The sequence below is a fragment of the Ziziphus jujuba genome, chromosome 1 (genome assembly GCF_031755915.1).
Source record: "Ziziphus jujuba cultivar Dongzao chromosome 1, ASM3175591v1".
NCBI lineage: Eukaryota > Viridiplantae > Streptophyta > Magnoliopsida > Rosales > Rhamnaceae > Ziziphus > Ziziphus jujuba.
In genome coordinates this window covers 4,150,996-4,222,670 of record NC_083379.1, presented here as the reverse complement: position 1 = coordinate 4,222,670, position 71,675 = coordinate 4,150,996, and the positions used below count along the sequence as shown (strand labels likewise).

Here is a 71,675-nt window from a genome sequence, read left to right as displayed (position 1 = left end):
ATTATAATTTTCAAAAAATGGCATCCTTTAATCCTCTTACTACAATTTTGAATAAAAAACCATTGGATGGAAATAACTACGAGCTATGGAAAACCAATCTCTACATTGTCCTTGATTTTGAGAGAATTAAATTCATTACAACAACTACGAAACTCCAAGAGCCCGCTGCTAATGCTTCAGAGGAAACTAAGAAGCAATTTGCAGATTGGCAACAGGCAAATACAACAGCTCGCTGTTATATTCTTGCTAGCGTTGCAAAGCATCTGCATAAGCAACTTAATAATCTATAGTGTGTATCAGAAATAATTCTGACTCTAGATGGGATGTTTGCTAAAAGTAGAAGCAGTACTGCTAGACAAGCAGCTATAGGGGCATTAATGAACACTCGTATGATTGGAAGAAGTGTGCGGGACCATTGTCTAAAGATGATCACGCATATCAGTACTGCGGAAGTGATGGAGGCTAAACTGGAACAAGAGATGAAGATAGACATGATCTTGGAATCTCTACCAAATAGCTTTAGTCAGTTCAAAGTGAACTATAATATGAACAAATTGAAGCTTACTCCTGTTGAACTGATGCACGAGCTTGAGAGTGCTGAAAGGTCTCTCGGGAAGCAAGAAAGTGCTTATTATGCTGAAAGTTCTTCAAAACCTAAAGGGAAACCTAAGGGTGGAAAGAAGAACAAGAAGTACAAGGCAACAAGTCCAGCTGCCAAACCAGTTGCAATGAAGAAGCCGAAAGGCAAGTGCTTTAAGTGCGGACAAAAAGGTCACTGGAAGAAGGATTGTCCTAAATCAGGTATGGATAGTCTAAATGTTGTTGAGGCTTGTCTAGTGGAGAATTACAATGATAAATGGATCATTGATTCAGGAGCCACTAACCATGTTTGTTACTCTTTGTAGTGGTTCAAACAAAGCAGTCCACTAAATAAAGGACAAAGAAGTTTAAAGTTGGGAAACGGGGAATACATTCCGTAATGGTAGTAGGACTGGTGGAGTTATATTTTAATAATAAAACTTTATGTTTATCAAACTGTTTATTTGTTACCGATTTTAAGAGGAATTTGGTTTCTATTAGTTGTTTAGTTGAACATGGTTTAACAGTGCAGTTTAATTCCTCAGTTTCAATAAAGAGTAATAATATTTTTATTTGTTCCGGATTATTGATGAATGGTCTATATTTTTTTAACTCCTTTGTCTTATAGTATAAATGCCATTGGAAATACTGATGAAGAGCAACTTCCCTTATCTAAGAAAAGGAAGTTTCAAATGAAACCTATCTATGGCATTTGCGATTGGGTCATATTAATTCTAGCAGAATCCATGGTTTGGTTAAAAGTGGAATTTTAAATTCCTTAATCTTTGAACCTATACCAGTATGTGAATCATGTTTAGAAGGTAAAATGACAAAGAGGCCTTTCAAGGCCAAAGGAAATCATGCCACCATACAATTAGAATTGGTACATATTGATGTATATGGACCAATGAGCGTTCAAGTCAGAGGCGGATATGAGTATTTCATCACATTTACCGATAACTACTCAAGATATGGTTATGTTTACTTAATGCGCTACAAGTCTGAAGCTTTTGATAAATTTCGAGAGTATAAGGCTGAGGCAGAAAAACAATTGGGTGTCCATATCAAGCAACTTCAGTCTGACCAAGGCGGTGAATACTTGTCTGAAGAGTTCAAGTCTTACTTGGCTAAAGAGGATAGTTTCTCAATTATCATCTCCTGGAACGCCCCAGCAAAATGGAGTCTCTGAAAGGAGAAATAGAACCTTTTTAGATATGGTGAGGTCAATGCTTAGTTATTCATCATTACCTGAATTATTCTGGGGATATGCCTTAGAAATAGCTGCATACATACTAAACTTGGTTCCATCTAAATCTATTTCAAAGACACCCACAAAATTATGGAAAGGGCACAAACCCAGTTTAAACCATATTCAGATTTGGGGTGCCCTGGCACATGTTTTAGCATAGAAATCTCAAAAATGGAAATTTCGTACGGAATTATGTATGTTTATTGGCTACCCTAAGGGAATGAGAGGTGAAATATTTAATAATTTAAAAGAAAAAAAGGTGATAGTAAGTACTCATGCCACTTTCTTAGAAGAGGATTATATGAAAAATTTTAATTCTAAGAGTAAAGTGGTTCTGGAAAAGCTTGACTCAGTTCGAGATCCACCAGAAACTCCTGGTCTTCCACCCCTATTTTCTGTTGATGTTCAAAGAGGGAAAAATATACAAATTGTACCCGAAGGTGAATAAACACAGGAAACAGCTCAGGACTAAATTCAAGAAACTCAATAAGATCATAATAAAGAGGTTGGTGATCCATCTAAACCACAAAACTTGGATCCTCCTGTACATGTACAACAACTAGTGTAGCAAACTCGTAGTGGGAGAATGATACGTAAACCTGCAAGGTATGCCTTGTTAGGAGAGACTTATCAAGTCGTTCTGGATAATCCTGATGACGACCCTACCACATACAAAGAGGCATTGGAGGATGTTGATATGCAAGAGTGGAGAAAGGACATGGACCGTGAGATGGAATCTATGGATTCTAACTCAGTCTGGTCTCTTGTAGAAGCACCTAAAGGGGTAAAACAAATTGGGTGTAAGTGGATTTACAAGAGAAAGAGAGGACCAGATGGGAAGGTTGAAACCTTCAAAGCTAGATTGGTGGCAAAAGGTTATACCCAGAAAGAGAGTATAGATTATGATGAATCCTTTTCACTGGTAGCCATGCTTAAATCTGTTCAAATTCTATAGCTGTAGCAGCAGCTCTCGATTATGAGGTTTGGCAAATGGCTATCAAAATAGCTTTTTTAAATGAGGAGCTGGAGGAGGACATCTATATATAGTAACCGGAAGGGTTCATAGAAAAAGGTCAAGAACACATAGTTTGCAAGTTGCATAGGTCAATATATGGACTTAAGCAAGCATCCAGGTCATGGAACATCAGGTTTGATCAAGTTATCAAACCATACGGTTTTGAAAAAAGCCCAGATGAACCATGTGTGTATAAAAAGATTCAAGGTATAGTGGTAATCTTTCTTGTTCTTTATGTAGATGACATTCTATTAATTGGAAACAGTGTGAAAGTGTTGTCAGACGTAAAGAGTTACTTGAAAGGGTAGTTTGATATGAAGGATTTGGGTGAAGCTAACTATATTCTAGGAATCAAACTTTTACAAGGCCAGAAGAATAAGGTGTTAGCTCTATCCCAAGCTTCCTACATTGATAAAATAGTGACCAGGTTCGACATGGAAAATTCCAAAAGGGGACTTCTACCCTTTAGACATAGAATTCATCTTTCTAAAGAGCAATCACCAAAAACTCCCGAAGAGAAAGAACTCATGAGTAAGAAACCTTATGCTTCGGCTGTTGGTAGTCTCATGTATGCCATGCTATTTACCAGACTAGATATCTGCTATGCAGTAGGAGTAGTAAGTCGGTACCAATCAGATCCCGAAGTAGAACATTGGACTGCAATGAAGCATATACTCAAGTGTCTAAAGAGAACGAGGGATTATATGTTGGTGTATTCTAGTGGGAGTCTTAAAACCCTTGGTTATACGGACTCTGATTTTCGAGGGGATATTAATTCTAGTAAGTCAACATCAGTATATGTGTTTACTCTAAATGGAGGAGTCATTTGTTGGAGGAGTATTAAACAAACTTATGTTGTTGACTCCACAACTAAAACTGAATATGTGGCTGCATCTGAAGCTGCAAAGGAAGCTGTATGGCTTAAGAAATTCCTTTTGGATCTTCATGTGATACCATGTGCAAATCGTCCCATTACCCTTGACTGTGATAATAGTGGGGCCGTAGCACAATCCAGAGAACGCAGGTCTTACAAAAAGCAGAAACACATATTAAGAAAGTACCATTTGATCCGTGATTTCATTAAAAGAGGAGATACAGTGGTTATTAAAATAACATCTGAGGAGAACCTAGCAGATTATTTTACCAAGACTCTTCCTGAACGTGTGTTTGAGAAGCATGTAAATTGTATGGGTATTAAGAGGGTCCCAGGCTTACTTTAAAGTAAGTGGGAGTTAATTACACTTGTGCTCTTGGAGCAAGACAAGTTGTAGTTTCATTTTCTGATTCAATAATATTAAGTTATTTTTTACACACAATATTTTATGTATAAGGTCCAGATTAATTATGCAGTATGTGATTATATGGATAAGTCCATAGAAGACATGATCATAGGTTCTCATGATTAATAAATTGTCTCACAGTTGTTAAATAAAGCTGAGCACCTTATTTATACTGCAATATTTTATGAAATAATTTGTCTTGATTATTATAAAATATTGGAATGAATTATAGTCATTCTGAGAGGATCAGAAGAGATTTAATTAAGGATAAATTTCTGTAAAAGGAATTAAATTTCACACAATATTGGATATGCTATTTTTCTTGATCCTGAGTATATTATAAATAGGTAATTAAGTGACTACGATTTTTTGAATTATCAATAAGTGAGGTCTATTTTGAATGGCCAATATCTTGATGATTTGGGAATCATGGTTATTTAATTACGAGGTATTTATGAAATATACAAAATAGAATTTGTATGAAATATCCTCTTGAGAGGTTTCGGTACTCGGATAGTGAAAGTCACTAGCCAGTGCATTGGATCCGTTAGAGAAACTGATAAATCAGGAGAATAAATAATTAATTGATTAACAGAAATTATTATCAATTAATTATTGATATTTTACAAAGGAAAAATACATTTAATATAAACATTATTAATTTTGGAGTTTACATCTAGGTTTTTAGTGGAGTAGCACTGGATGAGATCAAAGTCCCAGGCTTGCTTAGAGCAAGTGGGAGACTGTTGGATTTATGCTCTTGGAGCAAGCTAATCCATGATCAGGAGCCTTGATTAATAATGGGTCGTGGGATCCCCAAACTAGCTCATTAAATGACAAAGCCCATTTAACTGATTATTAAGATACAAGAAAAAGCCCATTAAGTGGGCCCAAGATGTTATGAAACCCTAGGAGGATTAGGGTTATACACTGCTTACTAGCCTTCAGAAAATAGGTTTTACGTATTATTTTCTAGAAATTGAGAATTTTAGTAGAAAATTAAAAACACCTTGAGAGAAAAATAGAAACTGTGAGTTTCAGGGGGTTTTTTCAGATTAACTTTCTTGTTTCTTTTGTGATCAGGTGTGCTCACTCGCAGATCTGTCACTAGAGGATAGTTTGGAAGGTCCTGTGCATAAAGGTTAGTAAAATTAATGGATAATGACATAATTTATTACATGATTTATTCAATCTCGATCAGACTTCCATTGTATATATGATTCCAACAATATCCTCGTCTCAAGATCCACTCAAAACCTGCCAAAGAACAAGGAGAGAAACTATCCAATGGAAACCAAAATGACTTAGTCGGTGTCAAATCATTTTCATTCTTGCCTTGGTCATATCGTGGGAAAGGAAGCAGTCTGTGGAATTTGGCCTATTCGAATATCTCCTAGAGTTAACAATGGATGCTTCTATGGAAATTCCTAGACATGGTGGAGGACTAAATCTTTGGTACATGCTTTGTGCTTATGTTTGTTGCTTCTTGTTACTCATAATCAAAAGCTATCGTGAATATTCCTTGATGGGACATAGAAAGAGTACTTCATTTGGCAGTGATGGAAGTAATCAAGACCAGCTGGTAGGTACAAATTCGGTCGAAATCCATATAGATAGAGAACCTCTTCGCACAGTTGGAGCATCAGAGGAAGAGAGGGAGGCTAGAGAAGATATGTTGGATGGGGAAACGAGTGAAGAAAATCATGAAGTGGATGGATTGAGGAGGAGGAGGGGAAGGAGGAAGATGAGGCAAGAAAGAAGCAGCAGCAACTATGGAAGCAATGGTGGACATGATATGTTGTTGGATGGGGAAGCACTGGATGAAGAACTGAGTAAATACAAAGTTGCAGTGATGGAATCAAGGCTAGCAAAAGTACAACTTATCCTGCCACTACCTGAATGGGAATTATATCGTCGACGAGTACGAGACCATCTTAAAGTTGCAAAATTTACTTGGTGCTTTAGACATGGTTTTAACTTCGTCTGTCGCAAAAAATTGTGCGGTGATGTAACATGTCCATTCTTGTTTGTAGCTAGCGTCGACGAGTATAAACTTTCCAATTTGTATGAATATTTAAATAATGCTTGTGTACTCATTATTATTTGATTAATTAATTAGTTTTGATTGGTATCTTAGCATTATTCTTGAATGTTTGTTAAAGAAAAAGGAAACTATATTGTTATGTAATTTAATGCGTATGAAAATATTGACAAACAATACATTTTAACAGTAATGCCATAATAGTACATTTTAACAGTATTATTAATGATATAAATATCAAAATATTTATAAAATTTATTTATCAAAAAATATATGTTAAAATATTATTGATTGATATATTCATATAATTAACTATAATTGACAATTTAAATAGGAATAAAAGAATTGTTACATAGATATAAACCAAAAAAATAAATTAATTAAATTTATCACATCATTTACTAAATAAATTTGTTAAATATTTTAATAACTTGACCATTATTGACATTTTAAATATTAATAGTCTCACTGAAATGGTTATTTTTTCAAATCAATAGCTTATATTATAGGGGAAAATATTATAAATAATATTCTTGCATATGTATATTACCTGAGGAAATATACAAGCTAATTAATGATTAGCCCTCATTGCTCAAAATAGATGATTTAGGTCAGATTCATAAAAATAAAACGTTTAATATATTTTTGATACCTCTTTAATTCTCTCCAATTTCAATTGAAACCCTCTAAAATTTTTCTTTAATTTAAAAGTCCTTTAGATTTTATTTATTTATTTATTTTAGAACAAATTGGGGAGGGAGATTTGTCTAACAAAAAGTGATAAAACCATCAGCATGCGTCAGAAATAACCTGAGTAATTAATTAAGTCGCCAAATATAAGAGTAAATCTAAGAAGGGAAAGGTTTCCAGGTTGGAGAAAATTGGGATATTGCATTAAATTCTATTTGGTATGAACCTTTGGCCTATTGGAATTGGGACTATGGGAATCACAACCTTGAATTTAATAATCTATTCGATAAAATAAGCAAATGGCAAGTGCTTCTGGGTACCCCATATCATTGTTAATCAATTAATTGCCTTTTTTGACATAAACTTGTGAAGAAATTTATTAGCAATATATTCCAAAGAAAATAATAAACAATAGTAACTTCTTCTTGCACGCCAAGCATGTAAAAGTCAAATCCATGTCCTAATCAAGACTACCTACCCCCAGCAAAAGATTAAAGTTAGCTATAACAGCATTCGAAACCAAATGGATTAGTAAACAATGACAATGGTAAAAACAAATTAATCTGACATCCCAGTTCAACCAAAATACCACTACGTACTACCCTGGTCCCTCCCCTTCCCTTCCTTTCCCAACCATTAATTAATATTTGCTAATCAACCTTCATGGCTCATAAATAAAAACATTCTTCATGCTTTCAGGAGATTGGCTTTCATCGATTCTGCCATGGTACTGTGTTCCTTTCGCTTGGTGTAATTTTTGTGGTTTTGCCTTGGATATGGATATGCGACAAGATCTCTGAAAAGCTAGTCCAACAGTATCCAATAAGCTTTGATATTGACTAAGCTGTATATTATTAAGTCCAAAATGCTTTGATATTGACTATAAGCTAATCCAATAAGCATTATATTATTGACGTGATTTTAATTTGTATTGTGTAGGAACAGTTTGTACATCCTTAATGGTGATATCATGTAAAAGAGGCCGAACCATCCAGCTTAGTGTTTTTAACTTTCTTCTGGAGTTGACCATGAATGCTTTTATGGAAATTGATTATCTGGCAAATAATCACTGGCCGAACTGGTATATAGTAGGTAGTGCTGTGTAGTAGTAGTCGGTTCATTTTCATGAAGAGTTATACGGATTAATTCCTTGATGGAAGTTGCAGATATAGGGATCACCGAAAGCCATCAACATAGTAATTAGTACGCTTGAAGACCTGGGACATGAATTAGAAGAGCAAGAAACTCATGGAGAAGATGGGTTGACCAGTTGGAGGAGGAAGTAGTGAGGTCAATATAATAATATATATTGGTTGAATATTATTATCCATTATTATTATTATTGGTGATAAATTAATGTCAGTTCTCACCGAGGCTACATATGTAATGTATGTAATGTTTTAAGTTAGATAATATATCTTAGTATGTATATTCACTATTTACCTTATTGTAATTAAATTAAATGCCAAAGGAGAGAGAAAAAAAAAAGTCAAAAGTAGAAGGTGAAAGTAGTAGTGGACTCAGTCACATACATAGTAGGATAATATATGATCTCTTGTAGCTCAATCAATTTGACCGTTTAGTTGGCTTCAATCAGTTTGACCGTTGATTTTTCTGCTTCTAGCTGTCTATACTGGGCTTAATTCAAAAGGGTCACAATATTACATCACCGAGGAAAAGCCAGAGATTTGTGTTAGATTTGTGTTTTCTTTTAGATTCGAAATTTATGAAGTTCGTGTGAAATGCTTTTCAGAAGCTGAACTTGCTTCTGTATTATTATTATTGTTTTTTTTTTTTTTTTTTCTTTTTAAATCTTCAGAAGGTTGTGCATCAAATACAAGTAGCAGGGCTGAAACAAAAAGGTTTCAACAGAGATACCTAAGTAATCTATAAAATTATGGATCTCCCTGAGGGAAGCGAATCATTTCAAGCTCAATCCCACTTGTATAAGCACATATTCAACTACATAAGCTCCATGTCTCTCAAATGCGCAGTTGAGCTTGGCATACCAGACATAATCCACAACCATGGCCGACCCATCACTCTACCTGATTTGGTCACAGCGCTTCAGATTCACCCATCAAAAACTAGCTTCGTTTACAGGCTCATGTCCCTCTTGGTACACTCAGACTTCTTTGCTGCAACACTACCACTTCATACAAATCAAGAACAAGGAGATCACAATAAAGGAGAAGAAGCAGCATATGATCTAACCCCTTCTTCTAGGCTCCTACTGAAAGATAAGCTCCCCTGCCTCTCACCGTTTGTTCTTTCAATGCTTTGTCCTGCTATTGTAACTCCATGGCAATTCTTGGGAAACTGGCTCAAAGGGGACAGAGGAACTAATCCTTTTGAGATTGCACACGGAATGAACTTTTGGGAATATGCAGATCAGAACCCTGCATTTAACAGTCTATTCAACGAAGCAATGGCCAGTGATTCTGGGATGGTGAATTTGGTTATTAGAGACTGCAAACCTGTTTTCCAAGGCTTGGGTTCGCTGGTTGATGTAGGAGGAGGTACAGGAAAAGTCGCTAAAATCATCTCCGAGGCATTTCCTCAGTTGAAGTGCACAGTGCTTGATCTACCCCATGTTGTTGCTAATTTACCAGACTCAGAGAACTTGAAGTTTATTGGAGGTGATATGTTCCAGTCAATCCCTCCAGCTGATGCTCTTCTGCTTAAGGTATAGCATTCCCTTTTTAAGTTTTAATTTTGGTACTATTATTTTGGAAAATTAACAATTGCTAAGAATTAATTATGGGTTTTGCATTTTGACTACAGTTGACCTTACACGCTTATAGTGACGAGGAATGCTTGAAGATTCTAAAGAAATGCAGAGAAGCAATTCCAAGCGATGGTGGAAAGGTTATTATCATAGATATAGTGATTAACAAGGAAAGGGAGGAGCACCAAGTGACCGACGCAAAGCTGTTTTTTGACATGTTGATGATGGTTGTGGTTACTGGAAGAGAGAGAAGCGAGAGAGACTGGGAAAGTCTCTTCTTGGAGGCTGGTTTCAGAAGCTACACGATTTTACCCTTATTTGGTTTAAGGTCTCTAATTGAGGTTTATCCTTGATCAGGAATCCTCATTCTATTGTGAAATTATGCTTGTCACGATTGATCGACAGCCAAATAAATTTATTGTTTTAGATATTATCTAGATTAGTTTATATTAATGTAATTTAAATTGAGATTTATGGTTGAAACCAGTTGCCAAAGTTCCTAATAAATGGCTACTTATATAGTCAAAGTTATATATGATATTAAGAAGATCTATCTCTGCCATATATAGTTTATATTTATTCTAATTTAAATTTAGATTTATTGTCAAAACCAGTTACCTAAGTTCCTAAGAAATGGCGGAGCCCAAAAAAAAAAAAAAAAAAAAAAGACAAAAAAAGTTCTTAACAAATGGCTACATAAATAGTTAAAGTCATACCTGATATTAAAGTAAATGTATCTCTGTCATATACTGTTTTTATCTGATATTAAGAAGATCTATCTCACAATGCCATGGGCTTTTTTTTTGGGTAAATGCAATGTCATCGGCCTTGGATACATATATATATATATATATATATACAACGTAGCAAATCATAACAGATTCGCAAAAGAAGCTTTCTACTTAGACCACCGTTTTTGCTCTTTATACTGTTCTTTATATGAAGCTCTCAAAATATCCTTTTATATTTAAGAAAATTATATATATGTATATATATTTAAAGATATTATGGTGTAAATTTCCGTATGCTGATATTGATGATGATTTTTTCAAAAACCATTATTTTTGTAAACGTCTACGTAATAACGTATGAACGTCCATGCATAATTTTATATTTATTTGTTTATATTGTGCCAAACATTGTTTTTAATTTTGTTTTTATTTTTATTTTTTGATCGAATAGTGTTAACATTGTTTGAATGCTCAATAGATTCCATCCAATGTTCAATACATTTAAACTGAACAATAGAAATGAATAAGCCTTTGACATTAAAAATAGAGAGCTGTAATCAACTCAATGTTATAGTTATCATCCATAAACTATATTTATTAGTTTCAAATTAAGTTATACTCGATGGAGATGATTTAATAAACCAAAATCCTCCGGTTTCAAATACTGTTATTAAAACAGTATATACAAGAAAGAGAGTTCAATGGAAAGCCATCGAAAGGTATCTGAAGCCGGAAACCACCACTTTCCCTTTGACATCTTCCATTGAGAAGACGATGAATAATGTCTGTACAAGTTTAACTTAACTTTGATCAAGACAGCGAAAAAGCTACTTGGAAACTTTTGTAAACGAAGCAATACGGGTATAAAAAAAGGTTTTGCTCCATTTTATTTTTTTTGGGGGGGGGGCGGGGGGGTGGGGAGGAATTTGGGCCTTTAACATTGGATTTTTAAGTTGGTTGGCTGTATACAAGCTCCCCCCAGCCTGTATGGGCCTCACTGGGCTATACTTTTCAGATCCTTTTAATTTTGGATTTTTTCGATAAATAGTCACTTTACAACTCCATTTTAGAAAAATAATAAAAAAAAATTTTTTAAAAAAAAACTAGCCACCTTGTGATAAAAATATCCTTGATAAAATTGAAAATTACACAAAAGATTTTTTTTTTACCCTTTTCTTTCTTCCTCTGCACAGCCGTTCGTGGGGTTTCTACACAGCAGTTCGTGGGGTTTCTCTAAGGTCACTCTTTGCATCTCATTGCCTCTCACTCTCATTTTTTTGTATTTTCTCATATCTCAAACTAAAATCAGATAAAAATTTTATCTTTTTTCTTATTAGATGAAAGTAAGGAAATATGTGTTTTTTTTTGTTTTTTCTCTTTCTCTTTTTTCTTGTAAGTTTTATTAGTTTAGGGTTTTTTAAGCTTTTTATTTGATATGGGTATGCAAGAAATTAATTTATGAGATGTTATATGTGATTTTAAAGATACTTAGGTGGCATATGGTTTGAAAATGGGAGAAATTTTGTGTAAAACTAAAAAATCGCGAAAAACAGTAAAAACGAAGGAAATTTGGCGAAAAAGATGAACTTCTGCCAATTTCCTCCGGTTTGTCAGCTTTCGCAAAATTTCCGCCAATTTTCCACTTTTCCGCCAATTTTCCGCCAGTTTTCTGCCAATTTTCTGCCAGTTCGTGGAAAATGGCGCTGCTTCTAAAGGAAAAGGGAAAATGGTGCTACTGGTATACTTCGAAAGGAAAGGGAAAATGGTGCTGCTTCTAAAAGGAAAGGGAAAATGGCGCTGCTGGTGTGCTTCTAAAGGGAAAGGGAAAATGATGCTGCTGGTGTGTTTTTTGCTTGAAGTAAAAATGGCACTGCTGGTGTGTTTCTAAAGGGAAAGGGAAAGCTTTGTTTTTATGCCCTAGTTCTGTTTCGAAAGGAAAAGGGAATGGAGGAAAAAAAAAACCAAAAACAACAAATTAAAACAAAGTTGCATTTCGGTAGAGAAAATAGATCCAAAAAAAAAATACAAAAGGATATTTTGGTCCTGATGTACTAAAATGTGGTTATTTTTTTTAAAAAAATTTTTTTTTGCTATTTTTCTAAAATGAAATTGTAAAATGGCTATTTTTCGAAAAAATCCTTTAATTTTTTCTAATGTTTTTTTATAAAAATAAATAAATACATAAAGTGGGGGGAAAAAAAATAAGCGGAATTTTATCTGGAGAAGGCAGTGGCTTTTGCCATATAATCCCATAGGAGCTGAAAATTTTTAATTTCCAGAAAAATTTGTTGTTTAAAGATCTTTTTCACTTTTATTCACACAAATAAAGAAAAAAAAAGAAAAAAAGAAAAAAAGAAGGATAAGAAAAAGATCATCTTCATCACTCGGATCATATTTGAACTTTGGATCTCTAGCGAACAATTTTCTTGAAAATCAAAACTTTTCTGCTTGAAGGTGTCAATGCTGAGAAAAACTGTGTAACACAGTGATACCAGGTCAGCCGGTACCATTCCAAATGTTATTATGACATGTGTAAACAATTTGCAAGTCACTATCACTACAATCTCACCTTTCTAATTTAATTTTTTATTTATTGAAGAGGTAAATATTTTAAACGGTGTTTTTGGTTTTTGTGCCGTCCCAAAGACCTTTCTTCAACCGTGGCTATCCCTACAGAAGTGAACAAAAGCTTAAAGCCACCACCCAATATTTATCGCTTTCTCTTCTGCTACCTTTACCGAAGTGTGGAACCATAAACCAACTTCGTTCACCAACAACACTAGACTCTTCCATAAGTATCATCAAACAGAATCATTATTAAAATATTTTTTTTTCAAAAAAATAAATAAATTCTAGAATCACTGTTATTTTCATCAACAACGCTAGGCTCTTCCACAAATTAACCTTTAAAAAAAAAAAATTCATAATATTTAAAAATATATAATGAATTAAAGATACTTAGATCTAAGTTTATATTTAGTTGAACATAATTGATTGAAAAAATTGTTATCGATCTTGATCGGTTTCGAAAATACCCAGATCTCGATTAAATCAATACCCAAATCTTGATTTGTTTCGAAAAGATTCCAACTTATTTTATTTTTATGATTTTGGATTCATTTAGATAATTCCATTGAGCTATAGTTAAAGAAAGTAGTAGTAAATTTTTAGGCACAATGGTTCATCGTTAGAGCAAAATAATTTACAAATTAATGGATTTATATAGCTGTTTGATGGAAAAAGAGTTGATGAGATGAGTGAAATTGTTTCTGAGTTTTTTTTTTTTTTTTAAATTTTATTTAATGTGTGGATTAGAGTGTTGATTATGATAAGTCATTTTTGTTGCAGAAAGAGATTAGGCGATTTGTGCATTAGGGAAGAGGTTGATAGTGCGCCATCAAAACCAAAATGTTTACTGTCTCAACAAATAATAATAATAATAATAATAATAATAATAATGATAAAAAAGAAATTAAATTGGAAAGATGAGTTGGTCATGTGATGCGGTTGGTAGTAATAATAATTAATGGGGCAAATGTTATTACACATGTTGTAAAATAATTTGGAGTGCCGCCGCGTCATATAAGAGTTTCTTGTTAATGCTACTTTCTGATCCCTTTGCTGCAAGTCGGACACAAGTTCATAACAATAAAGGGCCATCTTTAGCTAATTGAATGACACCCAATTAATGCACAGCCAATTTGGGCTGTATTTTTTCTTTTTTTCTTTTTATAACCATTACAATAATTTGAGTTTAAAAACTTTCATTGGACACATAGTAAAGTCCGAAATAACGATTGTGAAGAAAATAAAACTATAGCATAAAAGTGAAAACCAATCTGGGTACATTCCATTAATGTTTGGATATAAAAATAAGTGAGAAATTTTCTTTTTTCTTTCTTTTTCATGAGAAACTCTAAAAATTCTAACTTATAGAGATGCATAATGTAAATTTTTGTTAGATTTTTAACACCTCTATTACAAAATAGATCAAAGTGACTCAAAAATAATAAATCAGGTGACAATGTGGTAATTTTTGAAATTTTAATGATAGAATGTCAAACAAATGAAAATTTCAGATAGTAAAATGTATTTTACCCAAAAAAGTATAACTAAATATTAGTACAATATTAATCAAAACAATATAAATAATTTGTCAATTTTCATCCTACTAACATTAATATATATTAAATAAATAAATTACAGAGTAATCGTCCAAAACCAAGTTAAACAAAATATTAAATATGAATTGCAATATTACTAGTGAACGATAGACTTTGAGTTAAGACTACAAATGTTTTATTTCTATGTTCGGAAAAGGATAAGTTGTCAAAACTAAAAAAATAATTATTTTCTTTAAAATGAACAAATGAAGATTAAGAAAAAAAAAAAAACACAAAAACAAAAACTCTCCCATTTTAAATAGTTAGTAATTACATTGCTTTCATTCCATTTTATTTATTTTTGTTTTAAAATACTAAAATAATGTCTATGCTTTCTTTGATATTAAATTTTAAAGAGAAGTAATACAATAATAATAGTAATAATAATGATGATAATAATAATAGTAAAAAAAAAAAAAAACAATAACAAAACTTGAAAACAATAATAGTCAACAATTTTAAATGCTACATGGACCACTGTTAATGCTTGATGAGGAGTGTTATGAGTTATAATTGAGAGTTATGGCTTGGTTTATGGGGACAAAAAGCAAACCCCTAACTTTTTCAAAGTTATATGGCGATGATATAATTCAAATAAATGCTGTAACACCTTTAAATATGCGAGTTTATTGTTTTAAAAAATGAAATTTCATTTGCTTTTTTAGTACGTATTGGTAAACAATAGGTGACTTTAATAGACATTTTCTATTATATTTTTGGGGAGATGCTGTACATTAACTGATACCATACATGGGTATTTTAGGATTTTGGGGCCTATGCCCTTGCCAATGACTTCAATTTCATCGTGGTTCAAATGAAGGCTAGAATTGAGATAGGGTTGGCAGCAGCCCATCCTCAATGAAGGCTGGAATAGAGATAGGGTTGGCAGCAGCCCATCCTCACCAATCTCGACTCGCATGTGTTTGGTGGTGGTTTGGGAAACTTCACAAGCTCATTTTTGTTTTTGTTAAATTAATGCATCAGTGTTTCTATTCGATGATCTTTCTGCTTTTGATTGTCTATACTGGAATTTACTCGAAAGAGTAAAAATCAGATATTATTTTCTCTTATATTATAAATTTAAGTACTCATTCACCTCAGTACTACGCAAATGTGGTCTGAAATGCTTTTCACAAACTAAAACTTCGGTATTTTATTTTATTATTAATGTTTTTTCTCAATCTTCATAAGGTTGTGAAGCAGGGCTGAAACAAAAAGTATACCAGATATCTAACATACAAAATTATGGATCTCCCAGAGGGAAGTGAATCATTTCAAGCTCAATCCCACTTGTATAAACACATGTTAAACTACATAAGCTCCATGTCTCTCAAATGCGCAGTTGAGCTTGGCATACCAGACATAATCCACAACCATGGCCGACCCATCGCTCTCTCTGATTTGGTCACAGCACTGGAGATTCACCCATCAAAAACTAGCTTCGTTTACAGGCTCATGTCCCTCTTGGTACACTCCGGTTTCTTTGCTGCAACACTACCACTTCATACAAAACAAAAACAAGGAGATCACAGTAAAGGAGATGAAGAAGCAGAAGCAGCATATGATCTCACCCCTCATTCGAGGCTCCTCCTAAAAGATAAGGTCCCATGTCTGTCACCACATATTCTTACGCTTTGTCCTGCTTTTCTAACTGCATGGCAATTCTTGGGAAACTGGCTTAAAGGGGACAAAGGAACTAATCCATTTGAGATTGCACACGGAATGACGCTTTGGGAATATGCAGATCAGAACCCAGCATTTAACAATCTATTCAACGAAGCAATGGCCAGTGATTCTGGGATGCTGAACTTGGTTATTAGAGACTGCAAACCTGTTTTCCAAGGCTTGGGTTCTTTGGTTGATGTAGGAGGAGGTACAGGAAAAGTCGCTAAAATCATCTCCGAGGCATTTCCTCAGTTGAAGTGCACAGTGCTTGACCTGCCCCATGTGGTTGCTAATTTGCACGACACAGAGAAGGTGAAGTTTATTGGAGGCGATATGTTTCATTCTATCCCTCCAGCTGATGCCCTTCTGCTTAAGGTATATTATGGCTCTGTTATTTTGTCTGGAAATCTTATAAGTTTTCATCTTATACTATCGTTTTGTAAAATTAACAATCTTGCTAAGAATTAATTATGGGTTTTGCATTTTGACTACAGTTGACTTTACACGCTTATAGTGACGAGGAATGCTTGAAAATTCTAAAGAAATGCAGAGAAGCAATTCCAAGCGAGGGAGGAAAGGTTATTATCATAGATATAGTGATTAACAAGGAAAAGGAGGAGCACCAGGTGACAGAAGCAAAGCTGTTTTTTGACATGTTGATGATGGTTGTGGTTACTGGAAGAGAGAGAAGCGAGAGAGACTGGGAAAAGCTCTTCTTGGAGGCTGGTTTCAGAAGCTACAAGATTTTACCCTTATTTGGTTTAAGGTCTCTAATTGAGGTTTATCCTTGATTAGGAATCCTCATTCTATTGAGAAATTATGCTTGTCACGATTGATCAACGGCTAAATAAATTTATTGTTTTAGATATTATCATGATGATCGACTAGTTTATGTTAATGTAATTTAAATTGAAATTTATGGTGAAAACAAATTACCTAAGTTCCTAATAAATGGCTATTTATATAGTTGAAGTTATATCTGACATTAAAATGATCTATTTCTACCATATACCATTTATATCGGACATTAAAAAAATCTATCTCGTCAATGCCATGGGCCATGGCTATATGTATATGTATATACACCATAGCAAACCATAACAGATTAGCACAAGGGGCCTTCTACTCACACCACAATTTTTGCTCTTTACACTGTTCTTTATGCAAGAAGTTCCTAAAATATCGTTTATATTTAAGAAAAATATATATATATATATATATATTTATATATATATATATATTATTTATGTAGTACTAAACATCAGTCCGTCTATGGTGCGGACGGTCCTCATGCGAACTACAGTATTGGTGATAGTTTTTTATAATATTGGTGACGATTTTCTAAAAAACCGTCGTCAATACTATGAAAAACCATCACTAATATTGCGATCCTCATATGGACCGTCCTCATCCTAGAATTTCCAGTATTAAACATTATTTTTGTTTTTATTTTTATTTAGCAAATCCTAACAGATTGGTAGAAGGGCCTTCTACTAACACCACCGTTTTTGCTCTTTACACTACTGTAAAATATCTTTTATATTTAAGGAAAAAAAATATATATATATATATATAGTGCTAAACATTGTTTTTGTTTTTATTTTTTGATCGAATCGTGTTAACATTGTTTGAATACTCAATAATTCCACCCAACCAACATTGAAATGTTCAATACGTTTAAACTGAACAATAGAAATGAAAAAACCTTATTTACCCAAAAAAGAAAAAGAAATAAAAAAACCTTTTGACATTAAAAATGAACGTTCATTTATGGCTACAAATAGAGAGTTTTAATCAACTCAATGTTATACTTATCACCCATAAACTATATTTATTAGTTTCAAATTAAGTTATACTCGATGGAGATGATTTAATAGACCAAAATCCTCTGGTTTCAAATACTGTTATTAAAAAAAGAATATACAAGAAAGAGAGTTCAATGGAAAGCCATCGAAAAGCTATCTGAAGCCGGAAGACCACCACTTGCCCTTTAACATCTTCCATTGAAAAATTTACTGAAATTGATGAAGACGATGAATAATGTGTGTGCAAGTTTAATGTAAATTAGACCAAGATAACAAAAAAGCTACTTGGAAACTTTTGTAAACAAAGCGGTATGGGCATGAAAAAAGGCCTTGCTCCACCTTTGCCTTTTTTTTTTTTTGACCTTTTTTTTTTTTTTTTCATATTTGGGCCTTTAACATTGAATTTTTAGGTTGGTTGGTTGTATACAAGCTTGCCTCACCCTGTATGGGCCTCAGTGGGCTATACCTTTCAGATCCTTTTAATTTTTTCTAATTTTTTTAAATAAATAAATATACAAATAGAGGGGGAAAAAACGGTAGAATTTTAACAAGAGAAAGCAGTGGCTTTTGCCAAATAATTCCTCAGGAGCTGAAAATTTTTAATTTCCAAAAAAACTGTTGGCTAAAGATCTTTATCACTTTTATCAGAAAAATAAAAATAAATTTGAACTTTGGATCTCTAGCGAACAATTTTCTTGGAAATCAAAACTTTTCTGCATAAAGGTATTAATACTACTTTCTAATTTCTTTGATGCAAGTCTGTGTTCATAACAATAAAGGGCCATCTTTAGCATATTGAAGAACAACCAATTAATGCAAAGCGAATTATTTGGGCACTTTTTTTTTTTTCTTTTTTTAATCATTACAACAATTTGGGTTTAGAAAATTTAATTGGACATATAGTAAAGTCCGAGAGGTTGTGAAGAAAATAAAAATATAACATAAAAATAAAAACAAATTTGGGTACATTCCATAAATATTTGTACACAAAAATAAGTGAGAATTTCTTTCTTTCTTTTTCATGAGAAATTCTAACTTACAAACTTATAAAGATGAACGTGAACTGCATATGTAAATTTTTGTTAGGTTTTTAACACCTCTATTACAAATTAGATCGAAGTGATACAAAAATAATAAATCAGGTGATAATGCAGTAATTTTTAAAATTTTAATAGTAAAATACCAAATACATGAAAATTCCTGATAGTAAAATATATTTTACCCAAAAAAGTATGACTAAATATTTTTACCCAAAAAAGTATGACTAAATATTAGTACAATATTAATCAAAACAATATAAATAATTTGTAAATATTCATCCCACTAATATTAATCTACGAATAATTTAGTATTAATTAAATAAATTACAATCATGTAATTGTCCAAAACCAAGTTAAACAAAATATTAAATATGAAATGCAATATTACTAGTGAATGATAGACTGTGAGTTATAGACTCCAAGTGTTTTATTTCTATGTTGGTAAAAGGATAAGTTGTCAAAACTTACAAAATAATTATTTTCTTTAAAATGAACAAATGGAGATTAAGAGACCCAAAAAAAAAAAAAAAAAAGATAAGAACAAAAACTTTCCCAATATAAATAGTAAGTATTTACATTGCTTTCATGCGATTTTATTCATTTTTGTTTTAAAATACTCAAATAATTTCTATGTTTTCTTTGATATTAAATTTTAAAAGAGAAGTAATACAGTAATAAAAATAATAGTTAAAAACAATAACAAAAATTGAGAACAATAAAAATATATTTATCTAAGATTGATGGATCAACCATTTTAAATGCTATATGGACCACTGACAATGCTTGATGAGGAGTGTTATGTTATAATTGAGAGTTATGGCTTGGTTTATGGGGACAAAAAGTAAATCCCTAACTTTTTCAAAGTTATATAGTGATGATATAATTCAAATAAATGCTTTAAAACCTTTAAGTATGAGAGTTTATTGTTTTAAAAATTGAAATTTCATTTGTTTTTTTTTAGTACTTATTGGTGAAAAATAGGTTACTTTAACAGACGTTTTCTATTATATTTTTGGGGAGCCACTGTATAATAATTTATACTATACATGGGTATTTTAGGATTTGGAGGCTATGCCCATGCTAATGGCTTCAATTTCATCGTGGGTCAATTTCATTGTCCCCACCAATCTTGACTCGAAATGTGTTTGGTGGTGGTTGGGGAAACATTTTTTTTGTTTTTTTTTGATAAAGGAGTATTATAAATTAGGCTGTCAACTCATTCATTAATCTAGTAGCATAATTGGCAATAGTATAATAATTTATACTATACATGGGTATTTTAGGATTTGGAGGCTATGCCCAAGCTAATGACTTCAATTTCATCGTGGGTCAATTTCATTGTCCCCACCAACCTTGACTCGAAATGTGTTTGGTGGTGGTTGGGGAAACATTTTTCTGTTTTTGATAAAGAAGGAGTATTATAAATTAGGTTGTCAACTCATTCATTAATCTAGTAGCATAATTGGCAATAGTATGAGCTACAATATTAGTTTCTCTAGGATTAAAAAAACAAACCAGAAAGAGACATTATTGGACAGCAACATTTTAATATTGTCAACTAAAAACAGAAAGGACCCAACTGTTGCCCAATACTTCTCTCATTCACTGAACGGACGGCTCTGAGGGAATCACTAACGATTGATTTCCCTCCAGGTAAAACCTGCTACCAAACAGAAATTGATTGCTTCATAGATGGCAAGAATCTCTGCATAGAGGGCCATCCATGAACCTGTGAAAGGTTTCGCCAGAGCTCCCATCAGTTCACCCGCTGCATTCCTAACAACAACTCCAATTCCCATCCTCTGATTATCTGTTTTAATGGAAGCATCTACATTTATTTTCAGGTTATCCCCTTGTGGAGGTGACCATTGATGTCTTACTCTGCCATATGGGGTTGCTGCAGAGCTCTCTCGTGCTTCTTTATATTCAGAGTGCAGCCGAGCTACTGTGTCTAACATGGAAGATCCATATTCTACCTTCCAGAAGATGTGATTAAACTTGACAAGCTCATTTTGTATTTATTAAATTAATGCATCAGTGTTTCTGTCGACGATCTTTCTGCTTTTGATTATCTAAACTGGAATTTATTCGAAAGAGTAAAAATCGGATATTATTCTCTCTTATATTATAACTTTTTGTACTCATTCACCTCAATACTAAGAAAATGTGGTGTGAAATGCTTTTCATAAACTAAAGCTTCGGTATTTTTTTTATTTTTTTATTTTTTTTTTCAATCTTCATAAGGTTGTGAAGCATGGCCGAAACAAAAAGTATACCAGATATCTAATATACAAAATTATGGATCTCCCTGTGTGAAGCGAATCATTTCAAGCTCAATCCAACTTATATAAGTACATGTTAAACTACATAAGCTCCATCTCTCTTAAATGCGCAGTTGAGCTTGGCATACCTGATATAATCCACAACCATGGCCGACCCATCGCTCTCCCTGATTTGGTCACAGCACTGGAGATTCACCCATCAAAAACTAGCTTCGTTTACAGGCTCATGTCCCTCTTGGTACACTCCAGTTTCTTTACTGCAACACTACCACTTGATACACATCAAGAACAAGGAGATCACAATAAAGAAGAAGAAGCAGAAGCAGCATATGATCTCACCCCTTCTTCGAGGCTCCTCCTGAAAGATAAGCCATGTTTGTCTCCACTTGTTGGCCAAAGATCTTTATCACTTTTAAGGGAGAAAAAAAAAAAAAAAAAAGATTTTTATCCCTGGATCATATTTGAACTTTGGATCTCTAGCGAACAATTTTATTGGAAATCGAATCTTTCAGCTACCGAGGGATTATTTGGCAATCCATTAAGCTAAGGTCTAGTTTCTTTGCTGCAAGTTGCAACAAGTCCAAATCAGTAAGATGGTCCTTTAATATCATCTTATGCTTATTGAAGAACACCCAATTAATTAATTTTTTTTTCTTTATCATTACTGCAATTTGGGTTAAGAAAATTTAATTGGACATAAAGTAAAGTTTGAAAGATTGTGATGAAAATAAAAATATAACATAAAAATAAAAATGAATTTAGATGCACGTGTGATCCCATATCGGTTGGAAAGGAAAACAAAGCATGTCTTATAAGGTTGTAGATATCTTTTCCTTGAGAAGCCTTTTAAAACCGTGTGGATGGGATCCAAAACGGACAATATCTCATGCGGGTGGACTGGACTGTTAAAGTTGGTATCAGAGCCAATACCCAGATTGGTGTCCTAACAAGGACGCTGGGCCCTATGGGGTGGATTGTGAGATCCCACAAACGTTGGGACCTATGGGGATTGTAAGATCCCACAAACGCTGGGACCTATGGGGGTGGATTGTGAGATCCCATATCGGTTGGAACGGATGTGCCAGCGAGGACGCTGGGCCCTATGGGGGTGGATTGTGAGATTCCACAGACGCTGGGCCCTATGGGGTGGATTGTAAGATCGGTGGATTGTGAGATTCTACAGATGCTGGGTGGGGTGGATTGTAAGATCCCACATCGGTTGGAATGCCTTATAAAAGGGTGTAGATACCTTTCCCTTGGGGGTGGATTGTGAGATCCCACATCGGTTGGAATGCCTTATAAGAGGGTGTGGATACCTTTCGCTTGAGAGGCCTTTTAAAATCGTGCATGTGGGGCACAAAACGGACAATATCTCATACGGGTAGACTAGTCTGTTACAATTGGTATCCGATCCAAGTACTGGCTCTGATACCAACTATAACAGTCCAGTCCACCTGTATGTGATATTGTCCGCTTTGGACTTCAAGGAGGGAGTGGATTATGAGATCCCACATCGGTTGGAAAAGAAAACGAAGCATGCCTTATAAGGTTGTGAATATCTTTCCCTTGAAAGATATTTTAAAACCGTACAGGTGGGATCCAAAACAGACAATATCTCATACCGGTAGATTGGACTGTTACAATGCATTCCATAAATATACATAAAAAATGAGAGAAAATTTCTTTATTTCTTTTTTATAAGAAATTCTAAATTTTAAACTTATTAAAGATACATACTTTCATAAAACAAATTTAGAGTTGTACTGTTGTTTTTCTATCAGAGAATGGTAAAACATTAAAATAGATTGATTAGAAAAGTTTTGATAAAAAAAAAAAAAGATTGATTAGAAAAGTTAGTGGGCGGAATCAAGGTTTAAAATTTCAGTATCGGTAGAAAAAATATAGAAATTTCTATGGAAATATTGGAAAGTATCGAATATCGATTAAAATTCATAAAAAATAATGGAAATTTATTTTAAAAAATGAAAATTTTTATTGAAATTTTAATATTAGTTTATTTAAGCAATCAATTATCAAATTGATTATAAAAATTATAAAAATATTGAATAGATATTATATTTCTCTTAATTAGTTTAATTTATAATAAGCGGTAAAGATCATAAATAAACTATTATTAATAAAAATATACAAAAAAGTATATATATTGGATAAATTATTTATTAATTAAGATAAAACAATCATTAAAATTACATTATAGTTCATAAATATCATCTCAATACTCATTAAACTTTTAGATAACTGAAATTTATTAATATCTTTCTCGTTTTCATTTTGAGATGAAAAATGTAAAAAGTAATTATTAAAAAAATATATCTTTTAATATGTCAACCATAAAAATTTTGTACTAGATATAGTTGTTTTAAATGTTTAGTATAATATGTTCTATCATTTTTTTATTTGTTTAATATTATTAATTTAAATGCTATAAATATCAATTCTACATAATATTATATTTTTATTTTATTATTTTTCATTTTTATGTAATCAATTATTAATTTATAGTTTATGGAATTCTAATGAATTCATTTTAAACAAAATGTATAGCAAATATATATATATATATAATCAATGAATAGATTTTATTAAAATTACTGAATTAAATTCACTTCGTCTTATTAATATCAATAAATACTTAAAAAATAATTAAAATATTAAAAAAATATCACTAAAATTTATTTAGTAAATAAATTTACTAAACATCAATAATATTCTTGAATTTTTTATAAAAAATTTTAAAAAAACTCATAGATATTTTTAAAATTTTTATGAAAATTTTTAAAAATTTATATGAAAATTTTTGAATTTTGATAGATATTATAAATTTTTTAATTAAATTATTAAAAATTCGATATAAATATTTTAACAAAATTTTTATAAAAGTTTTGATAAATATTATAAAAGTTATATCTATTTTCATTTTAATTTTTCAAAAAAAATAAAAAAAATTTGAATATTTTAAATCTAGAGTAACGACCATTAAATTTACGTTCGCAGCAGCGCCCATCAATCTGGACGCAAAATGTGGCTGATGCTGGTTCAGTAAATTTGATAGGCTGGATTATGCCTATGTGTATCTACTCATTGATCTTTCTGCATGTAAAACATTGACATTGATTGATTAGAAAAGTTTTGATTAAAAAAAAAAAAAAGGATTGATTAGAAAAGTTAGTGTTAGTGGCCATTCAATTCATGGATTTGTATGATTGTCTAATTGTTTTGTTGGCATTCACTTTTTCCTTCTTTTTCATGACATCACCATTTTACTTTACATATTCAATGCCCAAGCAATTGTGCTAATCTACGTATTTACCCAAAAAAAAAAAAAATTTGTGCTAATTAATATCTTTTGTTTCCTTTGCTTTTTTGATTTGACTGCCTCTCATGGGCAACAACAATTTCAATTTCACCACCCCTCATACGGAGAGGGCGAGGGTCGGTCCTGGGATGGAATTAGAAAGCCTTTCGCCTTCAGGATTATGCTTTTCTGAGCCACAAATTAAATTGAAGTATTTCCTGGTTTTTGTTTAGTAAAGTATGGACTATGGAGAGGCCTGCTTAAGAAACTTTTTGTTTCTCATTGTTGATTCTAAATAATTTTCACTTATTGCCTTATGACATCATGGTTTTTTGAAACAAACTCTAGAGCATCCTCTTCTTGTGGAACCTATCCACGTTACTGCCAAAAAAAAAAAAAAAGAAAAAAAATCTTGATGAGTATCTTTCTTTTGGTTGTATTTACCGACTTGGGATTTGGTTATCTAATAATTATAGACACTCAGGAAAGTTGAAACAAACACTAAATTGATTATGATCGTGATTCGTGCAAGTGGATAAATTGAATAAATAAAATAATAAAGAATATTATTATTATTTTATTTTTCTATTCTTTTGTTTTTTTGTTGTTTATTGGTTAAAAAGGTGGATCATAAATTAATACAATGGGGCAGGTGAATAAAACTTTTATTTTTTTTTTATTTATTATGATATGGCCGCGCACAAATCCAAGTTCTTAATGACACTATTAAATTGGACAAAATAATAGTGATGATAAGAAAGTACATATTATGACCATGATATGGAGAGTGAAGATAAATTTTTTGTATTTGAAAATTGACATTAGTTATAATTTATTATTTATAATTAATTAAAATTTTTTATTATTTTATTTTTTATAATTTTAACAAAATATACTATTTGACAAGCAGAGCCTATCAATCTGGAATCAAAATGTGGCTGATGCTGGTTCGGTAAATTTGAAAGATTGGATTATGCCCATGTGTATCTACTCGTTGATCTTTGTGCTATTAATTCTCTATAATGGGCTTTATTCAAAAGGGTTACAGTAATTTATCACCAAGAAAAAGTCAAATATCTTCTCCTTTTTAGATTAAAAATTTTAAGGATACGGATTTTTTGTTTTTAAAATTATCTTTAATTCTGTCCTATTAATAAAAAGATAAACATTTTATTTAAAATATTAATATACTTTTTCATCCTTTTACTTTAATAATTTTTACTCTTTATTATCTTATACTAACAGATAAATTTTCCATATAAAGGAATTGCACTGTAGAAGATTGCTGTAGCGCCGCACAGTGAAAAGAAAAATAGAGAAAGAAGTTACTGCAGTGCCATACAATAGAAAGCAAAAGAGACAACGGAGTTTTAATGGTTGCTACTGCCGCACAGTAGAGAAAAAAAAAACATATATATATATATATATATATATATATTAGTTATATATATATATATATATATATATAAGTTAGAGAAGAACGGCAAAAGAATTGGACAAGAAATAAAAATAAATAAATTAAGAAGAAGAAGAATGATACAGGTTTCTTTTAAAATTTTAATGAGGTGGGGCTCAGTTGATGTTTTGTATCCATATGGAAAACTTATCCGTTAGTGTAAATTAATAGAAAATCAAAATTACTGATGTAAAAAGCTAAAAAAAATGTGTTGATATTTTAAATAAGATGACTATTTTTTATTGATGAGATAAGATTGGAGACAGAATTTTTGGAACAGAACGCATCCAAATTTTAGTACTCATTGGCCACATGAAATGTTTTTCATAGGCTAAACTTGCTTCCGTTTTTTACTTTATTTTATTTTCTTCAATTTATCATAGGGTTGTGCATAAATACAAGCAGCAAAGCTGAACCAAAAAGAATACAAAATTATGGATCTCCTTGAGGGAAGCGAATTATTTCAAGCTCAATCCCACTTGTATAAGCATGTATTCAACTACATAAGTTCCATGTCTCTCAAATGCGCAGTTGAGCTTGGCATACCTGATATAATCCACAACCATGGCCGACCCATCACTCTCCCTGATTTGGTCACAGCACTGGAGATTCACCCATCAAAAACTAGCTTCGTTTACAGGCTCATGTCCCTCTTAGTACACTCCGGTTTCTTTGCTGCAACACTACCACTTGATAAAAATCAAGAACGAGGAAATCACAATGAAGAAGAAGAAGCAGAAGCAGCATATGATCTCACCCCTTCTTCGAGGCTCCTCCTGAAAGATAAGCTCCCATGTCTGTCTCCACTTGTTCTTACGCTTTGTCCTGCTACTTTAGCTCCATGGCAATACTTCGGAAACTGGCTTAAAGGGGATAACGGAACTACTCCATTTGAAATTGCACATGGAATGAAGCTTTGGGAATATGCAGAACAGAACCCTGCATTTAACAGCCTATTCAATGAAGCAATGGCCAGTGATTCTGGGATGCTGAACTTGAGTATTAGAGACTGCGAACCTGTTTTCCAAGGCTTGGGTTCTTTGGTTGACGTAGGAGGAGGTACAGGAAAAGTTTGTAGGATCATCTCCGAGGCATTTCCTCGGTTGAAGTGCACAGTGCTTGATCTGCCCCATGTTGTTGCTAATTTACCAGACACAGAGAACGTGAAGTTTATTGGAGGTGATATGTTTCACTTTATCCCTCCAGCTGATGCTATTATGCTTAAGGTATGTTATGGCCCTTTTATTTTATTTTTTCCCATCTATTTTGTCTGGAAATCTTATAAGTTTTAATCTTATATTATTATTTCGGAAAATTAACAATCTTGCTAAGAATTAATTATGGGTTTTGCATTTTGACTACAGTTGATTTTACACGATTATAGTGACGAGGAATGCTTGAAGATTCTGAAGAAATGCAGAGAAGCAATTCCAAGCGATGACGGAAAGGTTATTATCATAGATATAGTAATTAGCAAGGATAGAGAGGAGCACCAAGTGACTGAAACAAAGCTGTGCTCTGACATCTCGATGATGCTTATGCTTACTGGAAGAGAGAGAAGCGAGAGAGACTGGGAAAAGCTCTTCCTTGAGGCTGGTTTCAGAAGCTTCAAGATTTTACCCTTACTTGGTTTAAGGTCTCTAATTGAGATTTATCCTTGATTGGGAATCCTCATTCTACTTTGAAAAAATTTTAGCATGATGATAAGCAGTCTTATATTTATTGTAAATTTTTTTTTTTTGTTTTTTTTTTTTTGTTTTTTTTTTGAATTTATGGTTAGTTGCCTAAGTCACTAAAATATATATATATATATAGTTAAAACTATATCTGATATTAAGAAGATCTATCTCGACCATAAATAATTTATATGTATTGTAATTCATTTTATGCATACCAATTCACTTTCTCTTTTACCAAACAAATTCATTTTCTCAGTGGCCGATGCCATGGGCCATGGCTAGATATAAACCGTAGCAGATCATAACAGATTATTAGAGGGGACTTCTGCTTGCACGACCCTTTTTTGCTCTTTGCACTGATCTTTATATGAAGTTCCCAGAATATCCTTATATATTTAGGGAAAATATATATATATATATATATTTATCCAGTAGTGCCAAACATTGTTTGAATGCTTAATTGTTTGAATGCTTAATAGATCCATCCGAACAACAACGAAATGCTTACTACATTTCAATTGAATAATTTAGACGTGTTCAACAAATTAATTAGAGATGAATAAACCTTTGACATTAAAAATAAACATTTTTTTTTAAAAAAATTAATACGTGATGGGGATGGTTTAATAAACCAAAATTCTTGAGTTTCAAATATTGTAATTAAAAGCGAATATACAAGAAAGCCATTTCGATGTGTTTTGATCCTTCCGAATAAGAGAGGTTTGATGCTTTTGAATCCATTGTATTAATTTCACTTCCTACTCGCAGTATGCTCTTTATGATCTCGGCTCATGATTCAATTGCCATTTATTTAGCTATTGAACCTCAAAAGCTTATGTTTTTATGTGATCGCAGCATCAAAAAGAAAGTCTGAATTTTCCACAGAAGCCGGCTCGAAATGTTTGATCTTACATGCATTTCCCTCTGGAATATTATTACTCTGTGGGTACGACCGGACAACTACCGATATCTAAAAATATCCTTTCTTATAATAATGTTGTTGTTAAATATATATCTATATTTATCGTAAACTTTCGGATCGGGTATTACTTAGATGTGAAACTTGCAGGCCTCATTGGTTGTGATACTTATCTTTTTCTTCTTAATCCGTCTTCGTTGACTTAGCTTGGGACTCTTCTGTCTTAGCTTCATTATGAACAACATCTTTCTTTAGCTTCTCTTTCCAGCTCCAATAAACTCAGAATAGGAGTGGGAAGTTAGCATCTTCTCTTTCTGGCTGTCAACTCTTCTGTCTGTTCGCACTGTGTGCTGCCGAGGGGACTGGGGTGAGGAAGGTAGCATCCCTTTAGCTTAAAATAAGTTTCTAATGCTTGACTCTAAGCTAGATCGTTCCCATCAGTGCTTCTCCTCATTGGGAAATGGTCACTTGTTCATTGATAAGCAAGCTTATCTGACTACTTCCCAAGGATCCCAAGTCTTCTAAGCTTCAAAAAAAGCTGCTAAAAGCTGATGTTTGATGTTTAATGCAACAAGGACCTACTTGTCTTCCCAATCTAATGTTTTCCGAAACTATTTTTATAAATCTGGTAAATTACATTTCATATTTTCAAAATTTAAAAGCATGTCTGCTAAATATTTTATGAAAATAAAAATGGTAAAATAAAATTTGATAAATTACAATTTGAGATATATATATACATATATATATATACATATATATATAAGAAAAAAAAAAAAACCTTTGTTATTGAAAACAACAAACATTATCCATATAGTTAAATACGAACAATTGTTTTGGAAAGCAAGATTATTTGGCAATCCATTACGCTAAGGTTTGGTTTCTTTGCTGCGAGTCTGCAACACAAGTCCATATCAATAAGATGGTCCTTTAATATCATCTTATTCTTATTGAAGAACACCCAATTAATTTTTTTTTTAATCATTACTAAAATTTGGGTTAAAAAAATTTAATTGGACATAAAGTAAAGTTCGAAAGATTGTGATGAAAATAAAAATATAACATAAAAATAAAAAAGAATATGGATGCATTCCATAAATATTTATACATAAAAAATGAGAGAAAATTTCTTTATTTCTTTTTTATAGAAGATTCTAAATTTTAAACACAGAACAAAAATTTAGAGTGATTCTGTTGTTTTTCTATCAGAGAATGGTAAAACATTGACATCGATTGATTATAAAAGTTTTGATAAAAAAACAAAGATTGACTAGAAAAGTTAGTGGACGTGATGATGCTGGTTCGGTAAATTTGATAGGCTGTATTATGCCTATGTGTATCTACTCATTGATCTTTGTACATGCTAAAACATTGACATTGATCGATTAGAGAAGTTTTGATAAAAAAAAGATTGATTAGAAAAGATTTTTTTTTTTTTTTTTTTTTTTTGCTTAAAGGAGATTGATTAGAAAAGTTAGTGTGCGTGATGACCATTCAATTCATGGATTTGGATGATTGCCTAATTGTTTTGTTGGCATTCACTTTTTTCCTTTCTTTTTCATGCCTTGACATCACCATTTTACTTTACATATTCCAATGCCCAAGCAATTGTGCTAATCTATGTATTTACAAAAAAAAAAAAAAATAATAATAATAATAAATTTATGCTAATTAATATCTTTTGTTCCTCGGGCATGTTTGGTCATCTATTTTTAAAACAGTTTTATGTTTTATAAGATAGAAAATTGTTTTCAAAATAAAATTATATATTTGATTATCAATTTTTAAAAATAGTTCTAAAAAACAAATGGAAAAAAAAAATAAAATTGAAAAACAATAAAATAATATTTTTATCTATTTTGAAAATAATAAAATATATATTATTTTAATTTGTTTTCTTTATCGTTTTTCTTTAGTCTTCATTTCTTTATCTTATAGAGAAAAAATTGTACAGAGAAAACATTACTTTAATTTTTATGAATATTTTAGAGAGAGAAAATTATAAAGAGAGAAAGATAGAATATTATGTCTTGACAAATATATCAAATTAAATTTTTTTATTCTCTTATTTTATCTTTCTCTATTTTTTTTAATAGAATAACTTAAAAAAAACTATTCTTTTTTTTTAATCCTTTGTAAGTTACATCGATTACTTTTTATTTTTCTTTTCTTCGTTATATACCTACTAGTTTTTTATTTTTTATTTTCTTTTTCTTCATTATATACCTACTAGTTTTTTATTTTTTATCTTATTTCTTTTATCAATTTTTTTCAGGACAAATATTTCTTATATCAATTATTTATTTTTCTATTTTATTCTTTTTTTTATTTTCCATTTTTCCTTATCAAATATTCTCTCTCTCTCTCTCTCTCTCTCTTTTCTAATTTGTTCTTTTTCCTAATTTTCCATTTTTCTTTTATTCTATTATTTTTTTTCTTATTTTCCATTTCTATCAGATTTGTTTTTTTAATTTTTCAATTTTTACTTTTTCTTTTTCATTGTTTTTCTGTTTTTCTATAAGTTATTCTTTTTTTTTTTCCTTATCTCCATTTTTTATTTCTCCTTATCTCCCATTGTATTTATTTATTTTTCTTTCCTTTTCATTATTTATTTTGTTTTTACTTTTCCTCAACAATATCAAGAAGGTCTAAACATATGGCTTGACTATATTGGTAAAACATAAAAGTTAGTAGTTTTATTATTATGCTAATATGAGATTTTATGGATATTAATAGTTGGAAATATTATGTTAGACATGTAGAATTTAATTCTTTAATTAATGAAACTGGAATCTTCATTTTTATTTCCTATTATTTCATTCACACCTTTTGAAATAATTTCATCTACGCCCCCTATAATAGTCCCAGTTGTAATTTTTTAAATCTGAAAGGCTAAATTAAAATTAATGCAAATCTGTGAGTTTAAATTAAATATTCCCAAAAAAATATATAGCTATAAATATTATATATAATGTTAATCAATTAATAATAATTTAAAAAAAGTTCAACAGAAAATAAATGTTACATTATATTTTGATATACTTTTTATATATATAATTCATTAATATATGAATGCATTAATATATATATATATATATTATATATAAGGTTTCTTGTAGGTTAAAAAAAAAAAAAAGTGTTCATTTTATGTTAAAAAAAATAGAAAAAATAAAAACTTTTTTAAAAAAATTTAAAAATCGTTTAGCCAAACATCTTTTCTGTTTTCTAGTTTGAAAATTGTTTTCAAGTATTAATGGCCAAACACTCCTTATTCTCATTAAATAGCAGAAAATTATTTTTTATTTTCTATTTTGAAAATAATATTTCAAAAATAGAAAACAGAAAACATGACCAAACAGACCTTTTATTTTTTTTTATTTGACTGCCTCTAATTTGTTTTTGGTAAGATTTGACTACTTCTAATGGGCAACAACAATTTCACCACCCCTCATAATGAGAGGGCGAGGGTCCTGGGATGGAATTAGAAAGCCTTTCGCCTTCAGGACTATGCATTTCTGAGCCACAAATTAAATTGAAGTATTTCCTGGTTTTTGTTTAGTATAGTATGGAGAGGCCTGCTTAAGAAACTTTTTGTTTCTCATTGTTGATTCCAAATAATTTTCACTTATTGCCTTATGAAATCATGGTTTTATGAAACAATCTCTAGATGAGCATCCTCTTGTTGTTGAACCTAATCCACGTTACTGTCAAAAAAAAAAAAAAAAAAAAATCTTGATGAGTATCTTTCCTTTTGGTTGTATTTACTGATTTGGGATTTGGTTACCTAATAATTATAGACTCTCAAAAGGAGTGGTTAACCAATAAAGTGTTTTTGTTTTTTTGCCTTTTTTTTGTGAATTGATTGATATGATCGTGATTCGTGCAAGTGGATAAATTGAATAAATAAAATAACAAAGAAATATTATTTTATTTTATTTTTTATTTTTTTGTTTATTGGTTAAAGAAATAGATCATAAATTGATAAGATGGGCCACGTGAATAAAATTTTTTATTTTTTTATTATTTATTATGATATGGCCACGCGCAAATCCAAGTTTTCATGTTATTACGACATTGGACAAAATGATAGTGGAAGCACATGTTATGACCATGATATGGATAGTAGAGATGAATATCATCCTTTGAATTTAATGATTCATGTTACCTATAATTTACTATTTATAATTAATTAAATTTTTTTATTATTTTATTTTAAAAAAATAATATTTATTAAAATTTTATTTTATAGATGTAGTTATTATTTTAAAAATTAAATGTTGAATTTAAAATTAATAATTATATTTATATTAAAGAATGATAGATTAATATTATTATAATTTATTATTTTTATTATTATTATTTTTAAGTGTATCATACTGTACATATGTTTCGTTTCAACATACGTTTTATGATTTTAACAAACACGCAGGGCCTATCATTCTGAACTCAAAATATGGCTGATGCTGGTTCGGTAAATTTGAAATGCTGGATTATGCATTTGTGCATCTACTTGTGAGTCTTTGTGCCATTAATTCTCTATAATGGGCTTTATTCAAAAGGGTCACAGTAATTTATCAAGAAGGAAAAGTCAGATATTTTTTCCCTTTTAGATTATAAATTTTAGTAGTCATTGGCCAAATGAAATGTTTTTCATAGGCTAAACTTGCTTCTGTTTTTTATTTTATTTTATTTTCTTCAATTTTCATAAGGTTGTGTATTAAGTACAAGCAGCAAGGCTGAAACCAAAAAGTATACAAGATATCCAAAATACAAAATTATGGATCTCGTTGAGGGAAGCGAATTATTTCAAGCTCAATCCCACTTGTATAAGTACATGTCAAGCTGCACAATCTCCATGTGTCTCAAATGCGCAGTTGAGCTTGGCATACCAGATATAATCCACAACCATGGCCGACCCATCGCTCTCCCTGATTTGGTCACAGCACTGGAGATTCACCCATCAAAAACTAGGTTCGTTTACAGGCTCATGTCCCTCTTGGTACACTCCGGTTTCTTTGCTGCAACACTACCACTGGATACAAATCAAGAACAAGGAGATCACCAAAAAGAAGAAGAAGCAGCATATGATCTCACCCCTTCTTCTAGGCTCCTCCTGAAAGATAAGCTCCCCTGCCTGTCGCCCTTTGTTCTTGCACTACTTGATCCTTGTTTGATTACTCCATGTCTATTCATGGGAAAATGGTTTAAAGGGGACAGAGGGACTACTCCATTTGAGAGTGCACACGGTATGCAATTTTGGGAATATGCAGACCACAATCCTGCATATAACAGCCTATTCAATGAAGCAATGGCCTGTGATTCTGAGATGTTGAACTTGGTTATTAAAGACTGCAAACCTGTTTTCCAAGGCTTGGGTTCGCTGGTTGATGTAGGAGGTGGTACAGGAAAATTTGCTAGGATCATCACCGAGACATTCCCTCAGTTGAAGTGCACAGTGCTTGATCGACCCCATGTGGTTGCTAATTTACCAGACACACAAAACTTGAAGTTTATTGCAGGTGATATGTTTCAGTCTATTCCTTCAGCTGATGCTCTTCTGCTTAAGGTATGACCTGTTTTCCATGAATTTTGACACCCTGCTCTCAAACACACTCTGTCATTGAAGTTTAATTTATGTGATACTAATATTTGTGAATTGGAACACAATCTTGCTAACGTTAATAAAGTAACTACTTTGAATTTGATGGTGAAATTATGAGTGGTGTACAGTTGACTTTGCACTCGTATAGCGACGAGGAATGCTTGAAGATTCTGAAGAAATGCAGAGAAGCAATTCCAAGCGATGGAGGAAAGGTTATTGTTATAGATATAGTGATTAATAAGAATGAAGATGAGCACGAAGTGACTGAGACAAAGCTTTTGATCGACGTGATGAGGATGTCTGTAGCTACTGGAAGAGAGAGAAGCCAGAGAGATTGGGAAAAGCTTTTCTTGGGGTCTGGTTTCAGTCGCTACAACATAGCACCCATCTTTGGTTTAAAGTCTCTAATTGAGGTTTTTCCCTAAATTTAGAAACAATCATTTTTATTGGGAAAATTATGCTTCAATTTAATGTTTTAGACATTACAGTAATGATCGAGTATTTAGTTTATATATGTATTGTGGTTTAAATTAGATTTTTATGGTCAAAACTAGTTGTCTACAGAGTTAAAATTTGTATCTGATATTAAGTTCATAAATAAAATACAAATTGCTCTTCATTTTTTTTTTTCCTCTTTCATTTTTTTTTTTTTTTGGATTTGGGCCTTTAAAATTGGATTTTAGGTGGGCCTGTTCTGTACTAGTGAGAAAGATCTGTCTTATTATTATTTTTTAAAATGTTTGATTATAGGGGAATTTGGCCCAATATCCCTGTAGGACCGAGCTTCATGAATTTTGCCTCCTCAATTCATTTTTTTTTTTATCTACCCCTTAATATCCCTTATAACCTTTAAACAAAAAACAATTACTTACATATCCTTTTATTTTTAAAACCAAACAAAAATCAACTATTCTTTTTCTAAACGTCTTTACACTTTCACAAATACAAAAATACAAAAAAAGCAAACAAACGGCTTTATACACGAACACACAAATACAAACAACCAAACCGAAGCTGTCATGGAAAAGCCAAACATTAGGATCTCATCTCAGCACAGGGAATAAGGTAATTGGTTGAATCTTTTTCTTTATTTGTTGCCGTGGGACCAGTGTGGGTTGTTTTTGTGTGGATTTGGCTTTATGTTTATTTCTTTCGTTGCCGTGGAGTGGGTTTTTATTTATAATTTTTGTGTTTATATTTTTTGAAGATTTAGGATAGATTGATATTGGGCATTAGTAGGAAATGAAGAGAGGAAAAAAATGGGACTGGTTTGGCGTTGATCAGTGGCCGGAGGTGGAAGAAATAACCCGGTGAAGAATCGGGTCGGTAGTGATTTAGGCGGGTTTATTTTTTGAAGATTTAGGATAGATTGATATTGGGCATTAGTAGGAAATGAAGAGAGGCAAAAAATGGGACCGATTTGGCCTTGATCGGTGGCCGGAGGTGGAAGAAATAACCGGGTCAAGAATCGGGTCGGTGTTGGTTTAGGCGGGTTCGGGTCGACCCGGATAAGGGTTGAAGATGGATTGAACGACATGTCGTCTGGGATGAACGACACCCAGACGACACGTCGTTTTTTTTTTTTTTTTTTAAATTTTTATAAAAAATGTTTTTTTTTGGATATAGATATATATATAGAATTGAAGATAAGAGAAAGAGAGAAAGAGAGAAAGAGAGAGAGAGAGAGAGAGAGAGAGAGAGAGAGAGAGAAATTAATTAGAGAAAAAATGAGAGAAATACTTTATGATTATTTTTTTTGGGTATTTTTTGGGAAAGAATGAGAGAAAGAGAGAGAGAGAGAGAGAGAGAAATTAATAGTAATTCATAAAGGAATGTAATACCGTCAAGAATTCCCTATTAGATTTTTTTCCTTGTATTCATATACAAAATAATGAAATATATTATGAATTTTGTGTCACAAATATGTATGAAAACTAGGATGACGTTTATTTGATCCAAAAAGCATAAAAGCATCCTGTCTAGATAAAGGTAATATGTTTTAACGGTTGTTGACTAAGACCAAAAGGACCCTTACAAGCAGCAACATCAACATACCCATCCTTTCCACAAATTCCAACACATGCTGAAACCCTTAAATTACCATAATATATATATATATATATATATATCAGAGAGAGAGAGAGAGAGAGAGAGAGAGCAAAAAGAAGTGAGGTCGCCGACTACTAGAAGACTGCACTTTGTTCTACAAATAAATAGAAAAGAAAAAATGCTTATACATGTCAAAACTCTCCAATGGGGAATAAACTGTACAGTATCAGAGTGCTCTTCCTCTGCTGGCTGATGCTATTGCTATGGATATGTTAAAACTAAAACCTCTCAAGTGTGCATATAATCACAAGAAGCACCCTTCTTGCAATGACCACTCTCATGATACTTGCAAACTCTCTGTCCCTTAAACGGAGGCCTTGAAGAACCTCCCCCTCCCCCTCCCCCTCCATTACCAAACGATGACTGCCTGTTCCAAGGTTTATTACCCCCACCATAACCAGAATCCCCACTGTGAGATCCTCTATCCCTCTGATTTGAGTATCTATCTGCATTATGATTCCGTTCGCTTCCCCATTTCCCTTGGTTCCCTGTTGGTGCGCCCCAACCCGGATTTGGATTTCCTGGTGGTGGCCCTTGACCAGGAGAAAAGAGAAAAATACTTATGATTAATTAGAATTGAAGTTGAGAATTCCAGAGTTAGTACTTTCTAAAGGTATATATATATATATATATATATAGAGAGAGAGAGAGAGAAAGAGAGAGACAGAAGATCGATGCATAAAATTTTAGGTACATGGTTAGCTAGAAGCAAACACGCAAACACTTTATCCCCAAAAAAGAAAAAAATAAAAAATTAAAGAAGAAGAAGATAGAAAGATTTAGATGGCTTGCACACTGCTATACATTAAATGTTCAGTAAATGTTATGGCATGCACAATATCCTTAGGAAGAGAGCGTATGAAATTGAGGATTGCGGATATTTATACATGTATGTATACATAGTTGACAATGTTGTTAAAGGTAGATAAAAGTTTATTAATGTTGTCAATGTACATTTGTAGGTTGTACTTTATAATGGCACCAAAGAGGAACTTGCGACGTCAACCGAAGAAGGGAGTTAAGAAGGTGGAAAGTAAGAGACGCGGTGGTAGCACAGCAGCAGCACCCGACTCTAAGCGTCAACGTACTACTAGGCAGAAATCCAAATCTGAGACGGAAAGCACCAAACTTCGAGGGCACGTTCCACTTTCCTCTCCCCCATCTGATATGGTAAGTTTTATATTCATTTAGGTTGTTTTGTGCGGTAAATGATAAGACATGTGATAGTATTTATTCATGAATGTGAAAACTGAAGAAAAACTTCACCCGATGGCCATCGGTAATTGCCGATAGGCCATCAGGCTTTTTTTTTAGTTCATTGTAGGTTGATTACCGATGGTTTCATCGGTAATTACCACTTGTGCAAAAATGTGAACCCATATGTCTTAAGATTTAGTTGGAAATTATTATTATCAAGTTAGGGTGGAAAAATAGGGTATGATTAAATCGTTGATGTCAGTTCCATTTATGTAATTCATATTGCAGCCCATCGATGCTCCAAAGGAACGGATGTTGCAGGATGCCGATATAAATAAAGGTAGGGCACATTCATTCGGGAATCCAATAGGGGTGAACAAAGTAATTACAAGTGTCCTCACAAGTGAACAGCTCGAAAAGTATAGACAAACATGTTTTGGACACTTACTTGACATGAAGAACCTCCGGTTCTCTGGTCAGTTAGTGCATCACCTGCTTTGCAGACAAGTTGAGTCCAACAATCCAGAAGTACTGGAGTTTAACTTCGGCGGATCTGTAGTGCGGTTTACGAAGTGGGAATTCGCACTCATTAGTGGGTTAAAGTTTTGTAGGTACCCTTCGATGTATGATATGCAAATTTCCAAAGGAAATGAGCTGTGTAGGAGGTTGCTAGATGACAGGAGTGACTTGAAACCGCCCGAACTGGAACGACTATTCAAGGATACACTTTTTGTGGATGATTGGGATGCTGTTAGAATTGCGTTACTATATTTCTTAGTTCATGGTGTACTCGGAATGGATCCGAAGGTTCAAATAAAAAAAAAATTCATTGATTTGGTTGCTGATCTCGACGTATTTAATTCCTACCCTTGGGGCATTCTGAGCTACAAGGAGACGATCAACTCATTCCACAATGCATTCCAGCAACGAGGACGAGGACGTGCAGTAAAGAATATATCACAGTATTATGACCTAAAAGGTTTTCCATTGGTGTTTCAGGTACGGTAATATATTTAATACATGTAGCGTTTACTTAAAATTTATATTTAATAACCTATAATTTGTATTTTGTAGGTGTGGGGGTTTGAAGCAATCCCTGATTTTGGTAACCAATTTGCCGACCAGTTGGAAACCCGTTGTCCGAGGATCCTTGGATGGCATACTCCAAGGCAACCGAACCATTTTGCTGTCCATAATTGGTTCTCCTCCAATAGCAATGTAAGGCAAATTTTGTTTAGACTACATGGTACGACTACATTCAAGTTACATTACCATAGTCAGTTTCCAAATTTACTTTTTTTTCCTTTCTTCATTGCATGTAGTATGTTGTGCACTGGACGTTAGATGCTACCGATGAGGAGAAGACTATGGATTACTGGCAAACAATAGCAGTTGACATACATGAAGTTCGCTACACGTCACCTCCAATTGTAGCACCAATAGTTGGCGCTAAAGATGTTGGCACTAAAGATGTTAGCGCTAAAAATGCGTCCAAAGCTGAGGAGCATTCTAGTGGCCCTCCAGATGCTAATTTCAGGGTATGCAATTGTTACTTGCACCCAAATTTGTATTTCATATGTTGTACTAATATATGTTGACTTATGTTTTGGATATTGATATTGATTAGCTTGCTTGCTTGGAGGCAAAAGTTGATGAATTAAATAAAGAGATGGCAGCGTTAAGGAAGATGCTTAGTTCTGTTATTGACCAACAAAAGCATCAGGTATCATTTAGACAACTTAGTATACTTTACTTTAGTGCTTCAGCATTATTAAATTACATATTGTAATTCAGCAATTATTTGTTGTTAGAGTTTGGGAACTGCAAAAATAATCATTGTGTTTTGCAGGCCGAGCATCATATGCATAGCCATTCACTGTCATCTTCGGTTAGACCATCATCCCCTGTGGCACCGTCTGTTGGAGAGCAAGCTGAAGAATTTGATGCACCCATAGACGGTTCCAATGGTAGGAAGGAGGATGATGATTGTACTACACCGTTTGAGCCTATCGTACCTGGAGGACCCTATGTGGAGGATTCCTGGGCTTTGGTGCCATATCGGCCTTTACATTTCGGGTGGGATATCGGTGCTTCAGCTGACAGTCCACATCATGACCAATCAGCTGAGATTGAGGTGGAAGATCGGAAGCATAACGTTGGTGATACAAACCGATTCGGTCGAGTTTACCACCAGTCACATCACGTCATCTCTCCTTACACCGACCCGTGTAAAAAGAAGGTCAAATTTAATCTTACTCGACCTATTGATGCATCAAAAGAGAGGGCGTTCGATGAGTGGTATAGGGTGGCACCGAAGGAAGCAACCGTGTGTACATCTTATATGACGGTGGGAAAGGAATGTTTTGCTGAGCTACTGACCGCTGAAGGATGGTTGAATTCCGATGTAAGTTATATGTTTTATGTTCATGCAAAATCATTGTGGTCCTATGTTTGGAATGATGTTTTATTTATCACCTCGCACTTGTTACTTATTTCTTTTAATGTGGTTTTGCAGCATATTGACACTATTTTGTATTTCATACGAAAAAGACGGTTTGATAATGAGAAGATGTTCACCAACACCTGTGCCATATTAGACGTGTTATTTTGGGTAAGATGATGGGATGTTACTGCGTTGCTTAATGTTATATTGATGATATTTTATATCGTATATATTTCATTATTTGGCAGTCATCCATCAAAGGGCGTTATCCCATATGGAGGGCATCTCGTAGCACATATTCATGTGATGCGACCCTTTGTAACTATGTGCGTGGGAGGTCACCCAAACCTAGCGTGTCATGGCGGATATGTGATTATGTAAGTCCATACATATATTGAAAAAAATTCTCACTAAGTTTCCCATTTTGTGGATAATGAGGTTATGTTCTAATTTGCAGGTGTACATCCCTGTCAACAATGGAGGCGCGCATTGGTTGGCAGCATGTGTGGACTTGAAGGCCCGGTATATTGATTTATACGATCCAAATATGGGAAATAAATATGTCCAGAATAGAGAGTTGAACAATGCGGAATGCCTTACGTATATGCTGCCTTACCTATTGAGGGATGGGGGATATTACGGGAAGAATCCGGACGTGTCTCCCACTTTAGATCCATTCACGATGACCATGATCAAAGATGCACCCCGCCAAGATAATGGGTATGAATGTGTTGTCATTTCAAACAACTTGTATTGCTGCTGTTTTTTATTGTGGTTACGTGTGAAAATACACGTAGTTGGTTTTCATTAATGCTAATCATTAATGCTATTCTGCAGGGGTGATTGTGGCGTCTACGCTCTGAAATTTATTGAATACATGAGTAGTGAGGAGAACCCTTCATTTGGTCCGCAAGACATTATGTTTTTTAGAAAAAAATATGCTGTTGATTTGTACTTTAATAAACTTTCAATGTAGATCGTATGTTTAATGTTATGACGGTCTATACTAATGTTATACTAATGTTATCTTAATATGCTGAACCTATCTTTACTAATGACAACTATTGAAAAAAAAAGAAAAAAGATAAAAGATAAAAAAAACCCTCGGTTGTGGTAAAAATTAAAGGAAAGATGATTATCGATGGTGCATCGATAATTCCCGATTCACCATCGGTAATTACAGAAATGCTTTTTCGTAACCAACAAATAAACCTTGGAAAAATTACCGACGGTTTCGTCGGTAATTTCCGAATGTGTACAGTCCATCAAGTTTTACCAATTTGTTGGGCCCCACAAGTTTCATAATGTGTGTTGAATGCAAAAACAGGGCAAATAGGGATTCTAAAATTATAATAAGTGGAGAAAATCCCAAAATTTAATAAATGTGTATCAAATTTTGCCAAAAAATGGGATGTCTGTTCACCCTCTGTAATTCCCGAGAAAAACGTCGGTAACCGCCAAATTCCCTCGGAAAATTACAGATTTTTTCGTCGGTAATTCCTGATGGTGTACAGTCCATCATATTTGACATATTTTTTGGGCCCCACAAGTCCCATAAAGAGTGTTAAAGCAAAAACATGCAAAACAGGGATTCTAAAATTGTACTAAGGAGAGAAAATCCCAAAATTTCATAAAAGTATATCAAATTTTGCAAAAACATTGATGACTGTTCACCCTTGGTAATTCCCGAGGAAATCATCGGTAACCACTAAATTCCTTCAGGAATAATTACCGACATTTTCGTCGGTAATTCCCAAGGGTGTACAGTACATCATGTTTTGCCAATTTTTTGGACCCCACAAGGCCCCTAAGGTGTGTTGAATGCAAAAAAATGCAAAACATGGATTCTATAATTGTACTAAGGAGAGAAAATCCCAAAATTTAATAAAAGTGTATCAAAGTTTGCAAAAAATAAGCTTACTGTTCACCCTCGGGAATTCCTGACGAAATCGTCGGGAAAATACAAATGCCCTCTGGAAAAATTACCGACAGTTTCGTCGGTACTTTCCCGAGGGTATACAGTACATCGTATTTTGCCAATTTTTTTGAACCCCACAAGGCCCCAAAGGTGTGTTGAATGCAAAAAAATGCAAAACATGGATTGTATAATTGTACTAAGGAGAGAAAATCCCAAAATTTAATAAAAGTGTATCAAAATTTGCAAAAAATTAGCTTATTGTTCATCCTCGGGAATTCCCGACGAAATCGTCGGGAAAATACAAATGCCCTCCGGAAAAATTACCGACAGTTTCGTCGGTACTTTCCCGAGGGTGTATAGTACATCGTATTTTGCTAATTTTTTGGACCCCACAAGGCCCCTGAGATGTGTTGAATGCAAAAAAATGCAAAACATGGATTGTATAATTGTACTAAGGAGAGAAAATCCCAAAATTTAATAAAAGTGTATCAAAGTTTGCAAAAAATAATCTTACTGTTCACCCTCGGGAATTCCTGACGAAATCGTCGGGAAACTACAAATATCCTCTGGAAAAATTACCGACAATTTCGTCGGTAATTCCCGAGGGTGTACAGTACATAGTATTTTGCCAATTTTTTGGACCCCACAAGGCCCCTAAGGTGTGTTGAATGCAAAAAATTCAAAACATGGATTCTATAATTGTACTAAGGAGAGAAAATCCCAAAATTTAATAAAAGTGTATCAAAGTTTGCAAAAAATATGCTTACTGTTCACCCTCGGGAATTCCCGATGAAATCGTCGGGAAAATACAAATGCCATCTGGAAAACTTACTGACAGTTTCGTCGGTAATTCCCGAGGGTGTACAGTATGTATTATTTTGCCAATTGTTTTTACCCCACAAGGCCCATAAGAACATGTTGAATGAAAAAACATGGAAAACATGGATTCTATAATTGTACTAAGAAGAGAAAATCCCAAAATTTAATAAAAGTGTATCAAAGTTTGCAAAATATATGCTTACTGTTCACCCTCGGGAATTCCCGACGAAATCGTCGGGAAAATACAAATGCCCTATGGAAAAATTACCGACAGTTGCGTCGGTAATTTCCCGAGGGTATACAGTACGTACTGTTCACCCTCTGGCAAAATATTACGTACTGTACACCCTCGGGAATTACCGACGAAACTGTCGGTAATTTTTCCAGAGGGTATTTGTAGTTTCCCGACGATTTCGTCGGGAATTCCCGAGGGTGAACAGTAAGCATATTTTTTGCAAACTTTGATACAGTTTTATTAAATTTTGGGATTTTCTCTCCTTAGTACAATTATAGAATCCATGTTTTCCATGTTTTTTCATTCAACACACCTTAGGGGCCTTGTGGGGTAAACAAAATTGGCAAAATATTACGTACTGTACACCCTCGGGAATTACCGACGAAACTGTCGGTAATTTTTCCAGAGGGTATTTGTAGTTTCCCGACGATTTCGTCGGGAATTCCCGAGGGTGAACAGTAAGCATATTTTTTGCAAAATTTGATACACTTTTATTAAATTTTGGGATTTTCTCTCCTTAGTACAATTATAGAATCCATGTTTTCCATGTTTTTTCATTCAACATGTTCTCATGGGCCTTGTGGGGTAAAAACAATTGGCAAAATAATACGTACTGTACACCCTCGGGAATTACCGACGAAACTGTCGGTAATTTTTAAAGAGTATATTTGTAGTTTCCCAACGATTGACACGAGAATCAAGTATAAAAACTAAAAACAAAATCTGAATATGGAAGAAATTGGATCCTTTCACAAATATGGAAGTTTCCGTTTTTTTTTTTCTTTTTTGTTTATTACATTTTGGTATCTTTTTTTCTACGAAAATCCAGCTGAACACAACTCTATAATTCCTATGTTCCAAGATTATGTATAAGATTCGAAACATATTGGATACAAAGTCCTACAAGGTAGCAGACACGGCAAAACTTTGCTGGCATACCTCATGCTGAACCAGAATCCTGATATCCCAAACAAAAATATATAAAAGAAAGAAAAAATTTGTGAAAAATTAAGTGAAAATTCAAACTCCAATGCCTGTTATCAACTGGCCCAGCGTGAAGGATTTTTTTCACATATACCAGGTTAGGCCATCTGCCTCTGTGCTAATAAGCCTTTGTAATTCAAATTTTTTTATGATGCTGAAGAATGATGCCTAAAATTCACACAGCAGCATGCATCTCTAGCCGTCTTCGTGCTAAGATTTTCAAATTTGTTCAGAATGCTTTGAAGCAACCTGTGTGTCCACCGTTCTTGTGTCATGCTTTCTCTTGCTTCGTCTCTTTAATCTAGATGTGCGTGTCTTTGTAGGATGCTTTACAGCATGCTCTTGGATTTCCAACACTACATTTTCATTGGTAGGGAGTTCAGGAGGGGCATCAGGCCATGGTGTGCGTTTTGATGGTACATTGACCTCCAGAGGAGGATCAATTATCCATCTGTAAAGAGACCACACTAATGTCAAATGCATGTGCATAGGAAGAGATTCTGCTGAATGAATTTTAATTAAATAGGCAATTGACTGTCATGATTTTTGTGTGTCAATGATATATATTGAAATTTAGATGGCTTGATGAGGGGTGGGGGGGAAAAAAAGCATTTCCATATGACAAAATTATTGACTAAAGGTAAAGATTTGCTGAACCAAAGTAAAATAAAAAGAAGCATGCTACATAAAATCATAGTACAATTATATAAGTCAATTGTTTAAAGGATTGTAGTCAAATTGCAAGTAAGAAAGCCCTTGGGAATGAGGTCAGAGGACTGAACAGAAATACATTGAAATGCCACACCAATATCACTTGACCACTTGAAACAATGCAATGACATTCACTTGAAAAGAGAAGTTGAGCATCATTATCACATTCACAGGTAGGTTACTAATTTTAAGTTCTACCCATGTGTGATATTCAAAATCACAATTTCACAGCCACAATTTTATGCTTTGAAAATAAATTAGAGATGCATAGTACTTAGAAATTGAATGATATAACAGCAGAAAGTTTAACATGACAAGAGTATTACAAAACATTTCTACCAATTGTATATGATCATTGGCACTGTTGACTCCATCTATGCTTCAAATTTTTTAAACAACCATGACAGCTTTCAGAATGCAAAAATCATATGCACTATAAAATGGAAAATGGATTGGAGACACAATAGGAAAAAAGATATGGTACCTGTAGGGCCAAACCATAACCGCCATTCACATCTTGCTCGAAATAAAGTAACTGGAAAATAAAGCAATTAGATTATAAATTTAATGTCACATCAGCAACACAAAAGAAAATGCAGATGCAGAGAGAGAGAGTTCATAGTCATCAAACATGGTATATAAACAATTTAAATGCAAAAATATGAAATATACATACCTTAAATTTGCTTTGTGCATTTGAAGTAACTCTTACTACAATACCACACTCGGCTTGTTGCTCGTTGATTGTAACACCAAAGAAATGAGCATTTTGCTTATCCACCTGCAACAAAACAAAATCAACCAAACGGAAAATTCCAGAAAGAATGAAAGTCCATGATAACAAACATGAAAGCACCTTTCCACTAACTGATGACAGAATGGAATGTATCCCTAGTTGGCTGTACTCCATCCAGCATCATATCATCATACATATCTCTCAGCAAGAAATGCCTACCACCACCGTTATTAAAAAAAAAAAAAAAAACAGAACACAACTTTCACAATTTCTCTTTCACAATTTCTCCAAAAAAAAAATAAATTCCCAAAACCACTAAAAGAAAATCAAAATTAGAGCTGTTGCCTACCTGTTGCTTCTGCTTCTGCTCCTAGGGCTCTCTAAAATCCTGCAGTTTTCTCTCTGAGTCGCCTCTTCACCATCTCCTTCAAAACGCGCAGTCTCCACGCTTACAATCCGGCCGATTCATGAAAGGAAACAGAGGGCTCCTAAGGTCTGGTTATGGATAAAGAGATGGAGGGGAAAAGTCGAAGAAAGGAAAGAAAAAAACATATAAAAAAAAACACATAAGCGTATTTTGGGATTTTAAAAAATTGGAGGGGTAGATAAAAAAAGAAATGAATTGGGGAGACAAAATTTATGAAGCTCGGTCCTACAGGGGTATTGGGCCAAATTCCCCTTGATTATTTTATATTTAGTTATATTTATTTATTGCATAGTGAGTTATTCATATATATATTTGGTAAAGTAGATGGTGTCATTAATGATACTCTTAATTAATTAAAATTTAAACAGATATAATGATGATTAATTTTTGGATTGAATATCTATCAAATAAATAGTTATAAAGCAAACTCTTCCAATACTTTCAACATAGCCATTGTAGATGTTTTTATGTGGCAATCCAATACGGTTAGTGTTACATTGCCTGGTACAAATTCTGTCCTGACTAATTATATTTAGTTATTTTGACCATAAACATCTTCAATTCGAGGGAATTTAGAGTTTGTTATTGTGTTGATCCCATCCGAAATCATGGATAAGGGAATCTTTGCTCTGAGCATGTTTCCAAATTCTTGAAAGCAATCTGGCGGTGGAATATTAGGAACAAAATGAATTCCAACATAATACCAAAAACAAAACAAATCAAATCTGAAATAGTTTTTCTATATTCTAAATAGTCAATGAAAATTAATGTCCAGAAAAAAAAAAAAACATTAAAACTAAGAAGAGAAGTTCTAGTCACACTCTAAAATAATCTTTATACAGTGTCAACTTTTTTAATTTCCTAAGCTATCCTTTTTTTTTTTTTTCAGTATTTTCAATTTTTTTTTTTTTTTAATTATTCTCTTCCTACCTTAGTCACTATTGGCACCATTGCCGCAGTCTCGATGTGCTTAATCAGGTATGTAACTATGCACATTTTTCTGTTCCACTATACTTATTTCCGGGCCAAATACCTTTTTGAGCTGCTACACTTGGTAGTTGTAAAACCAAAAGGCTTGAATTTAGACCCAAAAAAAAAAAAAAAAAAGATTTTTTCAATAAAGTTTTAAATTTCTATAAGATGAATTTTATAATTAAAATAACAAATCAAAGAGAAATTTATCTCTTTGGATTTTGAAATGGTGGACTGGGATTGCTAGAAGGAGCAGAACATGAGAAAGAACTCATTATATTTTAAAATCTATAGAAGAAGAAGATAAAAAAGATATATATATTTTTTAAATTATGTAAATAGAAAAAAATCAAAAAGATAAAAAAACTTTTACTCATTTCACATAAAAATGCAATGCAGAAAGCAATTTTGATCGTGTGAAAAGAAGCACTCAACTAAGAATTATATTGTGTTTTATATATTGTCGTATATATATTAGATTGGATCATAACATGAGGAAGTTTCTAACGAGTACGCTACCTAAACTTTTTAAACGTGGTTTCAAAAAAAATAGAATATCAACGAGTGGGTCAATGCGTGGAAGGTGAAATTATAAAATGCATATGTGCAAGGCTTTAAGCATATCCAGAGGGATTGGAAGTGCTAGAGTCAAAAAATCTCAAGACTTTACAAGAAATTAAACTAAAAATCCAAAATTAGCCAAATATATATCATGCAACTGCCGAACTAAATTTGTCTAGGACAATACCAGAACTTTCTAATTTATCAAACAAGGAGTGCCCATGCCTAAGTAACCTTTTGATCTCCACTGCTCTGTAACGTAGTCTCTCAATCACCCTAACACTTCCCAATAATTTTTTAGTTTCTTTTATTATTATTATTATTATTTTAAGCGATTAAGTGCCATGCACGTGGATTAGATAAAAGACTTGCAAGTTAGCTATGCTGCCGAATTGGGAAAGTCAAAGGTTCATTAAAGAAATCCAAAAAAGTGTAATTAAAAGTCCTTATTGGCGATCAGAAATATTTATTAGAAAAAAAATGAATTTATATAAATAACCCGATAAAGTTGCCCAAATTTTCATATTGGGCACACCAGGAAAAGAAAAGAAACGAAGAAAAGTTATGGGTTTCGAAAAGCAGAACCTGGATTTGTTCCTAGTCCCAGGTGGATTGTTCCTCATGTTTTCCTACCATATCTTCCTACTCTACAGATGTCTGCATCTTCCTCATACCACTGTCATTGGCTTCGAAAACAATGACAAGAAAGCTTGGGTTGATAGAGTTAGGCAGGTAAATTTTGATTAAATTTAAACAATTTTAATTTATCCTCTAATACAAGTGCAAATTTAATCCCAAAACATGTCTACAAAACTTGTTCAAATATTCAATTTCAATCTCAGGTGGATAAAAGAGATGTTGGCACAGCTCTATCGGTGATCCAATCAAACACATCTGCAGCAACATTTCTATGTTCAGTCTCTTTGACACTCAGTTCTCTTATTGGTGCTTAGCTCGGAAGCTCATCGAAAGATAGCATCTTCAGGAGCTCTTTGATATAAGGAGACACAAGCGGAGCCACCATGTCCATCAAGTACATAAGTCTCTTGAGTTTTTTTATTCTTGCCTTCGCTTGCTTCGTTCAATCGGCTCGGCATTTTGTTCATGCCAATTATCTTATGAGCATGCCGTATGCTGATATCCCTGTTGAGAATGTGGAATTGGCTGTTATAAGGGGGAGTAATTTTTGGTCACTTGGACTCAGAGCACTTTGCTCTGCTCTGAATCTGCTGCTGTGGTTTTTTGGTCCAATTCCCATGTTTGTTTCCTCAATTGTTATGGTCACAGCGCTTTATCATCTTGACACTAACACCAGACCTTTACATCGGCATCAATATCCCCAAAAAAAAGTTGGTGTGAGAAGTACTGAGACGGCTATGACAATCAAGGTAGCAGCATAATAATATTTGAGAAGAAGACCCACCCAATTTTCAAACTGAAATTGAAGATTTAGACATGTTAATTTAGTTTGTGCAAATTAAGAATTGGAGAAACCTTGTTTGATCATTTAGAGTTGAAGAAAAAAAATTTTTTTTTTTTCTATTAAAATCTGTATACAATGTTGAATAAATTAAAGATTTGAAAAAATCATAAAGAAATTAATAAATATATATGTATATATATATATACCTTTTCTACTTTTTTTTTCTTTTTTAATGATCGAAATTTGGTTCTTTTTATATTTGGAATCCAAATTATGAAAATATTAAGCAGTCTTCTGTCCAACTTTCATGTAAATACCTCCTCTAAAAATCAACGCAGTGAGATGTGCATATAAATTCCAAATTACTCTGCTACATAGACAAACGTAGTTGGCACACGTTGAATATTGACTTAACTAGATAAAACTAATTATTTATGATCCAACAAGTTATACATTAAGGAAAAAATAAATGCAACTTGTTAATTTAGTAAAACATTTTATTATTATTGTTTAATCCATGAGTACATTGTCTTACAAGTCACCTCCACATTTTACTTGCAGCCTACGGCACAACCACAAGTTTTGTGGGGGAAAATGGGAAAAGAAGAAAGTACAAATAGTAAGATGGGAAAAATAGTAGATAGGAATGTGATAGAGCTAACATTCCTTTAGTCTTTAATTATGGCTTTGCTGACGGATACTTGTTTGGAAATTTAAACCTGACTTATCATTGTATTGAGGAAAAGTGTGGTTGTCATACAAACTAAAGATTAAAGTTAATTTACAATTATACAAGACATAATGGAATATGGATGATGGTGAAGTTAATTGTTTTAAAATTGAATTCATAAAAACTTAATTAGGTAGCATACTTTTTTGAGATTAAAAAGGTCAAGGGGATAAATAAAGAGATTTATCTGAAAATTACAAAATGGGGACGCAATCACAAGTCTGACGTGTACTGTTACTGTGAGATCCCACATCGATTGGAAAGGAAAACAAAGCATGGCTTATAAGCATCTGGATATCTTTTCCTTGCGAGGCCTTCCCATAAGGGAACGTAAAACTGTGCGGGCTGGACCCAAAGTGGACAATATCGTAATTGGACCTGGAAGCCTATGGTAGGTAGGGAGGTAAGGGTTGGAAGAGGATTCCCTCCTTAACCATTGCGAGGCCTTTTAAAACCTTGAGGGCTGGGTTGTAAGAGGATTCTCCAGGCCCAAAAAGGATAATATCAAAGACAATATCGCATGCAGATGGTCTGGGCTGTCATGGTGTTACCTAACATGCCTTAAGCTTATATAGATTGAATTTTTATTTTATTTTTTTTTACTATAAAACCATTTGTCTGATGACAAATAGAGAATTATAGAGCTGGATTAAATGCCTACACCAAAGGCGTTATGATTTCTGATCAATTTTAGATGACGCTCCAGCTTTTTCCCCCTTTTAGGAGAACAGAAGCGCAAATGTGGCAGCAGGACCATTAAGAAAATATGAATTATTATTAATTTTACTTATAACATATAATTTGTCATTATTAATCTTCATTAAGAACATAGTAACAATGGCGTATCATAATAATTAATATTATAGGTTATGCTATGTTTTTATGTGTCAGGATATGCGCAAGGTGTCAGGACTCGTCCAAAATTCTTCACCGGAACCTTAGACAAGCCTGATTCCAGGGAAACTCTACCGGATCCTCCAATGGAAAATCCGGCAGAACCTCCCCTAAGGGTTGAACTTACCACAATTTTTCTTGCACTGAAAATACACTTCTATATACACCACCTTATTCCTTCCACATTACTGCAATTTAAGTTCCACAACTGGCAGCACTTCAATAACAAATTATACAAAAGGCATATAATGGAATTAATTTAGTAAATAACCAATTAAGATATACCATTATAGATTCTCGTCCACCCACACCACCCACTTTGTGCTACACATGTCAAATACTCTTTAATTATCGTTTTACAAATATGTCAATGCGTAACATAGAAAGAAAGGTAAAAACAACATCACATTAACAATCAAAAACTATAACAAACATTTTAATAATGATGGTAATGATGTAACTTGCCTGAGGGCTATTATATTCCCATGCATATATTAATGTAACTTGCCTGAGGGCTATCTCACCTACCCAAAGGCTACCACTTGTCCGAGGACTATTATACTTGCCTGATGGCTGTCTTTCTTACCTGTAGGCTGTGATACTTATCCGAAGATACCATATGGTAGTAATAATAATAAAAACAATAACAAAATTAAAATTAAAGATCTCATAATAGTGTTAATAAAAATAAAAATAATAATCAATAATAACAACTATAATTATAATAATGATAATAATAGGAATTGGAATTACAATAAAAATAATCATTACAAATAATAATAACAATCCCGATAACAGTAACAATATTGATTAAATAAATAGTTAAATACAATTAATATTAATAAGAATATAATAACATCATTAAGAATATTAGTAAGAAATTAATTCACAAATAAATAACATAATATAAATACGTAAAATCATATCTTAAAATCTATAGCATAAAATGAAATATGTACGCTCGTAATGGAGATACGTACGATACCTTCTAACATGCTATGTGATCCATGATTCCAGCTGTCGCCGGCACTTTGCTACTAATACAAACCAGGATGGTTGCCTATATTGGCAGTCCGATCCCCTGGACTCATAGGTAACATGTAACACCCCGTCCCAAATCACATCGAAAATCGTGCACGTTAACCGAGGTTGACCGTTGACCGAGCGGGTCAAAAATTGACTTTTTGTTCCAGTTGAAATTTTGAGTTGACCAGGGTACCGTGGCGAAGTGCATGATGCCCCGAGTTCGTAGACTAGTAGCACGTCGAAAACGAAGCTACGGTTTGAAAGTTATGGGCAAAACAAGTCGAGGCGCGGAGTTGACTTTTTACCATTGTATAATTTTATTTTGACTATTGTATGGTTGTAAAGTACTCGTCAATACGAGTTCATAGACTAGCAGCACGCTTAAATCGGACATTTGGTTGAAAAGTTATGGACGTTTGAAGTTCGCCGGATACCGCAATATTTTATTATATCTGGCTTAAGTGCACAGTGATGCCACGTGTCAGCTTCTTATTGGTTCATGTGGAATGAACAGTGTCACACGGTGGCTTTTATTTGACAAAAACCTCGGGGAAGAGAGAGAAAGAGAGAGAGGAGAGAGAAAGAAAGAGAGAGTCCGACCGGCCACCGGAGTTTTTCAAATTTTCCGGCCGATTTACTGTACACATGCTGGCCAGCAAGAAGCCCCTCCCCATTTCCGGCAAAACCCCAAAATTTCACGGCCATTGGCCGCCGAACGCGCCCGGATCGAGGCAGCGAAGATCAGCGGTGATTTTTCCCTCCACCGCCGGTCACCGCCGATTGACCCATTTCCTACCATTTTTCGGCCACACGCGCCAGCCACCCTTCACCACCTCCTCAAGTCCGGCCTACCCACCAAATTTCACGGCCACCGGACCACCGACGCGCCAGGATCGGAGCTTTTTCCGACGAGGGGCCGAAATTCTTCAAACCGCGATTTCTCCGCCGTCTGGCCTCCGTTTGCCTCACCGTCGGTCTCGTTAGATTCCTCTCCCATCGAGCTACAAATCTGAAAAAAATCTCAGCCAACGGCCACCGTACGCGCCGCCGCCGGCGATGGTTGCCGGTGACCGCGGCGGCTCGCCGGAAGTTACTGTTCTGGCGAGTACCCAGTCTCACCGCCGGCCCATGTCCACTGTGTTCAACCTCCTGAACCCGAATCTGGCATCCGTTTCCGCCAATTCGCGACGGTTTGGGAGATTCCGACCACCTCGGGTCCGATCACCGAAAAGTAAGACCGAATCCGTGATCCTCATCACTCGAGCTTCGATTCGGTATATAACTCGCAACATTTAGATATCGTTTGGTGTTCGCTCCCCAGGTACCCATTTGGGAATTACCCGAATAAAATATTAATATATTTGGTTGGTACACTGTGGTTGTTTTAGGTGCGCGTACGAGTAGTGGAGTTGATCTTGCGGAGGATCTTAGCTGATTTACGCGCTTAAGATGAGTGACCCACCTTTAAAAAATATTTTGGGAATTTAATTATGTTTAATTGGTATTTAAATTATGCTCATGTGGTACAATTTGGTTATGGTTTTATTGTGGTTTAATTTATTTATTATTCATGAGCAAATTATATTTCGATAATATTCGTACGTGGTTTTAAGTATTATTTTCGGGCATAATTGGGTTAAATATTTTATGAAAATATTTGTTTAAATTCTATAAATTATGCCCGCGGTATTTTTATTGTTGAATCTCGTACTTCGAAAAAAATTGTGGTTTATTTGTTATCGATATTTCGTACCGATTTGTTGAGTAAAAATATGTGGGACGGTAAGTGTGAAAATTTAATATATTTCCCACGGTAATTTTGGAAAACGATACGGTTGGTTAATAATAATTATTTTAGACACATTCATACAGTATTGGTGTTCTGGTATAGTGAGTTGCCATTGGACCGTGGGCAGGCAAGTTTATTATTGGCCTCAGCCGCCCCCCTCCTTGGCCGGGATGATGGTTCAGCAGCGGTACTGTCGGGACGCCGAAGTGCCGTTTGCAAGTTTCTCTCTTTAATTCCCCGCCAGTCGGTGCTCAGGACGCTGGGTATCGGAGGGCATCACCGGTATATGGTGTGATGCGTCAAGTGTAGTTTTCAAATAAAGTTTAAAACCCCAAAGGTGTTTAAAAATTATTTATTATAATTTATTACATTTTAATTATATTGGGGTATGTATTTATTTATTTATTGTTTATCAAATGGTTTAATCCCTTGGTTTTCGGGAAGTATGTATGTCGGGTTTTGTGAAATTGTTTTAAAAGGGGAACATTTCAAACGGAGTGATTGGTGAGAGTTTTGAGGGAAATTATTATTTCCAACAGTTATTATTAATTATTTACTCATTGTTGGTATTTATTCAATTCCCTTAATTGTTATTATTATTATTTTATTATCATTAAAAGTGTTCAGTAGTTAGGGTCACTCATTGAGATGATTAGCATCTCACGTTTTTAAGTTCCGTTCCCTCAGGTGCAAGTGGTGATAGACGTTCTTCCGGAGCGAACCAATTTTCCGCTGCTATCGTGTTTCGAGAAGTACCTTTGTACTCATTCATTTCAGTGTATTATTATTCTTTCATCTTGTTGTATTTCTGTTGATTAGCACTTCATAAAGCTCTGTATACTATTGGGACACTTATGTTTTATTTATGCACTGGACTGTTGCTATTGTTATGAAGTGCTGTAAATTGTGGAATCAAATTGTAGTTTGTGGGAGGAATAAGGGGATGAGTATAGAAGTGTGTTTTCAGTGCAGGTGATTGTGGTAAGTCCATCCCTTAGGGGAGGCTCTGCCGGATTTTCCATATGAGGGTTCGGTAGGGTTTCCCTGGGATCAGGGCTTGTCTAGGGTTCCGGGGAGGAATTTTGGACGGGTCCTGACACAACATGATTATGGGGCTAGCTCTACATGGACCACATTGGTTCGCCGCCTCCGTATGGTGCAGTATCAAACAATATAACATACAAATATATGTACGAACATATATATAAAAAAAATATACTTGGTGCACCATACTATATACCAGTGGTGCCCGAAGGTACCTAGCGTCTCGAGCACCGACTGACAGGAGGTTAAAGAGAGAAACTTGCATACAGTCGCTTCGGCATCCCGACAGCGCCGCTGCTTAAACCATCATCCCGGCCATGGAGGGGGGCGACTTATGGCCAATATCAAACTTGCCTGCCCTCGGTCCGATAGCAACTCACAGGAGACATTACAACTTGCACGTTTATCATAATCACATATATAGTACAGAACATCGGTACGTGTATGGGTGCATCTAAAATAAATAACCATATTTATTATTAAAATACGTAATTTTTCCAAAATTCACCGTGGGAATTATATCATTTTTCAAATTCACCATCCCACATTTTTCTTAAATAACACCAACATAAATCCATCGATAATAATATACAAATAATTTTTTCCCCAAATCATAAAATCAATTAAATAATATTCCAAGGGCATAATTATATAATTTGAAACCACCAAACTTAACCAATATTTTCCTTGAAATATTTAAAGCCAAATCATGCCCAAAAATAATACTAAAATCCAAATACACTTAATTGAATGAAAACACATTGCTCATACGTAATGAATACAATTAAATCACAGTAATAAAAATCAAGAATTCCTTAATAAACCAAATTTCCATGTAGCATCAATAAACATAATAAAATTTAAATCATAATTTCATAAAATTAGTCTCTTCCACAATAATTCAATTCAACACATAAAATTCATTCTTCAAATATTTAATTAACACAAAATATACTTAATTTAACAACCCAAATAAAAATATGAGGCAATATATATACTAAATCAACATAACTTAGCATCATAAATTTAAATAGCAGTTTCTTAAATATTAAACACATATGATCTAATAAATTCTATATAACGAATTTATTTAAATCAAATTAAAATAACACATTAAAATCAAATAACAATATCTCTTAAAACTTAAAACATATATGATATACTTCAAAATTTTAAATGATATAGAATACATATGTATAAATGTCTTGATGCACACAAGTACATAGATATATATATTCACACACACACGCACATATATATATCCACATATATATAATTATGTATTTTCATATAACATCACACATCTCCATATATACATATAAATATATATATATATATACATACACATATGCATCCTATGTTTACCGTACATGTGTATATATATATATATATCAATCTATACACATGCTAACTATAATTTTTGTATAATAATTCCAATCAACATAACAAGTAAACTCACAAAATCTATAAAAAATCCTTTTACACCTTCTGCTTAATATTATCAACATTGTCCACTCTAATTTAATAGAAAATCAGATGAACCCGTATGGCCTAAACTGCAAATTTGGAATTTTTCAATATCTTGACAATTAATTCAAATTAACCATTCCTTTAGCCTCTAACAATCATTAAGAACCCAAATGTAATGGCAATTGGCTAAGGACTTGTCCAATCTCTATCCAATTTCAACATAAACACAACCTAACCCCATCAATGGCAACTTCCTAATTACTCAATTATAATTCACATTCTAGCTACCAATTTGAAGCTTATGATGAGAGCATCCAGAAGATACCTTCAATTGGTCCAACCGTCGCCAGAGGTCGCCGGAATCCTACCGTGAAGTTGCTGCCGAAACGGTCTCTTGTCATATCTCACGACTGAGCCAGATTTGAGCCAATCCAAGCTTGAAAACGGATTCAGGGGGCCCAAATTCATGGGAAAAGACCAGTCACGCCGCCGATAGCCCCAGAAAACTGGTCAACAGGGAGGACGCCAGCCGCCAATGTTGGGCGCTGATCCCAGCGGGTCCGTCGGCCAACCGGCCGGAGAATCGACAGCTGAGCTCGCCTGGCCATGGGCTGTCCCGTCGCCTAGCACGTGTGGCCATCCGATGGCCGGAAGAAAAAATGCAGACCAAGAGAGAGGGACCCGTCGGGAGGAAGAAGAAGAAGAAGGTCCCGTGTTTTTCCCCCCTTTTTTCCCACATGGGGAGAAGAAAAGAAAAAGAAAAAAGAAAAAGAAATAAAAGAAAGAAAAGAAAATAAATAAACAATTATATAAAATAATATTATTATATAGAATAATAATAAAATAATACTGTATTTGAAAAGATTTGCAGGTCCATAACTTTTCAACCAGATGTCCAATTTAAGCGTGCCGCTAGTCTACGAACTCATATCGATGAGTACTTCACAACCATGCATGAGTCAAAGCTCAACTTTGCATGAACAAAAAGTCAACTCGGGCATCCCTTGGACAGTTTAGACCTCAACTTATTTTGCTCATAACTTTCAAACCGTAGCTCTGTTTTCAACGTGTTATTAGTCTATGAACTCGTGACAACGTGTATTTTTTAACGGTACCTTAGTTAATGTGAAATTTCATCAGGAGCAAAAAGTCAACATTTGACCCCTTCTCGGTCAACGACTGTCAAACCCAGTCAACCTTGGTCAAATTTGAAAAATTTCCGGTGTACTTCGGGACGGGGTGTTACACAAGGCTCTACCAGCTCCTAGCCCAACGTAGCTGGACTTTCTAGCAACAAAAATATATCTTGTTTTCGCTTTCCTTTTCTTCTCATTTTTATTTATTCTCTTTTCCCTTTTTTTTTTTAAAAAAGAAATGATTTATTTTCCAGTTTCTCCATAATTTCCAAACCACCATCGCCTATAAGCATAGTTAGAATGCTTGCGTAAAATTGCATTCATAGAAAAATATTTCCCTTGTCTCCTTTTTTTATTGCAAAGAACTAGACACATCCTTAGAGCATTCCTAAGTGGCTCTTTATCCATTATAAATTCTTTATTTTGAAGAACTAATATTTAAAAACAAGCTCTAACCCACTTTGTATTTTGACTTTTTAAAATACAGAGTGGGTTTGGCTCTCCAAATTTGAAAAGTAAGAAACACTCTTTATATCTAATATTATATTAATATTATTTAATGCTTATCAAATTCCAAGACTATTATATTACATTAATATATTTTAAAAATATTTATTGTCAAAAACAAAAAAACAAAAAGGAAGGAAATAAACATAACAATAAATGTTTATTTAAAAAATAAAAATAAAAGAGTGTGATACAAAACGTATTGTTAGAGAAGTTTTAAAAGTTCCACTCTTTATATTTAAAGATGCTTTTTGTTATATAAAAGATGCTTTTTATACTCAAAGAGTTCCTTGGAGATACTTTTAAAAGCTAAAACACATTATTTATGTACCAGTAATATATACTTTCCACGCGTAATTATGAAATCACCAAAACTTCATAAAGAAGTACTTATAAATCTATAAATCTATAATACCTATAAATCTATACCAAAATAAACTATTATAACATTGCTTTAACAAAAAGAATAATCAGCATATTAGGACCAAATGATAATGGATCAGGAACAAATAAATCTTCTTCTTTTTTTTTCTTTTTTTTCTTTTTTTTTTTATGGCTGTGAGCCTGGATTATTTTAGACTAATTTATCAGCTATCATTGTTTTAGATATTCCAAGAGCAAAATTATTTTGTTTTTGAATAATAATTTTTGGTAAACAAAATTTATGTTTTGTTGGTCAACTGGAATTGATTTGGAAACAGCTGTGAATATTTTTCTACATTAGTTTTTTTATTGATTATTTCAAATATTTTACAATATTTAAGCAAATAATATAATATTATAGTATTATCAACATCCTTGATTCAAATAAACCCATGTTAACTAAATTCCCACAAACAAGAATACATAAATGGTAGTATAACAAAATAAAAAAATTGGTAACTGACAAATTCATTTTATTTATTTAGTTTTTTAGTTATTATTTTCCTTTTTTGTCTGTATTTTAACAAATTTATTTAAAATTACGTGCACATGTGTAATCACAAACCATAATAATTGATCAATTATAGTTTCCCTTAGCTTAATATGCAAGGGCATGTGATACGAACCTAAGACGACCTGTTCCTAAACCTGTATTATATTAGCCCAGATCTAATTAAGTTCAATTTTTAATGGATTGACCTCTACCCCTAACCAACCTGTGATTAGAAACCTTGGTATAGTGAAGACGCTACAAGAGGTGATGGAAGTCCTATTGATAAGTCAAACTAAAACACTAACTCTCTAATGGTGTTTTAGGTATTCAAAGATAATAAAGAGAATTCAATCTCACAAATTAGTTTTTGTATAAAATTCAAGCTTCATTCTTATTGAAAAATAAGCCTTTAAATAGGCTACAAAGTCATAAAATAAAATCCTAAAACTAAAGGGAAAACCGGCCATACAAAGTGGTTTCCTATGGTGGCCGAAATTCTCACTTCTTTCCTAAACTAATTTTGGTTAATTACTTCCTTTATTTTGAATTAGGAATTAATTAATCTACAATGAAAATATTAAAATAATAACTCTCCTAAACTTATTTGTCCAGCAAAAAAATAAAAATAAAAACCAAAAAAGTAATGGTAATTTCCTAAAACAAAAAGTAAAATTAAATTAGGAAACTAAAATACTAGCTTTTTGGCTAAGCTGACTTTGACCATTCTTTGATCAATTTGAGCTCCAAATCAGTTTCAATATGCTTTTTAGGATGCCAAATAAGCTGACCATGAAGTCCCACACGTTTCCCTTGCTTGAAAGAAAGAGCAAAAACCAACTCAGCAAAATACAGTAAAGCCAGCAAGAAAACAACAAAAATCCGACCAAATTTCTCCTTATGCACACACCCCTTTTTTGAATGGTTTTGAAGCTGCCTTGACTTGATTCCATATCCTCTTATACATATGTATTGAATCCATGAAGCATTGGACTCATTTCATGCTGCTCGGACACCTTAAAAGTACCAAAACCGCTATTCGGGTCTGTATCGGCTTCCACCACTTGTATGCTCAAAACAGGTATTGGTTCCTCGAGAATAAACATGCCCTCTTGAGAATGGATTATGCCCTGGATAAAAGCAGTAAGCTGATCCCTAAACCTCTTAGCTTGAGCTCTAGTGATTGGTCCGGTCTTCATTCGTATTGGGGTCAGTAACCCAGTAGGTTGTCGGTTGTGCGGGCACAAACTGATTTGCATCATTCCCCTGCTCTTGAAAAAGATTTGTCCTCAAATCAAGATCATCACCTGCAGAAAAAGGAGATAATTCAGCAATATTAAATGTGGCATTAACGTTGTACTTACCTAGTAAGTAAAGTTTGTCTGCATTTTCATTTATTCGCTCCAAAGTTTGAAAAAGTCCATCCCCTCGAGGCATAAGCTTTGACTTTTGTTACTTTGGCAACCTTTCCTTTCTTAAGTGCAATCAAATTCAATCTCCTGGGTCAAACACTAAAACAAAAAATTCTAAAAATACATGCTCATTATGGTAAAAATTACACTTTTTAAAGTTAGAAATTAATCTCTTCCAAATTTTTAAATTTTCACAAAGTAAAGCTCTCAACAAGGCAGATAAAATTCTATACAAAAGAAACATTTTTAAATAAGCATCTTTATGATTCATGAATAGCAATGGTTTCTTACGCGAGATAGCTTTATTAACATCCCCAAAACTCAAATAAAAAATTTTATTTTTCTTTTCTTTTCTTTCTTTTTCTTTCTTCCCCTCGGTTTGGCTCTCACTCTTGGCTTTTCTCACTTCTCTCACACTCTTGGGTTTCTCTCCCCTTCTCACCTCACTTTCGGCTTTCCCATGATTTTTCAACTCAATTTGATTCTTAAAGCACTTACCTGGTTGGTCTTGCATGGCTTGGACTCCTTGGATGGGTGTTGTTGTCGTGGGGGTCATGCTAGTTCTCTCCTTGAGTTGTTCAACCACCCTCCTTTGTTGTATTTGTATTTAATCTTTGTACACCTCTTTAGGAGTTAATACCTCCAGCTTGACCTTTTTACCTTTAAATCTAAAAATAATATTATTTTCTCTATCATAATGAATAGCATTTCTATTAAATTTTTAAGGCCAACCAAGTAAAATATGTCCCACATGCATAGGCATATTATCACACAAAACCATATCCACATATTTATCAGTGCTGAATTTTACTTTGACTTGTTTATTTATTTTCATTTCGCCACTATCATTTAGCCATTGTAATCTATATGGTTCTGAATATTTAATAGTTGTTAAGCCTAATTTATCAACCACAATGTTACTAATTACATTAGTACAACTTCCACTATCAATAATCATGCTACAAATCTTACCTTGAATCTCACATTAGGTATGGAAGATGTTCTCTCTTTGAATTTCATCTTAATCTTTGTATGCAACTAGCACTCTTCTAGAAACCAAGCTTAATTCAGCATCAGAAGCATTCAAAGTTTTGGCCTCACATTCAAGCTCTTCCTCCTCCTCTTGCTCGGTTTCACACTCACTTTTTTCACTTTCCGGCTCTAGCTCACCATTGCCTTTTAATACTATGATCCTTCTATTCGGGCATTGGCTAGCGATGCATCCTCATCCCTGGCACTTAAAACAAATAATTTCTCTTGATTTTGAAGGTTTAGGATCAGATTTTACCTTATTTTTATGTGCTTGGACAAATTCAGCTTTAAGCTTCTTTCTTGGCCGATTGGTGCTTTCTTCTCCCACCTTCGGCTTTGGCTTACTTTCATAGGTTGGATTGTTCCTCCAGCCACTTGGAATTGATCTTCCACTGTTACGAACTCCTCCAAACCGTGAGCCTACACCCCTCCTCTTGAATTGATGCTCCAATTTAATAGCCACATGCAACATCTCCTCCAATTCCACATATTGTTGCAATTCTAGTTGGTTGGCTATCTCACAATTCAAACCACCAAGGAATCTTGCCATGGTTGCTTCTCTATCCTCATTGATGTTTAACCTCATCATAAGCATCTCCATCTTCTTGTAATAATCCTCCACGAACCTACTTCCTTGAGATAAAGATTGAAGCCTTTGATGCAGCAACCTATGTTAGTGTGATGGTATATATCGCTTCCTCATGGCTCCTTTCATTTGTCACCATGTGGTGATCAAGTCATCACCAACTCTCTTTCGGGTGTTTTGCTTGTTGGTCCACCATTGGAGTGCATAATGACCAAACTCCATTGCTGCCAACTTCACCTTTTTGGCCTCCAAATAATTATGACAATCAAAAATCATTTCCATCCTCTCATCCCATTCCAAATATGCTTTCGGATCATTTTTTTTTCCATAAAAAGTGGAATGTTTATCTTGATATTCCCTAGATCATCATCTTCATTCTTTGGTGGTCTCCCATGGATTGGACATTCTTGAGGTTCAAAAATTTCATCAAACCCCTCATCCAAGTCATCTGCAAAGTTACTTCCCCCAAATTCCTCTCTTGGTAGCTCTCGGCCTCTTCGACCTCGACCTCGACCTCCATGAGCATCCAACCTTATATTCGACCCTCTTTGTGATATTTCTATCATGTCCATCCTTTGATCTATGTTGTCAAATCGGGCATTCATCCACTGTAATTGCTCCAATATAACCCTCATGTCCGTTTGCTCACCACTTCCCATAGCTCGGGAGCCACCATGGAATCCTACGGACTCCTCTTCTCACCCTTGAATCTGCCATGTTAGTATAAATAATGCAAAATAAATAATTTCTCACCAAATATCACTCCCTCACATGTTTCGCTCAATCAGGGTCTCGACACTTGTCTTTTCACACTAGTTTCGGTTTTTTTTTTTTTTTTTTTTTTCTCTTTCAAGCTCACACACTCGTGCATTTTTCCACTCAATAAATTATCTCAAAGTTCTAATTAAAACACCCACAAAACAGCAATTAAATCATAAGTATATTTTAATTAAACTTATAAACAAAACAGTAGAAAAAGCAAGTAATACCGAATGAATTTTTAAACACCTAATTTTCGGCTTTTCCAGACAAAATAAACAAATTAACAAGGAAAATTTCAGAATTAGTAAGAACTGGACCAGATGGTAAGGGATTAAGGATTCAAAAATAAAATTTAGGAAAAACAATTTCAAACACGAACAAGAATCAATTTGAACAAAAATTAAGGAATAGTGTTGGTTATTGTTCAGTGTTGGTTGTTGTTCTTATAATTCTAGTTTTGTATCAATTCCTTTAACTAATTTTAATCCAATAATTTAAGCACCCAAAATTCAAATATCCAGTAGCAAAAATAAATCTCCAGCAACTCAAAATATCACAAATCAAATCTTCAACTCAAACAAATTCTCAAACTCAAATTTCAACACCAAATACAACAAACCCGAATTTTTTTTTTTATATTCGGCTTTTCTTCTTTTTTTTTTTTTTTTCACTGAATATCAAACACAACTCCATTAACAAAAATTAGCAACCAAATAGCAATTCCAATAGCAAAATCTCACCAACCCTGTAGCCTCCAACAAAAAAAAAAAATAAATGTGCAGTTTTTTTTTTTTTTTAATTACTCAAACCCTTCTTCTACTTTTTTTTTACTCACAAATCATAAAAAACTGCCATAGCAAGGATCAACACCAAAAATTACAATTTTAAAGCCATAAATTCTCCAAACCTGAAACCACTCTTCAAACAAAACAAATTGCACAAATTTTAGGTTTTTATGCAATATGCTTTCAAAACTCTCTCTTTTTTTTGTTTTTTTTTTTTGAATATATGAATGAAAATATTTAAGTCTAAAACAGAAAAGAAAAATCAAGAAAAACGAAATTTAACAAGAATAATAATGAAAGACAACTAACAAACTAGGAAACAAAAATACGGTAGAACAAGGAAAACCTAATTTGACTAGGAATGAAATTTTTTTTTTAAATATACAGAACGTATATGATGAGAGAAGCAACCTTAATCTAATGCTAAAATTGCAGAATAACACAAAAAGAAATAAATCAAATAAAGATAGATCAAACCTGAATAAAATTTGGCTCTGATACCAAATGATACAAACCTAAGACGACCTGCTCCTAAACCCCTATTATATAAACCCGGATCTAATTATGTTCAAGTTTTAATGGATTGACCTCAACCCCTAACCAACTTGTGATTAGAAACCTTGGTATAGTGAAAACGCCACAATAGGTGATGGAAGCCCTATTGATAAGTCAAACTAAAACACTCGCTCTCTAATGGTGTTTTAGGTGTTCAAAGATAATAAAGAAAATTCAATCTCACAAATTAGTTTCTGTATAAAATTCAAGCTTCATTCTTATTGAAAAATAAGCCTTTAAATAGGCTACAAAGTCACAAAATAAAACCCTAAAACTAAATGGAAAATTGGCCATACAAAGTGGTTTCCTATGGTGGCCGAAATTCTCACTTCTTTCCTAAACTAATTTTGGTTAATTAATTCATTTATTTTGAATTAGAAATTAATTAATTTACAATGAAAATATTAAAACTTCTAAACTTATTTGTCCAGCAAATAAATAAATAAAAACAAAAAAAATAATGGTAATTTCCTAAAATAAAAAGTAGAATTAAATTAGAAAACTAAAATACTAGCTTTTTGGCTAAGTTGAGTTTGATCATTCTCTAGCTTTTTGGCTAAGTTGATTTTGACCAATCTTTGACCAATTTGAGCTCCAAATCAGCTTCAATATGCTTTGTAGGATGCCAAATAAGCTGGCCATGAAGTCTCACACGTTGCCCTTGCTTGAAAGAAAGAGAAAAAGCCAACTAAGTAAATTCTAGTAAAGCCAGCAAGAAAACAGCAAAAATCCGGCCAAATTTCTCCTTATGCACATACCCCTCTTTTGAATGGTTTTGAAGTTATCTTGACTTGATTCCATATCCTCTTAGATATATGTATTGAATCCATGAAGCATTGGACTCATTTCATGTTGCTTGGACACCTTAAAAGTACCAAAATCGCTACCCGGGCCCGTATTGGCTTCCACCACTTATATGCTCAAAACAAGTCTTGGTTCTTCATGAATAGACACACCCTCTTGAGAATGGATTATGCCCAGGATAAAAGCAGCAAGGTGATCCCTAAACCTCTTAGCTTGAGCTTTAGTGATTGGCCCGGTTATCATTCGTAATGGGTCAGCAACCCAGCAGGTTGTCGGTTGTGTGGACACGGACAGATTCGCATCAGCATGCACCTTGGCTAGGACATGGATTGTACCTATCCTCTTTGTGATAGGATCCGTCCCGAGAACAAGTCCAAGATCTACCGAGTGGTCCCGTCTAGTGAAGTCCCACTGGACAATCCCTAGAGGATATCCAATAAAACCTCACTTAAAACGTGGATAACCGAGCACAAGCATTTCCAATAATACCTCAATATATATATATATATATATATATATATATATAAAACAAATCTACGACAGCATAAAAGTTCACAACCGTCTTATTATACCATAGACCATAACTACACACATAAGTAATATGGTCTCTACTGAGTTCAAAACATAGATCAGAGCATTCTAAGAGCGTTAGCAAAGTTTAGACGTACAAATAAGTAATACACGAGTTCAGAAAGATAAATACCCCTACAGTCATGAGAGAACGAAATGACAAACTGAGTACAAGGTAGACTACTACTAATTGTCTGGACCTAGGGAAACGGATTTAAAATAAATAAAACGTAAGATCAAGAAATATCAGTGAGTGGCATAATATAATAGGAAAATAATAATTTATTTTCGCAAAAATCTTTCTCTCAAAACCTCTCGTTTCACTCGTTTAAAAAGTTTCCCGTTTAAAAATCATTTCACAAAATCCAAATTTAATATCATAAAATCGATGCTCAAAAGTATAAAGTGAAGGATCATTGTAATATTATAAAATATCTCAATCAAGATATAAATATTGAGCATAAAATATAATAAATGCAGTTCCACAAAATATTTATAAAAGTGCAGTAATAATTACAATATTTGAAAACCAACAATGTACTCAAAAACTGTAAACCATGGAATACACCCACCTCACAATCCTTTATATACGAAAGACATTGTGGAAATGTTAAACCATCGGGACATATCTAATCTCACAGTCCGTGGCAATAAATAACATGTGGGATGCACCAAACCTCACAGTACCGTGACAATAAATAAACCTGTGAGATAAACCTAACCACACAGTACCTTGGCAATAAATAAACTTGTGGGATAAACTCAACCTCACGGTCTGTGGCAATAAATAACCTGTGGGATAAATCGAACCTCATAGTACCTTGGCAATAAATAAACCTGTGTGATAAACCCAACCTGGCAATAAATAACCTGTCGGATGAACCCAATCTCATAGAACCGTGGCAAACCCAGCACGCCGTAATATAATACTGAATCGAAACTCTAGCACTCTATGGTACATCAATTAAAAATAACCAATACAATATTCTTAAAATAATCTTGTAAGATCATGTATACTTTTTCAACAATACTCTATGATAAATCATAATTTAATAATTAAATTCAAACACTTGTTTAAATATTTAAAAGAATTTCAAATCATCATTTCATGTTACAATCACAAATACCACAATGAAATATATTCATCATAAACTGATTTTAAGCACATAAAATTGTAAAATATTTGAACATGTTTAAAATCATATAAATTTTTAAGCTTTATCAAATAATTATTTTCCGAAATGATTTAAAACTTCAATTCAAATACCAAGATATTTAAATACCACAAGTTCACTTATGACTCAATTAGAATTGAAAATCATTTAAAATATTATCAAACGTCATATAAAATAATAACTCACATATATAAATGCAGATATTTATATATGTGCATAAACCAAACATTTCAATCAAATGTTATATACTCAAAATATTCGAATCACTTATATATTATACCATATACCCAAAACATTTTAAAATAATATAACCACTCATAGTACTGCAGATGCTTATTCTTGCTCCTCTGCAGGATCACTTCCAGACTCAACTCAAGTGCCTAAAATATAATAAAATATTTTTTAAGCTCTAATAACTAAATCAAAAACACTTGTATGACTCAAATGTCTTAAATTGATTTATACTATCATAAAATTACGTAAACTGGACACCAAACGGTCCAATTATACAGCGTGTCCTTAGGATCGGGTACCCAAGATTGGAAATTTTCACCTGAAGCCTAATCTTTCAAAATTGAACCTCCTAATGGGTCCTAATAATATCTAATTTCACTAATCCAACTCCAATTTTAACTAATTTGACCAATTTTGTCTAAACAAAGTTCGAATTTATCCAATAATTAACTAATTGGTCCAAAAATAGAAAAATTATCAAACGACCTTTAAAATTCACAAACTTTATATCAACAGAAAGCCTAAGAGACAAAGAACACAGCAGTAAGCTCACATCGGTCCAAAAGTTCCTTCGTTGGCCAGAAAACTTGATTGAAGCTTGGCCGAACTTCCCATTGTTGTATCTCTCAAATGGTGAGGAATCTAGGCAAAAAAACCACGGAAATGAGTTCAGAGGATCCAAAAATTGCAATAAAGGTCTATGGGTTGGCCTGAAATTGCCAAAAAACACAAAAATCCGGCAACCCACTCACCTGCCGCCGTCGTTTCTCCGGCTAGATCCGAGCGCGTCCGGCTAGTGTTTGCTGTGAAATTTCACGGCCAAGCTCACCTCCACGTGGGCTTCCTCCCTGGCTAGCACATGTAAGTGGTGGTTGGTCGGAATGGGCAAAAATGACAATGACCCTGTTCGACGTTATACGGGTCCAAAAGACCCAGTTCAGACCTACAGGTGGGGGAAGAATTTCTCGGATTTTGGGGATGAAATGAGTATTTTGGAAATTGGTTTCCTGTTTGGCACGCTTACCAAGCTTATATAGAGCTTTAGGTCACTAACAGATAAAAACTGAGAACTAGTTTGGATACTAATATAAAACTTATGTTTGAAATTTCTCATAACCATAATTTTTTATTCGTAATTCAGAATTTGGCGAGCTGCCAGTATATGAACTCGTATCGGCGAGATCTATACAATGGTATCTCAGTCAAATCAAAAATATTGACTATTGAAAAAATCAATTTGAACCCACATATTATTTACTTGGTCAAATTTGGTCAAACTTATTAAAATATGTGTATTTTTTATACGGGTTATTACACTTTGGGCTGCGATGTTAGCATATATATTAATTGTAGTAAGCATGAAACAAATATATATGCTTCAATCATGGACAATTAAGCAAGACTTTTCCCCTTCTCATATGAAAAGCAAATAAATTTTGTCCCTGTTCGGACAAGTTATATACGTACCCTTCACCCATATAGTTTATTAGATTTTACATATACGAAACCCCCACAGTTTCACATCCCATTTTTTTTAAATCCAATCCTCAAATAAAATTTGCAATTAATCCGGATTGCCAAGCAAATTAAAAAAAAAAAAAATTATGGCCAACCTATTCATTATTTCTCTCTCTTTCTTTTTAGCTATCAGGGTAATTTTTATTCTATATTAATATTTGCGAGGTTTAATTTGGGGGATACTATTCGATTTGTAGCCCTTGGTAATTTTGACTCTTCAACTTTGTATAATTTATATGCAAGAAAGTGTTCTTGGGCCGACAAATATCAAAAATGCTTCTCTTTTGTAGGCCACATTGCCGTTCTTCTTTTGGGTAAATTTCGACAAAGTAGAAGTACTTTAGTTTGATCATGCTTCTTTTGGAGCTGCCATTTCTAGATCGATAAATATTCTTTTTTTAACTTTCAAGTGGATGGTTGTTTTCTCTTTTTTTTATTTTTTTATTTTTTTATTTGAGTCCGTTGTGGATGCATGGTAAAGATCGATATTTATAATTTTCATCCTTTGCAACAAAGAGACCGACATTAAGGAATTTATCAAAAAGACATTGAATTAAAAGATTGGATAAGGTCAAAGTTATAAATAACCATGATTAACACAAACAAAATGATATAATTTGCATTATCCGCTTTATCCATGTTTTAACCCAAAGATGCACGTGCGATTATGCAATCATTTCATTCAGAGCTCGTGATGCTTAATAGGCTTCACTTTAAATTATGTTCAATAGATTATTTTATCAGCATTCTTTCTTTTTTTTAATTCAAAAAAATAGTCCGAGAATAGATTATCCACTTTCATGCAAAAAGCACTCGTAGCATACTACAACAACAACGACGACAACCAAAAAACACTCATGATTGGTTCTAGCACTTTTTTTTTTTTTTTTTTTGAAAATTAACACAATTATTTTTAATATTAGTCGATATTCAGCTTATAAATAATTGTCAAATTAAGATAATAATTTAATTCCTTAATGATTTGATTTTGAATATAACATCAGTTGTTTTGATATGATGTGAATACATTACCCATATACAATATTGTTAATTGTTATGACATATGTGGGTGGCAAGATAGTTCTGTGGTTAACATTGCAAGCATTTTATTTATTTACCTACCATATGATAGGAAATCAAATTGTTAATATTTCATATCCAATATATTGATGAAGTAATGTTAAATGAGGTTGAGTTTAATGGTAAGCCTCTTATATTTATATTATAAAGTTGTTGGTTAAAGATCTATTTTTCCTTTTTAGCATAGAAATTATGAGTTTTGCTCCTTGTTATTATTGATGATGATCATTAATTTATCAAATTTAATTGGAACATTAAATTGTATTATTTTTTATATTACAATTCTAAAAGTGAACTATTTAATGATAATTAATTAAATTACTATTTGACATATAAGCATTATTGGTTATTATTTATCAATAATTACAAACAATGTTCTTTAAAAATTATTACAGCATAATAAATAAAAAAAATTGATAAACCAGTAACAGGTATGATAATTTATACCGTACATGGGTATTTTAGGAGTTGGGGGCTATGCCCCTGCTAATGACTTCAATTTCATCGTGGTTCAAATGAAGGCTGGAATAGAGATAGGGTTGGCAGCAGCCCATCCCCACCAATCTAGACTCGAAATGTGTTTGGTCGTGGTTGGGGAAACTTGAGAAGCTCATTTTTGTATTTATTAAATTAATGCATCAGTGTTTCTGTCGATGATCTTTCTGCTTTTGATTGTCTATACTGGAAATTTTTTGGAAAGAGTAAAAATCAGATATTATTATCTCTGACAATATAAATTTCAGTACTCATTCACCTCAGTACTACTCAAATGTGGCCTGAAATGCTTTTCATAAAATATTCGGTATTTTATTTTTATTATTGCTATTTTTTTTTTTTTTTTTTTTTTCAATCTTCGTAATGTTGTGAAGCATGGCTGAAACAAAAAGTCCACCAGATATCTAATATACAAAATTATGGATCTCCCTGATGGAAGCAAATTATTTCAAGCTCAACCCCACTTGTATAAGCGCATGTTAAACTACATAAGCTCCATGTCTCTCAAATGCGCAGTTGAGCTTGGCGTACCAGACATAATCCACAACCATGGCCGACCCATCGCTCTCCCTGATTTGGTCACAGCACTTGAGATTCACCCATCAAAAACTTGCTTCGTTTACAGGGTCATATCCCTCTTGGTACACTCCTGTTTCTTTGCTGCAACACTACCACTTCATACAAATCAAGAACAAGGAGATCACAGTAAAGGAGAAGAAGAAGCAGAAGCAGCATATGATCTCACCCCCTTATTCGAGGCTCCTCCTGAAAGATAAGCTCCCATGTCTGTCACCACATATTCTTACGCTTTGTCCTGCTTTTTTAACTGCATGGCAATTCTTGGGAAACTGGATTAAAGCGGACAAAGGAACTACTCCATTCGAGATTGCACAAGGAATGACGCTTTGGGAATATGAAGATCATAACCCAGCATTTAACAGTCTATTCAAAGAAGCAATGGCCAGTGATTCTGGGATGCTGAACTTGGCTATTAGAGACTGCAAACCTGTTTTCCTAGGCTTGGGTTCTTTGGTTGATGTAGAAGGAGGTATAGGAAAAGTTGCTAGTATCATCTCCAAGGCATTTCCTCAGTTGAAGTGCACAGTGCTTGATCTGTCCCATGTGGTTGCTAATTTGCCAGACACAGAGAACGTGAAGTTTATTGGAGGCGATATGTTTCACTCTAACCCTCCAGCTGATGCCCTTCTGCTTAAGGTATATTATAGCCCTTTTATTTTGTCTGGAAATCTTATAAGTTTTAATCTTATACTATCATTTTGTAAAATTAACAATCTTGCTAAGAATTAATTATGGGTTTTGCATTTTGACTACAGTTGACTTTACACGCTTATAGTGACGAGGAATGTTTGAAGATTCTGAAGAAATGCAGAGAAGCAATTCCAAGCGATGGTGGAAAGGTTATTATCATAGATACAGTGATTAACAAGGAAAAGGAGGAGCACCAAGTGACTGAAGCAAAGCTGTTTTTTGACATGTTGATGATGGTTGTGGTTACTGGAAGAGAGAGAAGCGAGAGAGACTGGGAAAAGCTCTTCTTGGAGTCTGGTTGAGAAGCTACAAGATTTTACCCTTATTTGGTTTAAAGTCTCTAATTAAGGTTTATCCTTGATTAGGAATCCTCATTCTCTTGTGAAATTATGCTTGTCACGATTGATCAACGGCCAAATAAATTTATTGTTTTAGACATTATCATGATGATGGACTAGTTTATGTTAATGTAATTTAAATTGAGATTTATGGTGAAAACCAGTTACCTAAGTTCCTAATTAATGGCTACTTATATCGTCGAAGTCATATATGACATTAAGATGATCTATTTCTGCCATATACTGTTTATATCGGATATGTAGAAGATCTTTCTCGCCAAAATGGCTATATGTATATATATATATATATATATACACACACACCATAGCAAACCATAATAGATTAGTACAAGGGGCCTTCTACTTACATCACCGTTTTTGCTCTTTACACTGTTCTTTATATGAAGTTCCTAAAATATCCTTTCTATTTATATATATATATATATATATATATTTTATATATATATATATATTTTATTTATGTAGTACTAAACATTGTTTTTATTTTTTATTTTTATTTAGCAAATCCTAACAGATTAGTACAAGGGACCTTCTACTTACACCGCGTTTTTTCTCTTTACACTGTAAAATATATTTTATATTTAAGAAAATATATATATATATATATATATAGTGCTAAACATTGTTTTTGTTTTTATTTTTATTCTTATTTTTTGATCGAATAGTCTTAACATTGTTTGAATGCTCAATAATTCCACCCCGAACAACATTGAAATGCTCAATACATTTAAACTGAATAATAAAAATGAATAAAC

At 33.4% G+C, this 71,675-nt stretch overlaps 8 protein-coding genes and 1 pseudogene across 8 annotated transcripts; 8 read left to right on the top strand and 1 right to left on the bottom strand.

Annotated features, from left to right (window-relative positions):
- The first annotated feature begins 8,507 nt into the window (after positions 1–8,507).
- On the top strand, positions 8,508–10,122 carry LOC107411004 (trans-resveratrol di-O-methyltransferase). Its single transcript, XM_016018512.4, has 2 exons — positions 8,508–9,540; positions 9,639–10,122. Exons 1-2 carry the CDS (start codon positions 8,752–8,754, stop codon positions 9,933–9,935), a joined length of 1,086 nt encoding a protein of 361 aa, XP_015873998.3. The 5' UTR covers positions 8,508–8,751; the 3' UTR covers positions 9,936–10,122.
- Positions 10,123–15,530: 5,408 nt separating this feature from the next.
- On the top strand, positions 15,531–17,020 carry LOC107411928 (trans-resveratrol di-O-methyltransferase). The gene is made up of 2 exons (XM_016019614.4): positions 15,531–16,516; positions 16,636–17,020. The coding sequence occupies exons 1-2, from the start codon at positions 15,722–15,724 to the stop codon at positions 16,930–16,932; spliced, it is 1,092 nt and encodes a 363-aa protein (XP_015875100.2). The 5' UTR covers positions 15,531–15,721; the 3' UTR covers positions 16,933–17,020.
- Positions 17,021–26,298: 9,278 nt separating this feature from the next.
- LOC107411834 (trans-resveratrol di-O-methyltransferase) lies at positions 26,299–27,781 on the top strand. Its single transcript, XM_016019507.4, has 2 exons — positions 26,299–27,266; positions 27,405–27,781. The coding sequence occupies exons 1-2, from the start codon at positions 26,475–26,477 to the stop codon at positions 27,699–27,701; spliced, it is 1,089 nt and encodes a 362-aa protein (XP_015874993.3). The 5' UTR covers positions 26,299–26,474; the 3' UTR covers positions 27,702–27,781.
- A 5,283-nt stretch (positions 27,782–33,064) lies between these two features.
- Positions 33,065–34,859, top strand: LOC107410431 (trans-resveratrol di-O-methyltransferase). Its single transcript, XM_016017864.4, has 2 exons — positions 33,065–34,204; positions 34,369–34,859. Exons 1-2 carry the CDS (start codon positions 33,416–33,418, stop codon positions 34,663–34,665), a joined length of 1,086 nt encoding a protein of 361 aa, XP_015873350.3. The 5' UTR covers positions 33,065–33,415; the 3' UTR covers positions 34,666–34,859.
- Positions 34,860–37,185: 2,326 nt separating this feature from the next.
- Positions 37,186–38,869, top strand: LOC132800378 (uncharacterized). Its single transcript, XM_060813918.1, has 2 exons — positions 37,186–37,519; positions 37,835–38,869. The coding sequence occupies exons 1-2, from the start codon at positions 37,259–37,261 to the stop codon at positions 38,552–38,554; spliced, it is 981 nt and encodes a 326-aa protein (XP_060669901.1). The 5' UTR covers positions 37,186–37,258; the 3' UTR covers positions 38,555–38,869.
- A 1,497-nt stretch (positions 38,870–40,366) lies between these two features.
- On the top strand, positions 40,367–40,989 carry LOC132803332 (uncharacterized). Its single transcript, XM_060816037.1, has 2 exons — positions 40,367–40,709; positions 40,827–40,989. Exons 1-2 carry the CDS (start codon positions 40,423–40,425, stop codon positions 40,963–40,965), a joined length of 426 nt encoding a protein of 141 aa, XP_060672020.1. The 5' UTR covers positions 40,367–40,422; the 3' UTR covers positions 40,966–40,989.
- Positions 40,990–43,741: 2,752 nt separating this feature from the next.
- On the bottom strand, positions 43,742–45,936 carry LOC112489921 (chaperone protein dnaJ 15-like). Its single transcript, XM_060813842.1, has 4 exons — positions 45,742–45,936; positions 45,333–45,607; positions 45,141–45,191; positions 43,742–44,396 (listed from the first exon to the last, which is right to left on the bottom strand). Exons 2-4 carry the CDS (start codon positions 45,564–45,566, stop codon positions 44,385–44,387), a joined length of 297 nt encoding a protein of 98 aa, XP_060669825.1. The 5' UTR covers positions 45,567–45,607; positions 45,742–45,936; the 3' UTR covers positions 43,742–44,384.
- A 1,961-nt stretch (positions 45,937–47,897) lies between these two features.
- On the top strand, positions 47,898–48,752 carry LOC112490137 (uncharacterized; annotated as a pseudogene).
- A 21,016-nt stretch (positions 48,753–69,768) lies between these two features.
- Positions 69,769–70,863, top strand: LOC107411070 (trans-resveratrol di-O-methyltransferase-like). Its single transcript, XM_060815199.1, has 3 exons — positions 69,769–69,954; positions 69,992–70,507; positions 70,627–70,863. Exons 1-3 carry the CDS (start codon positions 69,769–69,771, stop codon positions 70,861–70,863), a joined length of 939 nt encoding a protein of 312 aa, XP_060671182.1.
- The last annotated feature ends 812 nt before the right edge of the window (positions 70,864–71,675 follow it).

What these genes read in the sequence shown, in the direction of transcription:
- LOC112489921 (XM_060813842.1), bottom strand. Translation starts at nt 45,566, where the DNA reads ATGGAGTACAGCCAACTAGGGATACATTCCATTCTGTCATCAGTTAGT. An exon ending in ATGCACAAAGCAAATTTAAG is followed by an intron (nt 45,192 to 45,332) that starts GTATGTATATTT and finishes TTTATTTTCCAG; the next exon opens with TTACTTTATTTCGAGCAAGA.
- LOC132803332 (XM_060816037.1), top strand. Translation starts at nt 40,423, where the DNA reads ATGAGGTTATGTTCTAATTTGCAGGTGTACATCCCTGTCAACAATGGA. An exon ending in GCACCCCGCCAAGATAATGG is followed by an intron (nt 40,710 to 40,826) that starts GTATGAATGTGT and finishes GCTATTCTGCAG; the next exon opens with GGGTGATTGTGGCGTCTACG.
- LOC132800378 (XM_060813918.1), top strand. Translation starts at nt 37,259, where the DNA reads ATGTTGTTAAAGGTAGATAAAAGTTTATTAATGTTGTCAATGTACATT. An exon ending in CCTCTCCCCCATCTGATATG is followed by an intron (nt 37,520 to 37,834) that starts GTAAGTTTTATA and finishes TTCATATTGCAG; the next exon opens with CCCATCGATGCTCCAAAGGA.
- LOC107411928 (XM_016019614.4), top strand. Translation starts at nt 15,722, where the DNA reads ATGGATCTCCCAGAGGGAAGTGAATCATTTCAAGCTCAATCCCACTTG. An exon ending in CTGATGCCCTTCTGCTTAAG is followed by an intron (nt 16,517 to 16,635) that starts GTATATTATGGC and finishes TTTTGACTACAG; the next exon opens with TTGACTTTACACGCTTATAG.
- LOC107411070 (XM_060815199.1), top strand. Translation starts at nt 69,769, where the DNA reads ATGTTAAACTACATAAGCTCCATGTCTCTCAAATGCGCAGTTGAGCTT. An exon ending in TACACTCCTGTTTCTTTGCT is followed by an intron (nt 69,955 to 69,991) that starts GCAACACTACCA and finishes AAGAACAAGGAG; the next exon opens with ATCACAGTAAAGGAGAAGAA. An exon ending in CTGATGCCCTTCTGCTTAAG is followed by an intron (nt 70,508 to 70,626) that starts GTATATTATAGC and finishes TTTTGACTACAG; the next exon opens with TTGACTTTACACGCTTATAG.
- LOC107411834 (XM_016019507.4), top strand. Translation starts at nt 26,475, where the DNA reads ATGGATCTCCTTGAGGGAAGCGAATTATTTCAAGCTCAATCCCACTTG. An exon ending in CTGATGCTATTATGCTTAAG is followed by an intron (nt 27,267 to 27,404) that starts GTATGTTATGGC and finishes TTTTGACTACAG; the next exon opens with TTGATTTTACACGATTATAG.
- LOC107411004 (XM_016018512.4), top strand. Translation starts at nt 8,752, where the DNA reads ATGGATCTCCCTGAGGGAAGCGAATCATTTCAAGCTCAATCCCACTTG. An exon ending in CTGATGCTCTTCTGCTTAAG is followed by an intron (nt 9,541 to 9,638) that starts GTATAGCATTCC and finishes TTTTGACTACAG; the next exon opens with TTGACCTTACACGCTTATAG.
- LOC107410431 (XM_016017864.4), top strand. Translation starts at nt 33,416, where the DNA reads ATGGATCTCGTTGAGGGAAGCGAATTATTTCAAGCTCAATCCCACTTG. An exon ending in CTGATGCTCTTCTGCTTAAG is followed by an intron (nt 34,205 to 34,368) that starts GTATGACCTGTT and finishes AGTGGTGTACAG; the next exon opens with TTGACTTTGCACTCGTATAG.